General features: G+C 43.0%; 1 protein-coding gene and 1 long non-coding RNA gene across 4 annotated transcripts; both read left to right on the plus strand.

Annotated features, from left to right (window-relative positions):
• Positions 1-15,343: 15,343 nt before the first annotated feature.
• On the plus strand, positions 15,344-44,059 carry LOC131813683 (conserved oligomeric Golgi complex subunit 2-like). 3 transcript variants are annotated; one of them, XM_059144063.1, is made up of 5 exons: positions 15,344-15,598; positions 35,519-35,680; positions 36,811-36,873; positions 39,102-39,182; positions 43,712-43,932. In XM_059144063.1, exons 1-5 carry the CDS (start codon positions 15,527-15,529, stop codon positions 43,841-43,843), a joined length of 510 nt encoding a protein of 169 aa, XP_059000046.1. In that variant the 5' UTR covers positions 15,344-15,526; the 3' UTR covers positions 43,844-43,932. The 3 variants fall into 3 exon arrangements, with proteins under 3 accessions (XP_059000046.1, XP_059000048.1, XP_059000047.1); XM_059144065.1 differs by lacking the exon at positions 43,712-43,932 and adding an exon at positions 40,822-40,868 and having other exon boundaries at positions 15,345-15,598; XM_059144064.1 differs by lacking the exons at positions 15,344-15,598; positions 35,519-35,680; positions 36,811-36,873; positions 39,102-39,182 and adding an exon at positions 41,081-41,833 and having other exon boundaries at positions 43,712-44,059.
• Positions 44,060-53,283: 9,224 nt separating this feature from the next.
• LOC131813684 (uncharacterized) lies at positions 53,284-58,338 on the plus strand. Its single transcript, XR_009346894.1, has 2 exons — positions 53,284-54,787; positions 58,157-58,338. It is a non-coding gene; the product is annotated as an uncharacterized LOC131813684 (long non-coding RNA).
• The last annotated feature ends 13,324 nt before the right edge of the window (positions 58,339-71,662 follow it).

Below are 71,662 nucleotides of genomic sequence, written 5' to 3' on the forward strand. Positions count from 1 at the left end.
CACCCAGAGGCACACACACACACACACACACACACACACACACACAGAGAGACGGGGAGGAGATCAAGGGCTACACCGGTGGATCAGAAGGTGTGGGACTCTCTGACTCTGAGCCCCCTGGTTTCCCCTTTTGATTTTATTAGCCAAAGGGCCTGAGGCTTTGGGGAAACCTGATATGACCTGCCAGGGAGGGGACGTGTCTGGTGGGCGAGTTCTCTTCTCCCTTCATCCTCTCTGCTTCAGTACAGCAGAAGAACATATCGCTTCCTTTAGGATGTGCCTTGAAATGATCTGGGCAGGGGGGTTTTCTCTGTAATGGGTGCCTGGATACGTAGGTTCCAATTCCGTTGGGCTCTGTCGTCAGGGAAGTGAGGTCACCACTACCTGGGGGCTCCTTACCGAACTTCCTGCTGCACCATAGCTCCCTGAGCTGCCGGTCCCCAAGCTGTTCAAGGCTCACACTCCACTCCATGCAGGGCCCATCCAGTGACCCCCATACAGCCTCCACCCAGCCCGTGGGAAGCCTGGGTGCAGCTGTTGTCCCCGCTGGAGGTAACAGAGCTCGGTTTAGATTAGGTTAGTGTTACGGTTAGGGTTAAGAAAGACGTAGTGTCAAGGTTAGTGTTAGACGTCATTGGGGTCAGGGTTATCGCAAGGCTTAGGGTAGGGGTCAGTGTTAGGGTTAGGTTCATGGTTAGGTTTAGGGTCAGGCTCACAGTAGGGTCAGGGTTAGCGTTACGGTCAGAGTCAGGGTCAGGGTCAGTGCTAGGCTGACAGGTTTAGGGTCAGGTTCAGGGTCATGGTTTGATTTAGGGTCAGGTTCAAGTTTTGGTTTGAGGGCAAGGTTCATGTCAGGATCAGGGTTAGATTTGGGACAGGTTTAGTGTCAGGGTTAGGTTCAGGGTCAGGGTTAGGTTCATGGTTATAGTAAGGTCACCTTTATGTTTAGGTTCTGTTTTATGAGTAGGTTCAGGATCAGGGTTAGCTTTAGGGTTACGATTCTGTTCAGGATCAAGGATTGGGTCATAATTATGTTTACAGTCAGGGTTAGGGTCAGTGTTAAGGTCAAGGCCAGGGTCAGTTTTAAGGTTAAGGTCTGACATAGGCAACGTTCAGAGTTAGGGTTATGATCAGGGTCAGGGAGAGGGTCAGGATTATTTTTAAAGTGGGATTAGAGTTAGGGTTAGAGGTAGGTTGAGGGTTAGGGTTAGACCGGGTTCGATTAGTGTCAGGGACAATGTTAGGGCTTAGTTTAGGGTTATGTTCAGGATTAGGTTTCGGGTCAGGGACCGTGTTAGTGTCAGGGTCAGGGTTACATTTAGGGTTAGAGTTAGGGTCAGGCTCACATTCAGTATCAGGTTTAGTGTTCGGGTCAGGGTCAGGGTCACTGTTAGAGTCAGGGTTATGTTTATGGTCTTTGCCTGCGTCAGGGTCAGGGTGAAGTTTAGGGCCAGTGTTGGGTTTACGGTCAGGATCAGATATTGATTTACAGTCCACATTTGGGTCAGCGACAGGGTTATATAGTGGTCATTGTTAGGGTCATGGTTAGGTTTAGGGTCAGGGCCAGGGTCAGGTTTAGAGTCAGGGTCTGGTATAGGCAAAGTTCAGGGTTAGGGTTATGATCATAGTCAGGTATAGGGTCAGGGTTATTGTTAAAATTTAGGGTTAGTGTTAGGGTTAGCGTTTGGTTGACGGTTAGGGTAGAACTTGTTAGGATCAGGGTCCGTGGTAGGGTTATGGGTTAGTGTTAGGGTTAGGATCAGCGATAGGATTCGGGGAAGGCCCGTGTTAGTGTCAGGGTCAGGGCTACATTTAGGGTTAGAGTTAGGGTCAGGCTCACAGTCAGGGTCAGGTTTAGTCTTCAGGTCAGGGTCGGGGTCACTGTTAGGGTCAGGGTAGCTTTATTATCATGGTCTGGGTCTGGGTCAGGGTGAAGTTTAATGCCAGTGTCAGGTTTACTGTCAGGTTCAGGTATTGGATTAAAGTCCACATTCGGGTCAGGGACAGGGTTATGTAGTGGTCAGTGTTAGTGTCATGGTTAGGCTTAGGGTCAGGGTCAGGGTCACGTGAAGTTCAGGGCCAGGGTCAGTTTTAGGGTTAGGCTTTGGTTTAGTGTCAATGTTTGGTTCAGTGTCACAGTTAGGTTTTGGCAGTAGGGTTTGGGATGGGGGTTAGGGTTAGAGTTAGAAGTAGGGTTATGGTTAGGGTTAGGGTTAGACAGCGTAAGGTCAGGGTTAGGGTTTGGTTTAGTTTAGTGGTTAGTGTTAGGTTTAGGGTCAGCGTTCGGTTTAGGTTCACGGTCCGTATTAGGGTCATGGTTAGAATCACCTTTAGGTTTAGGGTTAGGTTCAGGCTCACAGTCACGGTCAGTGTTAGGGTTAGGGTCATTGTTAGGTCAGCGTCAGGGTTAGGATTAGGGTCAGGGTCAGGGTCATGGTTAGGTATGAATCATGGTTATGGTAAATTCAGCGTTAGGTTTAGGTTCACGGTCCACATCAGGGTCAGTGTCAGCCTTAGGTTTAGGTTTAGGGTTCATGTCAGGATCACAGTCAGGGTCAGGGTCAGGGTCAGGTCAATGCTTGGGTTAGCATTTGGGGCAGGCTCACATCAGTGTCAGGGTCAGGGTTAGTGTTTACTGTTAGGGTTAGCCCCGCTCCTGTGTCATGGACCCATCCCCTCAGGGTCTCAGGATAAACCCTGGGCAGAAGGGTGTAGACCCTACACCTTATCCCACTTAACCAGCCTTAAACTGGTGTTTGAACTTGACTTGCCCATCAGACGTCTTACCCCTCATCAGCCTGATCCTGCTTGGGGCATCTCCACCCACGATGGCATGGCCAGGTCCTCTTTACACACAGAAACACAGACACCCAGAGGCACACAGACAAACACACACACACACACACACACACACACACACAGAGGTATACTATGCAGCCATCAAAAATGAAATCTTTCCATTTGCAATGACTTGGATGGAACTAGAGGGTATTATGCTAAGTGAAGTAAGTCAATCAGAGAAAGGCAATTATCATATGATCTCTCTGATATGAGGATTTTGAAAGGCAGGGTAACGGGTTATGGGAGGTAAGGAGGGAAAAAATGAAACAAGATGGGTTGGGGAGAGAGACAAACCATAACAGACTTAATCTCACAAAACAAACTGAGGTTTGCAGGGATGGAGAGGGTGTCCTGGTTATGAACATTGGGGAGGGTATGTGATATGGTGAGTTCTGTGAAATGTGTAACACAGATGAATCACAGACCTGCACCCTTGGGGCAAATAATACATTATATGTTAATTTAAAAAATTTTACCTGTGCTTTATGCAGTCTGGGGGAGGATGGGCACACATATAAACCCAAATAGTGATTGGTCCACCTGAGACCAATAGGACCAATCAGAGTCTCCCTGGGATTGGTATGTAAATGACAGGAAGACAAAGTTCTCTCTTTAGGCGAGTGACTGGTCTTGCTTGATGGGATTCAGGAGCTGGCCATGGCCATCTTCCTGGACACTTGAAGAGTCTGACCAGAGAAGAAAGCAGCCATATGGAGACGAGTAAACATGAGACATGGACAAAGAGAAAAGTGTTTTTCCGGTTTCCAGTCCCTGGTTCTTGATTCTGAAATTTTAGTTCTGCAGCTCTTCTTTTGATTTTTTAAAAAGATTTTTTTTTTAATTTATCTGACAGAGATCACAAGTAGGCAGAGAGGCAAGCAGAGAGAGAGGAGGAAGCAGGCTCCCTGCAGAGCAGAAAGCCTGATGTGCGGCTCGATCCCAGGACCCTGGGATCATGACCTGAGCCAAAGGCAGAGGCTTAACCCACTGAGACACCCAGGTACCCCATCTTCTTTTGGATTTTTATGAACTTATGTGGTATCCACCCCTACAGGAACCTGGACATTCCTTTGTTTTTTGTTTGTTTGCTTGCTTTTCCCTTTTGGTTCCTCCAGTTTTCTTTGGATTGCTGCCACTTGCAAGCAAAGGGTCTTGTAAAAATACCACACCAAGGAAATTCACATGTCGTTAGGAGCTATTGAGTAAGTTCCTGTAGGGGAAGGACACAGTGAGATGCACATTTTAGAGTGATCATCTTAGAATAAGTTTAGAGAATGAATTGGTGTGAGGAGGGGAGGGAAAGGGGCATATTCCTGAAGATGAGATGACAGGTTGGAAGGTCGTTATGGTCATTCTGGCAAAGTATGGTGAGTGCCTGAAACAAAAGAGAAAAGGGGTCCGAGGAAAGATTAAACTTACACAAGGTGAGAAGACTAATGAGATTTTATGAAATCTGTGTTTGTGAAATTGGATATTGCTAGGCTTTTAGCACACTTACTTTGGGATCTAATCTTCAAAAATATTTAAATATCTCTGGTGGTGAAAACACCATCGTCTTTCCAGTGATTAAGAACTCTGAAATCTTAATCTGGCCTGGGCTGTAGAATGTCAGCTGCGGCTTGAGCACAACGAAAAGCCGTTGAAGGGTTTTACACTGGTGGGTGGAGGGTGGTCATGGGATTCCTTTTGCATTTTTAAAATGTCATTTTTGGCTGCTGTGTAAAGAATGGATAGAGAAAAGGCAAAGATAGTAACAAATCATTCTCCAATATTTACGGAACATCTACTATGTGTCAGGTACTGTTCTAAACCCTAAAGACAGAATAGTTAACAAGAGACAAAATAAATTTGATGTCCTCTTGGAGTTTTCATTTTAGTTGTTGAGTGACAAATGAAGCAAATAAATACACATACATATCAGGGGTTGATGTGGGGTAGGAAGGAAACTAAGCTGAGTGAGTGGACATGGGGTGTGGGGTTTAGGGGAGCAGGTTGGTATTTTCTATGGAACTGTGTCAGGGAAGTCTCCCTCATTTGAGGAAAGACCTGGAGGAAATTAAGGAACAAGCAGTTGTGCTGTTTGGAGAAGAGCATCCCACACAAAGCAAACAGTAAGCCCAAGGTGGGAGCACATCTGGTGTGTTTAAAGAATGACACAGCGACCAATAATGCTGGGCAAAAAATGAGCAAGACGGCAAGTGGTAGGAGGTAGGTAAGGAAGGTAGTGGGGTCAGATCACATAAAGTATTCAAGGCCATTGTAAAGATTTGCCTTTAACTTTGTGCCAGATGAGAAGAGCTTGGATGGTTTTGAAGAGGCTTGACTTGATTTAGATTAGAAAAGGATCGGGGCGCCTGGGTGGCTCAGTGGGTTAATCCTCTGCCTTCAGCTCAGGTCATGGTCTCGGGGTCCTGGCATCGAGCTCCGCATTGGGCTCTCTGCTCATCAGGGAGCCTGATTCTCCCTTTCCCACTGCCTGCCTCTCTGCCTACATGGATCTCTCTCTCGCTCTGTCAAATAAATAAATAAAATTTTAAAGAGAAAAGAATCACTCAGGCTGCTGTGTGCAGAACGGACTTGCAGGGTTGTGGGGTGGGGATGCTTCTTGCATTAATGTAGACTGAGATTTCTATACTGCTGACATTTGGGGCCACATTAATTTTTGTTATGGGGAGCTGTCCTGTGCACTGACCACTAGATCGCAGGAGCGCCCTTTCCTACTCTCAAGTTGTGACAAAGAAAAGTGTGTCCAGACCCTGTCAAAATCCCCTGCGGAGGAGCAGATACACAAAACTCTCCTGGTTGAGGACCACTGATCTGGGTGAGAAGGGGTATTGTCCCAGACCAGAGCAGTAGATGCAGGGGTGGGGAGAAGGGGGGAGATTCTGGGTGTATATTGAAGACAAAACACGCAGGATTTGTAAATATATTAAGTGTGGAGTGTGCGGAAAAGACAAGAGTTGGGATGATTTTACAATTTTGGGGGCCCGAGGCCCTGGAACAGTGACGCTACCACTTTCTAAGATGGGAAAGACGACGGGAGAAGCATGTTTGATGGGCAACAGGTGTTTGGTTCTGGAGATGGTGGCTGAATCCACATGGGGATGCCCAACCAGCAGCTGAACACACGAGTCTGGCATTCATGGGTGAGGTCCAGGCTGGAGGCACAAATATGAGCACAGTTAGGACATAGGGTTCAAGCTCTGAGAAGAAGTGGGCTTACCTATGCAGTGAGTATGGACAGAGGTGTGTTTGGCAACATGATAAGGCAGCTTCATGATATCTGTCCCCTGGTATTTGTCCTGTGAGTATGGATGGGAGTGTGTATGGGACTTAGGACTTGCTTTTAACCAGTAGAATTTGGCAAGGTAAGAAGATGTCACTATTATAATCTCATTATATTAAATCAGACTGGTTTACTGATTGGAGTGAGAGGCTGTCCTGGACTTGAAGAAGCAAAGAGCCAAATTCAGAATCACCTGTGGAGAGAGTTATATGGCAGGAAACTGCAAGCAGCCTCTGGGGCCTGAGGATGGTTTCCAGTCAATAGCCTGGAGAATCTCTCTGGACCACCCCAGCATGGGCTGCCCCCCAAATCACACAGCTACAAGGAAATGAGTTCTTCCAACAACCCGAGTGAGTTTGGAAGCAGAGCCTTCCCTAGTGGAACCTGCAGGTGAGAACACAGCTTGGTGGGCGCCTTCTCTCCTCCTTTGAGTGAGACCCAGAGCCGAGGACCCTGGTTAAGCTGTGTCTGGCCTCCTGACAGCTAGAGATAGTAGGATAGTAAACGGAGCTGTTTAAAGTTACTAAACTTGTTATTATTTGTTATTAAGTAACTATTAAAAACAAAACAAGAGGCCCAAAATGGAGTTGCTTATGCTAAGCCCCATGTCCCCCAAACCAGACTTAATTATGATTTCAGCTGTCCCAGAAATGGAATCTGAGCCCAGGCAAGCAGACACCACCTGATCCCCACTCCCTCGGACCCCTGCCATCCCCAGAAGCCAAGTCACCTGGCCATAACCAACCTGCCTTGTTTGCATGACGTGACTTCCTTGCTCCTCCTCTCTTCCGCCTATAAAAGTCTTTCATTTTGTACTGCTCCTCCAAGCTCCTTTCAGTCTGCAAGCAGATAGCTGCCCATTTCGTGAATCATTGAATAAAGCCAATAGGTTCTTTAAAATGTACTCAGCTGAATTTTTTCTTTAACACAACAGAAAACTCAAGCAGAAGGTCCAAGTCCCAGAGCACAGGACTGATGTCTAAAGGTCAGGAAGCTCAAAAAAACCCAGCCAGGAAAGGAGCTATCATCACTGACCAGTGTGGAAGAGGAAGGGAGAGCCAACATTACGATGAAAAAGATAGAATATTTCCAAAGAAGTGGAGGGAGTTCTATGTCTATAGGACTGACAGGTTGATTCATTTGGATCTGAAAGTTAATCATTGGATTTGGCAACTTGGTGGTGATTAGCGATCTTGGAAAATATCTGTGTAGGTGTAGTCGTGGGACCAATGACTGTTAACAGTGTCTGAAGTGCAAAAAAAATTTCAGGGTTTGGATTCAAATGGGAGCAATGGATATAAAGAGCAGTGAGCAAGTCTGACTTCTGTTTTGGAGGTCAAATCAGTTGGTTTTGCTGATGGATTAGATACAAGAAAAGGGAAAGGGGTAATTTATCCCAGGGGCTGAGGCTTTAGCCAGTAGGAGGTGGGGATGCTGTTTACTAAGATGGGGAGACTGGGACAGGAGCAGGTGAGGAGGGAGCAGGATAGAAATCATGGTGAAAATAAGACTCCTGTTACATATTCATGGAGAAATATGCTGCAGGCAGCTGGCCATGTGATTCTTAGCTCCAAGGGTGGATTAGGATTAAAGACGTTAACTTCAGAGCCTTCAGCTTCTACAAAGAACTTAAATCAATGATGCTGAATGGAATCAGCCAAAGCAGTGGTTTTAAAACTGGGGCTGGGAGGCAAGGAGTTTTTCTCCCAGGGCCGATTGAACAATATCTGGCGACATTTTTGGTGGTCACCACTTGGAGGGGGGGGTGCTGCTGGCATCTAGTGGCTAGAGACCAGAGATGCTGCTAACTGTCCTGCAGGGCACAGGACAGCCCCACAGCAGAGAATCACCCATCAGGTATCAATAGTGCTAGGTTGTGAAAGCCTGATCGAGGGAGAGAGAGAGAGCGAGAGAGAGCGAACGCATAGCTAAAGAAGACCCAGAATCAAGCTCTTCAAAGGGGCAGAGATGAAATAGAGGAGCAAATTGAGAATACAGGTCCAGGATGGTAGGAAGAGAAACCATGTGATTAAGAGGGCACTAAGGAAGCGGGAACCTAGAGACACCGAGTGCATCCACGTTGCTAGTGATAGGCGTGTATGGTGCATGGACCGCCTATGAAAATTCACACACCTTGCACATTTTTAAGTGGACATCTGAAACTTTTTAATCATAAATTTCTCATCACAATATATGTATATTTTATTAACTAGGTGTTGAAAATATTAAACATTTAAAAAATGAGATAGAGGGCACCTGGGTGGCTCAGTCACTAAGCAGCTGCCTTTGGCTCAGGGGCCTGGGATGAAGGCCCACATTCCTGATCAGCAGGAAGCCTGCTTCTCCCTCCCCCGCTCTCCCTACTTGTGTTCTGTGTGTGTGTGTGTGTGTGTGTGTGTGTGTGTGTGTGTCTACCAAATAAATAAATAAATCTTTAAAAAGAAAATGAGAAAGAAAAGGATCGACTTCATTGGAATAACATTTGCCTGCTACAAGTTGATTTTTTTTTAAAGCAGAACAGTCTCATTTTCTGTTATTTTATTTCCCAAACCATACTAGAATGGAATGAAACCATTAAAATCCTTACTTGTGCTTTTCCCTATTATGTCCCTAAAAATATGTAGTTTAATTTAAATATGAAGGAATGAGTGTCACTAACCAAAACTGATTGATATTCTGAGCACTTCCAACATCTGCCCTAATCCCCTTTCCGATGTTAACCTTTACCCTTAATAAGGAGAGGAAGCTCTAAAGGTGGAGCCCCAGGACTGCCCACAGAAGGGCATTATTTGAAACAAAACTGGTATTTCAACTTTGGTATCAGCCCAAGTCCTACACTCTAATAAGATCTGAGAGGAGTGTCTTGATCTTCCAGGAAGGAGAGGAGTATCCTGATATCAGACCCAAGAATGGGCATATCACCTATCCTACAGAGTACACATGGAGTTTGGATCTGGAAATGGACTCCCTTAAAATGATCTGCACATAAGGATTCTTTATAGAGATTTTTCAACTACCCTTGGGGACATGGTACCCTACACCCACAGGTGTAGACAAATATTTTACAAGCTATGCTGGGAATGAGGTGGGGAGAGAAATATGGAGGTTGTTATAGGAAGGTAGAAGGTTAAATGAAGTCTTTGTTTGGGTTTTTTCCTTTTGTTTTTAAGAAAAAGGTCATTTGTCTTCTGACTGGAAGGATCCATTGGAACAAGAACTTGATATTGACCCTGGGAGTGGAGTCCTGGAGAGGGCTGGAAGGAACAAATCCCAGGCACAAGGAAGAACAAACCCTAGCTGTGGATGTCTGCTCTTCTCAATAAACCTTCTCTGTCTTCAACTCTTTCTGTGTTTCTTGTACATTTGTCCAATTACCATGTAAATTCCATGATGCCAGGGACTTTTCTGTGTCGTTCGCCACAGATTTACAAACACTCAGGGCAGTGTGTAGCACACAGTAGGTACTGACTAAATATTTGTTGAGTAAATGTCTAAAAACAAATTAAAAATGGATACAAATGTAGGTATAGATTTGATTGGGTGGTGGTAAGATAAGGGAATTCCTGCACAAAGGGCTTTTATTTTATTGAAGTGTCACACTAGTGATGAAGTTTTGGAACACAGGTGAGGCTTGGTGGGGTGAGGTCCAGAGCCGATGACCAAGAAAGGATTCTTGAGACGTCTTAGGTGCAAATGGTGGTTTTATTAAAACACAGGGACAGGACCCAAGGGCAGAAAGAGCTGCTCAGACAGAGGCATGGTTGACTGGGAGCTGAGGAAGGTGAGGACAAAGGGGGTGTCCAGAAGGACTGTCATATGCTAAAGAAGAATTTCAGCATAAGGGAGACCTGGTTATTGTCAAGTCAAGGCTGTTTTTGCCTCTAATGAGGGAAAGCATGAAGACAGTCGGGAGTTTCCTGGAGATATGTTACATTCCTCCTATCACACATCCTTATCAGTGGCCTTTGGGCTTAGAAGAAATTCAGTTTTATTACACTTCCCTCCCCCTTAGCCTCCCTCAATTTTATGGAGGGGAGGGTGATGTTAGGGCTTCCGGAAACTGAGGTATGGGTGTCTGGAAGTCAGGCTATTGATGAGAAAGCTTCTTCCTTCCTTGTAAGTCACTAGGACATTCGTAGATGGAGGGATACTCCTGTCCTGCAGGACTGGGATCTCTATAAGTTAAGCATCGTTTTTCCTTTAGGGCAGCCAGGAGTGCATGAGGAATGTTACACATATGGCTTGGGGAGAGGGTGTAGGGCGCCAGCTTCTGCTTTGTTCTAAGCTTGCCTTCTGCTCCCTCATCCCTAGGACAGGATCTGGGAGTGAGGTGACATAGTTCAGAAGAGGTGGGGGTAGGGATTGTTGAGGCAAGTCTTGAAGGAGGGAAAGCAAACTCACCGGAGAGACAAGGGAGTTTGAAGCCAGGGTTGAGTATCCACTGGAGAATTGTGGTCAAGTGTTTTAAAGTACAGCAGGTTGGCTCAGCTGCATGATTCCTTCCTGGTTTCTGGTGCATGCCGCTGGCATTGGTAGAATCATTTCTAAAGAAACAAAGCAAAAGAGAATAAGCCATTCTTTCATAAACGATGATGAATCAAGTTTTGAACATGCTGGGTTTTGAGGCACAGGTGGGGCATCAGTGAAATAGCACGAGTAGGTAGTCAGTTACACGGGCCTGGTGGGTAGGAAAGAAACAGATGGTCGTGTATCAGTGGGAGAGATGTTGGCTAGGGAATGGGAGCTGAAACCAAGGGCACAGTTGATATCACTACAAGAGAGGGTAGCTTGGAAGAGAAAGGTTAACTGAACCCCCAGGGAAACCCTGATGGGAATGTCACATGCATTTCTCAGGCATGCCAATGTTGACACAGATTACTGTAACTCCTGGGGGCCAGAAGCCATGTCTTTGAGATTCATTCATTCTCTGCCTCTGGCATAGCATGGGCCACATTGAAGGTAATTCTAAAATTCATTCCGATTTGATTTCATTGCACTTTTCATTTACCAAAATCTTGTCATGGTTTGCTAGTGTATCATTTTCTCGAAAAGATTAAATAAGGACCATTTTACAAATATGAGATGAATGCCTGAAGGGATTTTGTTTAATTCATTCATTAGCTCAGGAACCACTAAGATGTTACCACCACTTCAAGCAAGAATCTCAAGGCAGACACATATACAATCAGTAATACTTAAACGAATTTGCTTTGATAGATGCAAATAGATATGCAAATAGAATGCAAATGGATGCAAAACTGCCTTCTACCAAAGGAAAGGAGTTCAACTGTACTTCCAGTGGACAAAATTCATTTACATATAGCTAGACAAGATCATCTGCATCCACATCAATTATGTACAATCTATAGAGTTGCAAAATAGCTCAAAGACAAGAAAGGCACAGAATATCCCATAGAATTGGTCAGCCCAGAAGGGTACATGAGACAACACCTGTTTTCCCTTGGAAGACACTATAATCTTTTAGGTTCATTTCAATGTCTTTCGTGATTTTGCCTATGCTTTAAAAGAAAAAAAAGTTACCCTTATCATTCTTATTAGTTTGAAAAAAAACTAATAAAATACTAGTCTGTTATAAAATACACATGGAAGAATGTTCTGGCACTATCATACCCAATTTGGAGTACTAACTGATTAGGAAGATGAGGCAGAATTTGGGAGCCCGTAGGATGAGTCTGTTTCTGGTTGGAATGGGAAACATTTAAGAATCAAACTAAATGATCTCAAATCCACTCTGGAATGAAACAGGTTATAAGGAAAATACAGAAGATGTTGAAATGGACCGTTCATTGTGAGCTTTCCTGGTCGAATGGAGACCTCTACCATGATGCTTGTCCCCCATGTCCCACCCATCCCATACCTGCTAACCTGTCACCAAAGGGCCACCAGACTTTAGGCTCAGTCTGCAGTTCCAAATGGAAACCCTCTGTTCCCACAGTAGTGGACAGGATGACTCTGGTTGCTGGTGGAAGCGTCAGCTGCTTTAGTCCAACAGTTCAAGAGAGGATCAGAAGAGCATAAGGACGATATTGGAAAAAAATGCTCGGGCGAATTTCCAGAACACAATATTTCTCTTTGCAATTTTTGAGTGTTCTGTAGCCAACCTGCCAAAAAAATGTGAAAACTATAAATAGAGAGGAGTGGGAAGGAGAAATGAGGACCTGTCACAGTGCCAGTGAAAATAGGGAACTGAGAATCTTCCAGAGATTCAGAGTCAAAGGGGGTTAATATTTACTTAGAAAAGAAGTGGTGGGCACAAGTTCTAGGATGAAATGAAGGCAAGAGAGGGAAGTTAGGGAATCGAGAGAGAGAGAGAGACTTGAAGATAAAAAAAAGTCAACTTAAAGTCTCATTCCTCATTAAGGAAAGTACAGATCAGAGAAGAGGGGAGAGACTGGGATATAGCTGATCGCTGATTGTATTTGGCTCTGATTAGAAGCTTTGTATCCACTTTTTAATTTCATCTTCCAGCCTGTTTCCTGTATTCCAGCTTCTATTTCCTATGAAATAGGTACCATCACCAAAGACGAGAGTCAAACATGTAACAGTAGTCAAATCTTTAACAGCGTGGACAACTAACTAACCAAAAGCTGGCCCGGGGACCCCTGCAGAGTCAAGTGTTACACGCCCAGTGCCTGGATCACGAGGCCATGGTAGGGATCTTAGGAAGGGTTCAGGGTAGGGAGACACACCGCAGGTTCTGGCCAGAGGCTAGTCACCAAACTTTGTGTGGCTGAAGGGGTGTGTACCAGCTGAGTGTCAGCTCCCAGATGAAACTGAGGGAAATGTCCTTTGGGAAGGTTTCCGCTGACTCTCTGCCTTTCCTTCGTCCTCCCCAGGGTGTTCCATTAGCATTTGGGGTCTGGGGTCTTGCCTGTTGCTCCTGGCTTTGGTGGGCCACGCCACTGCCACAGCCAGGGCTCCAAGTGGCAGTGCACTGTATGGGCTCTTGACTGTTCCCTCCTGACTCTTGGAAGGAGAACAGGCAGCAGGGATTTTCATTCTTTGTTGGCACCTACTCTCTTCAGCAACCCCAAGATCAGTACCCCAGGCTGCACAAGCTCAGGTTCATGTCTTTACCAAAGGCCGGCAATAATTTCAGAAAGGAATGACAATGAAGGTAAAAAACAGTTCAACTACTCGCTCATCTGGACTTCTAGGGCAGGTGGGGTTCCCAGACAACTTTGTTCCGTCGGTCTGGCACCCTTGCCCCCCCCCCCCCTTGGTGCCTTGGTGATGAGTGTGGGCCTTGCTGTTTGCGCTGCCTGAATTTGCCCTTGTCGCTTATTAGCACTGTGGCCCTGGGCTAAAAGTCATGCCTCTCAGAGCCAATCGGAATAGCTTATTAGACCTATTGATTCTGGCATAGTGGGCCTGTGCGGAAATCTCTCTTCTTCATTCCTCCTCCTTCTCAGTTTTCCCCTCCTTCACCTCTTCCTCCTTCTTTGATGTGTAAACCAAGGTATTTGGGGAGCAGGGAATGATGTGATGTTTGGGATTTACTTTAAAATATATTCCAGACCTCCCCTCTCCCCCAAAAACAAAAATACAGGCACTTTGGGGGCAGTAGAAGGAGGAGGGCCTATGAAACAGTTGGGGAAGCAGAGTGATAAGTACTCGGAAGGGCCGGGATCCTTCTGCTCTACACACTTTGGTGTATGCTTGAGAATTTTTATAATAAGAGTAAACAAACAAAGACCAAATAATGAGGCTTTCATTCCCTATATCCAAATGACCACAAGAGGGCATAGAATGCACTTTCATAGTTGCTCCCCTGGCAATTTATTCTGATTCTCCAAATAAGATTCCAGCTCTCATCCTACCTGTCATAGTCTCTGGATGTTGACTGGGAATGTTTTCCTCAACAAGGCCTTGCCAGGCCCACTGCTATGGAATGTATTGTTTCAGATTCTGTACTCAGGTTTTAAAGATTTTTTTTATTTATTTATCAGAGAGAGAGAGGGGGAGAGAGTGAGCACAGGCAGACAGAATGGCAGGCAGAGGCAGAGGGAGAAACAGGCTCCCTGCTGAGCAAGGAGCCCCATGTGGGACTCGATCTGAGGATGCTGGTATCATGACCTGAGCCGAAGGCAGCTGCTTAACCAAGTGAGCCACCCAGGCGTCCCTGTACTCACGTTTTTTTAAAAAAAGTGACCAGTTTCCCGTTTGGAGTGACTGGAATGTAAGACTCACTGTAAGCCATTGTCTTGCTGTGTCCCATCCCTTTCTAAGGACTGCTCATGCTATCTCTGGGAGATCACAGCATTGGGAGGGGCAGCCCAGTCCTGGGCTATTACAGCAAAGCTGCAGCCTGAAGGGCGTGCGTGAGATCTGTGGTTTGAGCTGTCAGAGTCTCACGGAGAAAAAAAAGAGAAATGAATCATTATTTGACCATGACATTCCCACTAAAGGGGAGGACAGTGGGAGAAAGAGCAAGGGAAGAGGAAAGAAAAATCTCAAAATAAATGTGGGGTGGATGGCAGGAGGAGGAGGGGGTCTCGGAAATTGGGGGCAGGTGTGGCGATCGAACCAACGCTAGCCACAAACACACAATTCCGCCCATTCTAGAGCGGACTGGACATAAACATGCTCGCACATCTACTTGTCGGCTGCGTTTTGTCGGCCAGCCGGTAGCGAGGTGATTCTTTAAGAGCTCTGAGAACCCAACCTTGCGGCCGCCCCGCAGCTGAGCTGAAGTGGAGCTGGGAGCGGCCCAGACGACCCGAGGCTGCCAGCTGACCACCTTCCTCCCTACAGATCGCTGGAGCCAAGCTCAGCCGGGAGAAGCCACGCTCGCAGGTGGGTGCCAGGGCTAAGGGCGGAAGCCGGGTTCCCTCAGAGACCTCCGCGCCCAGGCGGCTGCAGCGGCGGCGCCCGGAGACCGGAGGCCTGACACCCGGACGCGCCCCCCTCTCTGGACAACCGGCCGCAGAAGTAAAGGGCCAGCATCCCGCCACGGCTATGCTTCCCGCGGGACAATCTCGGGAGAAGGTCCTGGAAGAGGTTCGCAGGCCGATTTTCCGAGGGAAAGGGCGAGGTGGGGAGGGAGCGCCCCTGACCCTCCCCGCCCTCCCTTCTCCCGCTCACTGGGCATCAACAGCGTCGGGACTGCCCTGCAGAAACGTAGGCGAGGTTGTAGTGTCGCCCTCCGCCGCACGGGGGCAGCATCACCTGCTGGCCCGACGGTAGCAGGCGGAGGCAGGCGGAGGCGGGCCTGCGGCGTCCTCTTTCATTGGCCGGGCGGGGGCGCTGCCATGTTGGAGGAAGCGGTGCCTTCTGTGCGGTGGAAACTCCGTGGCTTCACCGGTAGCGTCGGGGAGCGCAGCCTCCTACCTTTCCTCCTCGCTCGAGTGTCGGTGCTGAGAGGCGGCGGTCGGCGGGATGGAGAGAAGTAAGATGAACCTGCCCAAGGGGCTGGACTCACTCTGCTTTGACAAGGACGAGTTCATGAAGGTGCACGCCTGGGCTCTGCTCCCTGGAGCCGGGCCTTGGGTGGCCTGCCCTCCTTGGCCCTCCGGGGCCTCTCCTCGTGCTTCTCCTGCGGGCTTCCTGGGCTGTCCCTGACCCTGACGGGTCCTCGGCGGGGACCTCACTGCACTTCGCAGTGAGTCTCTTGGCCTCGGGTGGGCTAGGTGCAGCCTGGAGAAAGCACTCCTGTGAAATCGTGCACATTGAATAAAAAGACTTGAAAGTTCAAGGCAAGTGGTTTTGAGCTAAACGTAAAAGCCCTGGACCCATAGGACCCGCCTCTGGTACCCTGCGGCACAGTCAGACCGCCACTCCCCCGGCCTGACAGAAGCTTCCCAGTGCCTTGTGCCTAGAAGCTGAGCGACTGTGCATTGAACACATCTCTGAACACACGTACTTACCAGGAATCGGGTCAAAAAGGCACTTAACCTAACGTTTATGCCTGACTTTCGTCTTAAGCTCCCGGAATGAGAAATCTGAAAGACTGCACTGTCCTTACTGGTTCTGGTCCAGTACTACAAAGCATACCAAGCTCCTTTTCTAAAGTTGCCCTACTTCTCTTGGTGAGGTCAGCCTGAAGCTGGCAGCAGATAACTGTAGGACATAAACTTACAGAATAGAAATTTAAACTGAAAAGACTTTACTGACAGGAAAGGTTCATCAGACATAGCCTTGAAAATGTTCCAAGGTTTAAATCAGATCCAGGAGGAGCTTTATCTGTTTTCTGTATCCCTCTGGGTCTGTACTTAAACTATCAAAACGTATATGTTTAATTTCTAAGGATTGGGATTTAGTAGCTGGTTTCAGTGTTAAAAAGTTTTGGCTCTGTAGGTACCTAAAATTCTGAAAAGAGGTTCAATTTCTTACTTTTTTATGGCTTCAAGTCATAATATGTTTTTTTCTTTTTTGGGTTAACCAGCTAGTTCCTTTTTGATACTTGCATTCAGATCACATCTCCCAAACTCTGGCTTTAAAAGTGCTTATGTCTGGATCCTCTGCGGGGTGGCCATATCATTTTTAATATGTAGGGATGCCTAGACGAAGGTATATTGTACTCTTGTTCTTGTATGGTGATGTTAAGCCACTGTAATAAAAGGTGTAAATTGAATGGAGTGTCTGAAGGAGAGCACAGAGTGAATTCTCTGATCCAGAAACCTTTTGTTAACGAAGGACACGTGATGAGGAGAGAGGTCATTGGAAGAAGAAAAGGCACACACACAGACTTAAAGAATGTCAAAGCATGGAAGTCTCTTTAGCTTGTCTGTCTTTGGACTTCGTCAGGCTTTCTTTGGGCCTAACACTAGCATTTTCTTGCACTTCCTCACCCCGCCATCTTTCTCACTCTGAGCTGACAGAATGCCTTTGGTCAAAGCAGCTTTGGAAAATAGAAATCTCAAAATAGCAGTTCTAAAGTAGGACTTAGAGGTAGGAAGAGAGCAAACTGGGAAAGTGGCTAGAATGCCAGCAATTCCATATTCTTTCAAGGCTCTGACATTTCTGAATATAACGTACAATTTTTAGTGTTAATGAACATGACCCCTTCATACATAGAAGGAAAATACATGGAACAGCTGTTCTGTGTAAAGTGGTATTGATCTTCTATGTGGGAGCTGGAGATAAAGGTTATATGCAATTTGTGTTTCCGTCAGAGAGATGTTTTGTTAAGTTACAGTTCCGAGGCAGAAATGAGTGGAGAGTTTGCTGTCAGGGTTGTATTTCTACATAGGTGTCTTGTTTGGCACATTTTGGAATGAGACTGAGATGGTAGAAAGGGAGATGGGGTGGGGCTGCGGTTGCACCTTGGACACTGCATACATTGAGGGGTCCACGTTGATGCAGTCTTCACGGTAGAGCTGCAGGTTTACAGCAGGAAGTTGCATGGTCATATCTGTTGAGTTCGAGCTGACTGGTGGCAGGAGACTACTTAAAAAGTCATGTTTATGAGATCTACTGAGAAATAGAAGCGGAAATGTATGCAAAAGAGGTAGGTGATCAAAGTGCAGGAATGGCAGATGGGGAAGGGTCACCTGGGGCAGAGGCACTGGCAACATCATACTTTGTCGGCTTAGAAATATGAAAATCCTTTGGGTTGACAGCCAAATAATAGATGAGCAGGACATAAGGTATTGGTAGTAGGGGGAGAAAGTGGCATAACAGATAAATTAGACCATTTACATGGGTATGCTATTGACATCATATGTAGCCTTCCTCTTCCATCTCAACATATGACTTCATCTCCAGTTGTACAGAAAAATTAGCAGCCATCCCACGGGACCTCCTCCATCCTGCTGATCATGATCCCATTCTTGTATTTGTCCCCTTCTCCTCGTCGCCTGGTACGGGGAGGGGCTCTCCTTCCTCCTCGGGTTCAGTCTCCACTCTGGCTTGGAGTCCATGCCCTCCCACCCTTCCAGGAGGCTGCGAGGATCCTGTCCCCTGCACTCCTTCCCATCATGCGCTCCTGTTTGATTCTCTCCCACTTGACTGCCCCACCTCTAGGTATTGCCCTATCACTGTCGTGCATCACAGCCAGTGCTCAGGGGTTGACTTGACTTTCCCACCTTCCACCCTTCAGGCCCTGTCATTCCACTAAAGAGTTCTTACCAAAACTGTTTCTAAGTCAGCGCACCCGACCTTTCTCTGTCTCCTTACTCGACATCGCAGTAGACCAAATGCTCTGCATTGCTTCCTGTCTTTCTTCTACCTCTCTGATGTGTCTCCTGTGCAAAGTCATGCTCCTGGTAGCCACTGAATGCTAATTATGGGCTCAGCCCCATGTTCCTTTCTTTCCCTAGATGACCTTTTGTGCAGCTTCATGACCACCTCTCAGCAGGTCAGGCAGATTCCTGTCTCTGGCCCACACACCTCCTGAGCACCAGTTCTGTGTATCGGACTTGCTGACCTTTCTTCTCGGATGTGTCTGTGGCCCCTCAGACTCATCAGGTTCAAGACGGAATTCATGAGCACCTCCTCCACTGAAAACCACCTTTCTTTTTCTATTGCCTCTCTCGGTAAACACTTCATCCGTTTAGCCTGGAATTGGGAAACCAGAAGTCAACTCCTACTCTGTCACCTTTCCAAAATCTAGTCTGTCACACCAAGTCCTGTGGATTTCGCTTCCTAAACCTCTTGAGTCCATATACTTCTTTCCATCTCTTCTCATACCTTTGCAGTGCGCCCTTGCCATCACACCGTAGAAGCTTCTCACCCAGTCTCCATGCGCCTTCCTTGTCTTTCTGGCCCCTGGTCTACACTGCAGGCAAGCCACTCTTGTCAGAATGCGGATGTGATCTTGTATGTACCAGGTGACTGGTCAGTCCACCAGCTCTTGAAAAACCATTTTCCCACGCACTCGAACGTATTTCAAAGAGAATCAGTCCCCCATGGGGTAGTTTTCCTTGGTAGACAGTTTGTTTCTGTGCTGAGCCAGTCTGCCTCCTTCGAACTTCTCTGTGTCAGTTCCTCTCTGGAACTTGTGGCTTCGTTGGCACCACGGGTAGGCACATGAAGACCTTTTCCATGAGAATTGAAGGCAGGAGCCCTCTGGACGGTGAATATATGTACCCTCATGTTCCATAGGTAAAAGAACCGTGTGTGGGGGTGGGGGGGTAAGTCCTTGAGGCTCCTCCCTGTTCTAATTGGGTGAACTGGGAATTTTGAGACAGGCAGCAGGTCCTGTGTGTCCTTGTTTGCAGGGAGCATGCATTCTGATGGACAAAACGGAAAAGGGGAAGAATGAGCAGCTGCTCAGATCTGTTTGTACTGTGCTGGCTGATTAGCTGTGACCTGCAGATGTGGGTCCCATCCTCGGCTCTGCTCTCTGCCTGCTTATGTCTGACTTGGGGCAAATCACTCGCCTCCGGCCTTCTGTTTGCTTGTTAGTATAATGAGGTGGTGCTTATCTATGTGATCTTTGCCGGCTCCTCTGAAAAGACTCCAGTCCATCCTGGCTTGCAGATAAGGAAACTGAGGCCTGAGGTGTGATGACTTCCTTTAAAGCCACACAGCTAGTTGGGGTCAATCACAGGCCAGATCTCCTGACCCCCACGCATCAGTCCTTGGAAATCCTACTGTAATATGTTTCTTTCCAGAGGCCACAGGTGGGAACTGAGGGAAGTGGGACAATCAGAACATTAAGAATAGCCCAGAAGATGGCACAATGTCTGCATGCCTTGGCACCTGCATTTCACCAATAGGGCCACCTCTTACTTTAGAAGAAGTTCCCACAGGGCTGGTGATCTGGATGCCTGGCCTGGAGCTTAGCTACAGTAAATGGGACCAGAGGGAAGTGATGGCTGTTTGAGGTGGACTTTGTTGACGGCGGCTGGAGATAGCAGCTGACAGAGGAGGAAGAGGGAAGAATGACAGACAGCAGATAGCCGCAGGCCCGCATGTCAGCCACTGTTGCCCAGGGTCACCCATCCCCAGGAGCTGTCTTCGTATCACAGGAGCTGAGTGCTTACCCTGTGGGTTCTTAGTTCGATGTCACGTCTTGATGACAAGATTCCATTCTCTTCCGCATCAGTTTGAGACAGACATCGTAATGAAATTCTAATTAGCCAAATATGGAATGTAAGCCTGGAACTCATTTTATAGAGATATTTTCTTATGTGAACTACTTTCCCTGATGATAGAGGAGTTGTGACGATGTAACATCAGATATAGTTTATCTGATTGGCACTTGTAAGAAGGGTTCCTGGCAAAAAAGAACTGTTTTTTTGTTGTTGTTGTCCTCCCTTTTGATCTTTTCCATTCCTTTTTTTTTGTCTTGTGAGCAGTCATCTGATTTATAAAAAGATGCAACAAAAAGTAAAATGGTAGAAGATAATCAGTTTCAAAACATAAAAAAATGAGTGTCTTTAGCCATAGCTCAGAACAGAGGAACTGGGTAAGGAGAATTGCTTGTATGAACTTGCAATAGGAAAAGTTGGTAAAGGAGAGCTGAGGAACTCTATTAAGACATAGGAGTGAGGGGCTCCATCATCATCTGGCATTAGCTCAGTGTCGTCTATATGGTTAGAGATGTCCATGATGGGAACTCCAGCAATCTTCTGGGTCTGGGTCAGCTGATGCCACAGTGTAACACTCTGAATTACTTCCGTACTGAGCAGTCATCTGCATAGTTTGTCTTGTGTGTACGTGGTAATCGTTTGAATCTTGGCTCTTTCGCAATCCTTAGAGCCTCTTGATACTTTCACCCCGGTTTCTCAGTTTCAGCCATTACACAGTCAGTTGTACAACTGGTACACTTGGCACACAGCCCGTTCATCATTGACCGGTCAAGTTTGGCCTAAATAGAAAAGTTGATAAAGTCGGTACCAACCAGGATGTGGTAAGTCGGCCCAGCTGTGTGTTTATATTGGAAAAAGCAGGAGGGATGTTGGGGGACTTCTCTTTCCTTGAGTGCATGAGATCCTTCTTTTCTTTCTTTTTAGGTTTTAATCTGTTCTTCTCTCGGAGAAGGATCTCAGAGCTAAGCATTTGCTTCCCGGTCACATACTTTCTTGCTTTCTCTTGCTTCCCCATGTTTACATCATGCCCATTTCTCCTTGCTTTTGATTTTCTAATTCACTCTTTGTAGTACCATAAAACTAATTTAAATAAAATGTTGGCCTACTAAGTTATTGATTATTAGTAAGTTCTTTGTTCAAAATTTGAGAGCAAGAAGTATTATGTAAATATATCTTTTTGTTATTTAACTAGTCTTACAACATTTAGCATCAAATTTCTTGAAACATTTAAACAAATTAATCACAAACTGGGACTTGGGCTCTTTCTTTCTTTTTTTTTTTTTTAAGTAATCTCTATACCCAACATGGGACTTGAACTCACAACCCTGAGATCAAGACCTGCACGCTCCAGTGACTGAACGAGCCAGGTGCCCTTTGGGCTTTTTGTTTTTAAGTTCCTCAGGTGAGGGGCTGCCTTAGTGGCTCAGAGGGTTAAGCTTCTGCCTTCAGCTCAGGTCATGGTCTCAGGGTCCTGGGATCGAGCTCTGCATGGGACACTCTGCTCAGCATGGAGCATGATTCCCTCCCTCTCTGCCTACTTGTGATCTCTCTCTCTGTGTCAAATAAATAAATAAAATCTTAAAAAAAAAGTTCCTTAAGTGATTCTAATGTGTGACCAGTGTTGAGAACTCTAGCACTGGATAATTCCTTTAAATAGCTCAAAAAATTAATTTTGAAAAGCAAACTAAAAGCCTACATAGATTATGATTGGTGTTAAATTGAGGGGAAAAAGTGATAAAGAGAAGAAATCAGCTGGAACAGAGTGTAATTAGGTACTCAAATATTTGTTAGATGGATAAATACATTTACGGAATGTAGGGGGTTTTTTTTTGTCTCTTCATAAATATGTCAAATGGGTATATAAATTCAAGAAAAGAGTTTGATATAAAATTGATGAAAATGTTAGAACAGAAGTTTTTTAGAATTTCAGTGTTACTATTTCATGATGCTTTTAAGATGATCTCTCTGTAGATGGTGGGAAGATCTTGTTAGCATATGTTTTTAATTTCTCAAGCTTCAATAATTTAGTCACCGAACAAAGATTTAGAATGAGTTTTGGGAGACACAAGTCCTAGATTATGTCCCCACCTAGCTGGGTCAGAGATTTGAGAGCAGGGGCTGGAGGGAAGAGCTCCAAGGACATTTTTGTATACATGCTGATACCTTGGGCAGGAACACTCTTGCCACACTTCCTGTGGCTAGCCCCTTTGTGTCATTTGGATCTCAACTCATTGTTCTATATTTCCTGGTTCATCCAAGTTAAAATACATCCCATTTGTCACTCAGACCTTTACTGTGTCCTGTTTTCTTTTTAGCTGTGATCACTATTCATTAATCACTATTTGATCACTGTTCATTAATATAATGTTTGTTTACATATTTATTTTCTCCTTTCTGCATTAGAATATCTGCTCCTTAAAAGCAGAGACCTTGTCTTTTCTTTTCATGACTATGTCCCCAGGTTTTAGAGCAGAGCTGGAGTTGCATGATAAATATTTGAGGAATATTTATGGGATATACAGGGACATTTATTCATCTCTGTTGTCCATTGTTTTCAAGAATGGTTGGAAACACACACATACGTGAGCTCACACAATCTTTCTATGTCTTTCAACCCCTCTGTAGTGTGCAGATTAGTGCTTAATTATTTTGGTTTTTTGTCTCGATGAAATGGGACATGTTTCAGGGCAGAGCTCATAACTTTCATATGCCCTCTTAGTACTTCTCATCTTTACAGAGTGATGGTTCTGGGGATTCTGCTTCTCGTGGAGATAGTATATAGTGATTTTATAAGTCCATGTATCTGGGAAGGAGTGTTTTACTTCTTGGCAGCTTAGAGAACTTCAATCTTTCCAAATTCCATGTAATTTTCATAGCATTAAAGCTACTAATTTCAGATTATTGGTAAGTTTTAAATGATTAATTCCCAGGTTACTTTGAATTAGTCTTTGTTTGCCATCCCTGATTGCAGCTAGTTAGTAAAGTAGCTAAACTTTTAAACTCTACTTGGTTTTAATTTTGAGTGATGTCACTGCTTCTCTCATGGTTAATGGTTCTTAATTACCTGCAGCTTGTCTGGTTTGCTCCTTTATTTTCCTGTGTTCCAACACCTCTTGTGATCTCCCAACTTCTGGCCTTTTGGGGGATTTGTACTTGAACTGGGTTCAGATAGGAAATACCCCTGAGTACAAAGAGAAGATATTTTTCTTCTAACTTCACTATCTCCTATTATTAATGTATTACGTTGTTGTGGTACATGTGTTACAACTGATGAACCAGCATTGATACAGTATTAATTAAAATCCATGGTTTACATTAGGGTTCACTCCTCTTTCTATAGTTCTGTGGGTTTTGACAAATGTATAATGTTATTTACCTACTGTTGGTATCTTACAGCCTAGTTTCATTGCCTTGAAAACCCCTGTACCTCATCTATTTGTTTCTTCTCCTCTCTCTGCACCCTCCTCGCTCACCCCTCAGCCCGGGATCTTTTGACTGTCTAGAGTTTTACCTTTTCAGAGGCACCTGGCTGGCTTAGTTGCTAGGGCATCTGACTCTTGATCTCGGGGTTGTGAGTTCTAGCCACCACATTGGGCATAGAGATGACCTAAAAAATAAATAAAAATAAAAATGTTGGTTAATTTTTACCTTTTCCAGAATGCCATAGAGTTGGAATCATATAGTATTTAGCCTTTGAGACTGGTCTTTCACTTAGCAATATGCATTTAAGGTTCTTCGAAGTCTTGTGGCTTAATAATTCATCTTTTAATTGTCGAATAATCCGTTGTGTGGGTGTGGCACAGTGTACCTGTTCACCTACTGAAGGAGATTGGATTGCTTCCAAGTTTTGGCACTTCAGAGAATAAAGCTGCTGTAAACATCCGTGTGCAGGTTTTTGTGTGGACACTAGTTTTAAGCTCTTTTGGGTAAATACAAAGGAGCACAATTACTGATCGTATAGTGAGAATGTGTTTAGTTCTGTGAGAAACTGCTAAGCTGTCTCACATAGTGCCTCCCATTTTGCATTCTGACCAAACAGTGAATGAGAGCTCAGTTGTCCCACATCCTTGCTAGCATTTGGTATTACTAGTGCTTTGGATTTTTTATATTCTACGTGATATGTAATAGTACCTTGTTCAAATTTGCAATTTCTTAATGACATACAAAGTAGAGCATCTTTTCAGATCCTTTTTTTTTCTTTTTTAAAGATTCTATTTATTTATTAACAGCACAAGCACACAGAGAGGTAGCAGCAGGCAGTGGGAGAGGGAAAAAAGCAGGCTCCTCGCTGAGCCGGGGGCCCAGTGTGGGGTTCAGTCCCAGGACCTGAGCTAAAGGCAGATGCTTAACTGACTGGGTTTCCCAGCCACCGCTCTTTTCACATTTTTAAATTAGGTTTGATTTCTTGTTGATACTAAGACATCTTTATATTATATTTCTTATTTTAAGTCCTTTACCATGGATGTGTTTTGCAGATATTTTCTCTACTCTGTGACTGGTCTTTTCATTCTCTCTCTCTTTTTTTTTTATTTTTAAGATTTTATTTATTTATTTGTCAGAGAGAGAGCGAGGGAGAGTGAGCACAGGCAGACAGAGTGGAAGGCAGAGTCAGAGGGTGAAGCTGGCTCCCTGCGGATCAAGGATCCCGATGTGGGACTCGACCCTAGGACGCTGGTATCATGACCTGAGCCAAAGGCAGCTGCTTAACCAACTGAGCCACCCAGGTGTCCTGTCTTTTCATTCTCTTAACAGTGTCTTTTACAGAGAAGTTTAATTTTAACAAAGTCCCTCTCATCAATTTTTTTCTTTCGTAGATCATGCTTTTGGTTTTATATATGAAAAGTCATTGCCAAATCCAAGGATCCCTACATTTTTTCTTATGTCATCTTTAAGAAGTTTTGCATTTTACGTTTAGGTTTTGTGAAAGGTGTGAAAAGTTTGTTTTTATTCTTTTCATTTGTTTTTTTTTTTTTCTTATCAATGTCCCATTGTTCGGTTCCATTTGTTGAAGACTGTCCTTGCCATTGAGTTGCCTTTGCCTGTGTGTGTGGATGTTTTTCTGGGCTCTCCACTCTGTTCCAAGCACCTGTCTCTTTTGCCAGGCACCTTCTGTCTTAATCACTATAGCTTTAATAGTAAGTCTTGAAATTGGGTGGTGGCAATCCTCAATTTCCTTTTTTTCCCCGCTCTTTAATATTTTGTTGACTACTCTGGGACTCTTGGTTTTCCAGTTTTCCATCCAAATTTTAGAGTCAACATGTTGCTATCCACAGAATAACTTCCTGGCATTTTGATTGGGATTGCATTGAGTCTGTCAATCAGTTTGGGAAGAACTGACCTCTTAACAGTATTGAGTGTTCTTACCCAAGATTATGGACTTTCTTTCCACTTCATATCTTACCTTGCTTGTTATCTTTCATCAGAATTTTATACTTTTTCTCATATAGATCTTGTGCATATTTCGTTAGATTTGCACCTAAGTATTAATTTTTTTTTGGTATGCTAATGTAAATGGTCTTGTGTTTTTAACTTCAAATTCCACTTGCACATTGCTGGTATATACGAAAGCAATTGACTTTTTAAATTTTTTAATTAAAATTCAATCTCGTTAACATATAGTGTACTTTTAGTTTCATGGTTAGAATTCCGTGATTCATTGGTTGCATACAACACCCAGAGCTCATCCCAACAAGTGCCCTCCTTAATACCCCTCACCCAGTTACCCCAACTTTCCCCTCTCCAGTAACCCTCAGTTTGTTTCCTGTAGTTAAGTCTCTTGTGATTTGCCTCCCTGTCTGTTTCTATTTTTCCTTCCCTTCTCCTATATTCATCTGTTTCTTAAGTTCCACATGTGACTGAAACTATATGGTATTTGTCTTCCTCTAGTTCCATCCATGTCCTTGCAAATGGCAAGATTTTGTTCTTTTTGATGGCTGAGTATTGTGTGTGTGTGTGTGTTTGTGTGTGTGTGTGTGTGTGTGTATACCACATCTTCTTTATCCATTTATCTGTTGATGGACATCTGGGCTCTTTCAATAGTTTGACTGTAAACATCGGGGTGCTTTTGCCCCTTCAAATCACTTTGTGTACTTTGGATAAACATCTAATAGGGCAATTGCTAAGTTGTTGGGTTGTTACATTTTTAACTTTTTGAGGAGCCTCCATACTGTTTTCCAGAGTTGCATTCCCACCAACAGTGTAGGAGGATTCCCCTTTCTCCACATCCTCGCCAACATCTGTTGTTTCCTGACTTGTTAATTTTAGCCATTTTGACTGATGTTAGGTGGTGTCTCATTGTGGGTTTGATTTGTATTTCCCTGATGCTGAGTGATGTGGAGCCCTTTTTCATGTGTCTGTTGGCCATTTGGATGTCTTCTTTGGTCTGTTCATGTCTTCTGTCCATTTCTTGACTGGATTTTTTTTTTTGTTTTTTGGATGTTGAGTTTGATAAATTCTTTATAAATTTTGAATACTGGCCCTTTGTCTGATACATCATTGGAAAGCAATTGACTTCTGTATTTTAACTGTGTATTGTGCAGACTTGCTATAATCACTTGACTAGTTTCAGGAGGGTGTGGGGTGTGAAGTCTTTGTATTTTCTGTAGACAGTCATGTCATCTGTGAACAAAGTTTTATTCTTTCCCAGGTTGTATACCTTTTGTTTCCTTTTCTTACCTTATTTCATTAGTTTGGCCTTCCAGTATAGTATTGAATAGTAGTAGTAGGAGGGACATCCTTGCCTTGATTCCCTGTCTTCTATTTTCTCAGTATTAATATCATGTTAGCTGTGGATTTTTGGAGACATTCTTTATCAAGTTGAGGAAGTCCTCCTATTCCTAGTTTCCTGAGGGTTAATAATGAAGAGGTGTGGATTTTGTTAAATGTTTTTTTTCCTCCCTTCATTGATATGATCATGTGATTTTTTTTCTGTTGATATGATGGATCACATTGATTTTCTAATGTTGAACATCTTCTAATGTTGCATACCTGGAATAAATCCTACATGAACCTGGTGTATAATTTTTTAATATAGTGTTTGCTTTTATTTGCTAATTTTTGTTGAAGATTTTTGTGTCTGTGTTCATGAGAGATACCAGTTTGTAGTTTCTTTTCTTGTAGTATTGGTTTTGGTGTCAGGGTAATAATGATCTCCTAGAATGATTTAGGAAGTATTCCTTCTAGTTTTACTTTCTGGAAGAGATTTTAGAGAATTGTGTAGTATTCCATAAATGTTTGGTTGAATTTACAGTGATTGGGATTGTTAGCAGTAGCCCTTCCTTCTTTCATCTGATATTAGTAATTTATGCCTTCTACCTTTTTTCTTTGTTTGCCTGGCTAAGGGTGTATATGTTTTATTGATGTTTTCAAAGAAACAGACTTGGTGTTTATTGATTTAAAAAAAAATTCCTGGTTTTAATTACATTGATTTCTGCTCTAATTTTTATTTTTTTCTACTTCCTTTAGGGTTTTTTTTTTAAATGATTTTATTTGACACAGAGAGAGTCAGTGAGAGAGGGAATACAGGCAAGAGAAATGGGAGATGGAGAAGCAGCCTCCCTGAGCAGGAAGCTCTGATGCAGGGCTATGTCCCAGGACCCTAGGACCATGTCCTGAGCCAAAGGCAGATGATTAACCAACTGAACCACCCAGGAGCCCCTCCTTACTTTAGATCTGATTTTGTTGTTGTTGCCTAAAATGGAAGCTTAGATTATTGACTTTAATCTTTTTTTTTCTAATATTTGCATTCAGTACTGTATTTTCCCTTTAAGCAGCCTTCCACACATTTTGCTACATTGTATTTTGTTGAGACTGGTCTCCTGTCATTTAGAAGTGTGTCATTTAATCTCCATGTATTTTGGATTTCTTCAGCTATCTTCTGTTACTGATTTTTAATTCCATTGCGGTCTGAGAACATGCTTGGTATAATTTTTATTTTTAAAAATTTGTTGTGTTTTGTGGCCCAGAATTATTCTGTCTTGATGAGTGTTCCCTATGAGCTTAAGAATGTGTGTTGCACTATTACTGGGCGAAATAGTCTGTGTACATCTGTTGTACAGTAATTGATGGTGGTGTTAAGTGTGCCATGTCTGGACTGAATGTCCACATCTGTCAGATCCTTGTTGCCCTGCTGCTGGATCAGCCCATTAATGATGGAGAAGTGTTGAAGTCACCAGCTGTGATAATGGAATTGTTTATTTCTCCCTGCAGTTCTGTTAGATTGTGTCTCACCTGTGTTGATCAGGCACACATACGTTAAGGATAATTGTGTCTTCTTGGTCAGTCGATTTCTTTATCATTATGTAATGCTGCTCTTTATGCCTGATAATTTTCCTTCTCTGAAATCTGCTTTGTCTGAAATTCATGTAGCTATGCCATTGTTCCTGTGATTAGTGTTACTTTGGATTTTTTTTAATGTATCCTAGCATTTAACTTGTTGATATTTAAGTTGTTTCCTTTTTCATCAAAATATAATTCACAAAGCATAATAGTTGCCATTTTAAAGTGTACTCTTCTCTGGCTTTTAGTATATTTACTGTGTATATGGTACATACATCACTTCTGTCTAATTCCAGAATGCTTCCATCACCCGAAAAATAAACCTCTTCGTTCCAATTCTCCCCTCCCCTTATTCCCTGGCAATCATGAATCTACTTTCTGTTTTTATGGATTTGCCTTTTCTGGAACATCTCATATCAGTGGAATTGTATAACACGTGACCTTTTGTGTCTGGCCTCCTTTAACCTGAGAGTAGAATGTTTTCAGACTTCACTCGTGTTGTAGCATGTAATAGTTTATTCCTTTTTATGGTTGTGTAAGAAGCTCTTCCACATTTTATGTATCCATTCATCAGTTGATGGACATTGGGTATATACTCTTTTGGCTGTTACGAGCAGCGCTGCTGTGCACATTCATGTACAGGTTGTGGCAGAAACATCTGTTGTCAGTTCTGTTGGTGTCATACCCCTAGACGTAGAACTGCTGGGTAATTGTATGTGTGTAACTTCTTGAGGAGCTACCGAGCTGTTTGCTGCCTTAGCCACACTATTTTACATTCTCACCGACAATACAGGAGGGTTCCAGCTTCTCCGCCTTCTTGCCAGCACTTTTCTTCTTTTTTTCTTTTTCTTTTTTTTATTTTACCATAGTTGTCCTAGTGGGTGTGACGTGGCATCTGCATGTGCTTTTGATTCGCATTTCCCCAATGACTAAGGATGTCGAACATCCCGACATGTGCTCTTGACCGTCTGTGTATCATCTTTGGAGAAATGTCTATTCAAAAGTCTTTGGCTTGTTTTTAAATTAGGTTATTTGTCTTTTTGTTGTTGAGTTCTAAGAGTATATTTGCATATTCTGGTTATTAGGTCCTTGTCAGACAAATGATTTGCAGATACTCTCTCCCATTCTGTGGGTTGTCTTTTCACGTTCTCCGTAGTGTCCTTTGACACACGAAAGTTTTTATTTTGATCAAGTTCAGCTTATCTAATATTTCTTATTGCTTTGTGTATCATGTCTAAGAAAGCTTTTCCCGATCCAAAGTCATACAGATTTTCACCTGTTTTCTCTGAGTGTTACAGTTTTGACTCTTACATTTAAATCTTTGATCCATTTTGAGTTATATTTTTGTGTATGTGTGACGTTGCTGTTCCAAGTTCATTCTTTTGCATGTAGATATTCACTTGTCCCAGTAGTAGGCACTCGAAAAGACTGTTTTTCCCCCCATTAAATGGTCTTGGCATCCTTGTGAAAAATCAGTTGACCATAAATGTATGGGTTGTAAATACTTTCTTTTAAATACTTGGGAAATCTACACTATAAAGTAAAACCATTCCTAAAGTAGTAAAACCATTCTTGGTTAAGTGAAATGGGTCTCTATTATGGCACTGTGAGTTTGGGTTTGCTTTTCAAAGCAAATGCTGCCTAACCCAGTATTCACAGATGTTCTGAGTTATTTAGTCATGTGTTATGCAACTTTTGTTTATCTGAGAACAAATGCATAAATGGTAAGTTGAGTACTAATATTACCTAATAGCATTTGTTCACTGAGGCTAAGTTATATGATTCATTTATTTATTTATTTATTTAAGATATTATTTGAGAGTGAGAGAGTGCGGGAGCAGGAGGAAGGGACAGAGGGAGAAGCAGGCTCCTTGCTCAGCAGAGCGCCTGATGTGGAACTCAAACCCAAGAGACTGGGATCATGACCTGAGCCAAAGGCAGATGCTTAACCACATAGGCACCCCAGTTATACAATTTAGAATGCCATCATGAAGTTCAAGAACTTCAACAATGTGTAGCTGGGGCAGGGAAAGTGATCGACCTAAAGGTATACAGTTGGTGAGTAGGATGGCCAGGATTATGAACCAAGACCCCCTCCCGTGATGTACTACATAACTATGATGTAAGGTCTGAGATGGTCTCAGGAGAGAAAGGTCCAGGCTAATTTGGCCACCAGTGTAAGAAGCAGGTGGCTTTCTGTAGATGTCTGTGAAATTACGGTTTGGTATGAAGTCCTTCTCTCTGACACTAGCAGGGTCAGTCTTTGGTTGATTAACTAAAAAAGTCAGTTTAAACAAGTACTCTTAGGGAATGGTTCATACAGTTTTTAGCATTTTATTTGGAAAAAATATATGTACATTTATTCTCCATTGAAACAGTGCCAGGTCTTTTCTCTGGAAACTGGCCTGCAGATTAGATTTCTGAGTTATCACAGCACTTGGGTCGCTCAATAGGTTAGGCATCTACTTTCGGTTCAGGTCATGACCTCGGAGTCCTGGGATGGAGTCCCGCATTGGACTCCCTGTTCAGCAGGGAATCTCCTTCTCCCATTGCCCCTTTCCCTGCTCATACTGTCTGTCTGTGTCTCAAATAAATAAAAAGAATCTTTTTTAAAAAAGCTTTCTATGTTGTCTTTTTTTGCATTCAGTTTCAGTTTCTTTAACTGAATTGAGTGAGAATCCTGTGATCACTCCCTCCCTGCCTGGTACTTGGTCATCTCACCCATACCTAACTTAGCAAAAATTTTCTTATTGATTTCTTTGTATCAAACCTTTCCAAAGTAGCTGTGTTAGTTTTCAAAAGAACAGTGATTTATTTTTTTGCAGTCATATTTTGTTGGTTTACATAATGTTTAATGAAGCTGTATAATTACGAAGTAAGTGTAGGTGTCCTTAACTAGTTTGGGAATCATCACATTTGATTCTTGCTGACTAAACAGGTCATGGAGTAGCAGAGTCACAGGGGAAGTAGATAGTAATTTATTGCCTCTAAGCATATAAGCCTACACGGGTATCACAGAAATGTAAAGGGGAAACACAGGATAGCTAATCCTGTGAGACCAATACTTGGAAATAGGTTATGAAAGATTTGGAACATCTGTTCAATGGGACACTCAGCATGCACATAAAATATTAATAGAAATGTATGTGTTTTACGTAAAGACATTTAAGTTATATTTTTAGATGGGAAATTTTTTTTAATAGAATGGGTTTTTATTTTTTATTTTTTTATTCTTTTTTAAGATTTTATTTATTTATTTGACAGAGAGGTCACAAGGAGGCAGAGAGACAGGCAGAGAGAGGGGGGAAAGTAGGCTCCCAGCTGAGCAGAGAGCCTGATGTGAGGCTTGATCTCAGGACCCTGAGATATGACCTGAGCCGAAGGCAGAGGCTTAACCCACTGAGCCACCCACCCAGGTGCCCCTAGATGGGAAATAGTTTAGAAGAGCATGAATATTTGTGTGTGTGTGTGTGTGTGTGTGTGTACACATATGTGTGTGTACACACATACATAGAGAAGGTCTGGGGTTTCCATTCAAGATGGAAAAAACCCTACAACTAGCTGAGTGACTCCTACACATTAGGTGAGTAAGGAAAAAAACCTATGTTGAAGTAAGAATCAGTCTTGCCATAAACCCCACCCCTGGTACAGCGACCTGGGATTGGGAGGATACTCAAAACCCCAGGCTTCTCCCTGAGGAGCAAAGTGTTTGAGCCCCACTTCTGGCACCCCAACTTCCAAGACGTACATCTAAGAGACAAGACCCCAAAACATCCAACTTTGAAAGCCATCAGAGCTTGCACCCATGAGGCCCACAAGGCTATAGCAAACTGAAAAACAGTTCTTAAAGCAGTTGCGCGAGTAGACTGACCCACCCTGGAACTCAGCACAGAAGCAGCAGACTGAAATGGGTTCAGATTTCTGTGAAAGAGGCTCATTTGCTTATCTTAAAGCCCTGAGGGGCAGGCATCTAATTTAACCTAGATCTGGGAGCCTAGTAAGGTATTCTCCAAAGATGGAGCTGATGGGTACCATCTTTGCGCTGTCCCTCTACCTCGCTTCTGCTTTCTGGTATCTCCTGGAAAGGAGCTTGAATGCTCGTATGATGCCCCGAGGTTTGCAGTTGCTACCCAGGGTATACCTCTAGATCACCTGGCTCTAGCAGCCAGCAAGACTCACACTCACGGTAGTGAGTATCACAGTATTTACAACAACCAAGACTTGGAAATAACTAAAGTGTCCACCAACGGGGTGAATGGATAAAGAAAATGTGTGTGTATACGATGGAATATTACTCAACCATAAAAAGAAGGAAGTCTTGCCATTTGCAACAACATGGATGGACCTTGAGGATATTGTGCTGAGTGAAATAAGTCAGACAGAGAAAGAGAAATACTGTATGATCTCCCTCACATGTGGAATCTAAAAAACAAAACAAAATGAAGTCATAGAGAACAGATTGGTGGTTGCCAGAGGCGAGGTTGTGGAGGAAATAGATGAAGGGGTCCAGTGGTATAAACTTCCAGTTAATAAGATAAGCCTTGGGGATGTAATGTACATCATAGTGACTGTAGTAAATAATACTGTGTATTATTGTATATTAATTTTATTATTTTTTATTAGAAATATGTATTATTAGTCCCAGGGTTACAGGTCTGTGAATTGTCAGGCTTACACACTTCCCAGCACTCACTGTAGTACATACCTTCCCCAATGTCCACAACCCCACCACCCTCTCCCTACACCCCTCCCCCCAGCAACCCTCAGTTTGTTTTGTGAGATTAAGAGTCTCTTATGGTTTGTCTCCCTCCCAATCCAATCTTTTTTTTTTAAAGATTTTATTTATTTATTGGACAGACAGAAAACACAAGTAGGCAGAGTGGCAGGCAGAGAGAGAGGAGGAAGCAGGATCCCCGTTGAGCAGAGAGCCCGATGTGGGGCTCAATTCCAGGACCCTGTGATCATGATCTGAGCCGAAGGCAGAGGCTTTAACCCACTGAGCCACCCAGGTGCCCCCCTCCGAATCGAATCTTGTTTCATTTTTCCTTCCCTACCCCCACACCCCCCACTTTGCCTCTCAAATTCCTCATATAAGGGTGATTGTATGATAATTGTCTTTCTCTGATTATTTCACTCAGCATACCCTCTAGTTCCATCCACGTCATTGCACATGGCAAGATTTCATTTCTTTTGATGGCTGCATAGTGTATATATATATATATATATATATATATATATATATATATTAAGATTTTATTTATTTATTTGACAGAGATCACAAGTAGGAAGAGAGGCAGGCAAAGAGAGAGGAGGAAACAGGCTCCCTGCTGAGGAGAGAGTGAAAGACCCTTTCCCCAAAGTGTAAATGAATTAACCGGTCTTTTGCTTTTCTGTAACTGCTTGGCTTTTAGGATATAATGAATTAACTGCTCTTTTGCCTTTCTGTAACCGCTTGGCTCCCCCAACACAATGATAGCTGGTAGTTTCATAATAACTGTTTCTTAGCAAGATATGGCATTCCCTGAAAATAGCCTTCTCATAAAATATGGCCTAATACCTGACCACATAGGCAGGCGGCCGCATAGTCACGTTAGTCACGTAGGCAGGGGGCTGCATAGTCACGTAGACAGGATGTCTTTCTGCTGAGTAATAAGGTCTAACTTCCCCTCTTTGTTTCCCCTTCCCGCCTTTTTCTTCACGCGCAGGGGGTCTTCCAAAGCCAATCCACTAACACCAAGTATGCCCTTTTTCAAATGTTCAAATTGTCAGCCAATCGGCCCCGTCCCATCTGGGACTTGTATGTACCTGTCTATAAAAATCCTGCACCACTCCAGCCTGGGGTGCTCAGCTAGCAGGAGCTGCTGACCACCCGCAGGCACCCGTGCTACAATAAAGAACCTCTTGCTGTTTGCATCCTGTGGCAGTATTGAATTCTTGGGTAAAGGGATCCGCGGGTCTTTCAAGAGCCTGATGTGGGGCTCGATCCAAGGACCCTGGAATCATGACCTGAGCCGAAGGCAGAGGCCTTAACTCACTGAGCTACCCAGGTGCCATATATTATTATATATTTAAAGTTGCTAAAGCTTAAGAGTTCTTAGCACAAGAAAAAAATGTGTATGTTTGGTGATGGATGTTAACTAGTCTTAGGGTGATCCTTTCACAACCGATAAAAATATGGAATTTTTATGTTGCACGCCTGAAACTAACATGTGTCCATTATATGTCAGTTTCTTTAAAAAGTAATTGATATTTTATTTTTTTTAATTATTTATTTATTAGACAGAGATCACAAGTAGGCAGAGAGGCAGGCAGAGAGAGAGACAGGGAAGCAGGCTCCCTGCTGAGCAGAAAGCCCAAAGCGGGCTTGAACCCATAACCCTGGGATCATGACCTGAGCTAATGACAGAGGCCTTAACCCACTGAACCAGCCAGGCACCCCAAAAGTAATTTATATTTTAAAGAGAAAGACTATGGCACCTGGGTGGCTCAGTCAGTTAAGCGTCTGCCTTCGGTTGAGATCTTGATTTCACCGTCTTGGAATGAACCCTGGCATCAGGCTCACAGCTCAGCAGAGAGCTGGCTTCTCCCTCTGCCCCTCCTCCCACTTGTTCTCTCCGTCTCTCTCTCTCAAATAAATAAAATCTTAAAAAAAAAAAAAAGTAAAGAGAAAGACCAAAACAAAGTCTGGAAGGATGTGAATCGCTCTGTTAAATAGCGAAGAAAAATAAACATTAACAATGCTTAACTGCAGAGCATTAGAGAGTGGGTGATTTTTTTTTTTTCTCTCTTACATAAGTATTTCTTGGTTGGTTGAAAGTTTGACAGTGAACATTTGTTACTTTTAAAATTAAGAAGAAAAAGCTGTTTCTATTTTGAGAAGAGCCTCTTTGAAATGTATAATTAAAAGAAATAAAATGCCTGTAGAGTTAGGCAACAGGAGAGAATGGTCTTGGTGAGGGGCCCCCTTTCCCATAATCTTAGGAAGTGAGCAGACCCCCTGATGTCCTGTGTGTGTTCCCCTGCAGTAATACGGCCTCTTATTCTTTCTCTGATCTTATTTTTCTATGTAAAATGTGGTATCAGTGCAATCATTTTTTCTTTCTGGTTTGATTTTCAGGAAGATTTCGACGTCGATCACTTTGTGTCTGACTGTAGGAAGCGTGTCCAGCTGGAGGAACTAAGAGGAGATCTGGAACTCTACTATAAACTTCTTAAAATAGCCATGGTCGAGCTCATCAACAAGGATTATGCAGATTTTGTCAACCTTTCCACAAACTTGGTAAACCTGAAATTCACAAGTCCTACACACACACACACACACTTTCTCTCTCCTTCATATTTATTAAAAGGGCAGAGTTTTTAGAAACCTTTCAGTTGATTACCCCACCAACCCCACCAGAAACTCGAAGAAATGACCAATTTCATTAATAAAAGAACTAAACTTTTTGGAATACATTTTTTTGTTTTAGTTTTTATTCATTTAAGGTTGCTCTAGTTTGATTATGTTTCAAATTCATTAGTCAACAGTGAAAAGTAAAGGATAATAATACCCAAGGGGTTGTTTTATTAGTTGCTCAGTGATTACCCTGAAGTCTTCCTTGATTTAGACTAATTTGTAGGAGCAAATGTCCACCACTCTTACAATGTTTAATTTACTCCCAGGTATATCTGTTAGCCAGAGCTAGGTTGAGGGAACATTGGCCAATATTGATATTTTAAAAGTTTGGTTTTATAAAAATATAAGAATGATTTGCAGTGAGCTTATCAATTGTTTGTAAAAGCCGTTTAGAAATGTTGAATTTTGTTACTTGGCAGAAAAGTCTCCTTGTTGATGCTTCATTTTGTTTTAAATCTGTTTGTCCAGAGAAGCACAGAAAGTTGCAGCTCCGTGGGAATTTCAAGAAGCATTAAAATTAATGATGCACATTTGCTTTGGGGAAATATACCACTAAGATAAATATCCCAATAGGATTAAAAACCTAGAAAATTTTACTTCTGTTTAATTTCTATTTTTCTCAAGGCTTATAATAATGTTTAAGAGAGATGTAGCCCTGATGGGCTACATCAGCTGGCTGAGTATCATCAATTACAGACAGAGAACTGTTCACCTTCTTTGAAAATTTTTCACATTCATTTAAAATGTCATCTAAAGGCAAATTGTTCTTAAGGAAATTTCCGTTTCTCATGACTTCCCTTATTTTTATAGTTTCATGTATTTCAACAGATTTTTTTCATATTCTATGAACATTAATGGCCAAATAACACTTCTGTTGTTTAGCTAGTTAGGTAGCAAAATACGGTTGTGCCAAAAAAATAACTTAAATCTGGTACTGCTTTGATCATTAAATAGATAACGTCACTATTACTCCTTATCGTGATGTGTTTGTGCCAACCTGGTTTTGCCTTTAGGTTGGCATGGACAAAGCCCTCAATCAACTTTCTGTGCCTTTGGGACAGTTACGAGAAGTTCTGGTAAGTCCCCAATTAATGAAAACAGTCTGCTGTGACGCCTGTTGTCCTTGTCGGCTTTTCTCTAAGACTTCTTTTCATCTGTTAGTTTGGTGGTACTGGTGGTTGTATTTTAACGGTTCATGATTATAATATTCACCTTCAGAAGAGTTGTAAATGATTTTGTTTTTGCATATGCTAAAAACCTAAAAAAACATGTTCGATTTGAAGAAGACATATTCTCAGAGTAGACAACCTTAAAATGTCAGGGGAGAGGAAGCATATTTCCAAATTCAACTTATTAATGCCACTTTGGTCATATGTAAGTGGTTTCTAACTTACGAATGACTTGTATTTTAACAGTTTGTAATCTTGTAAATATCCCCCCCCACCCCACGTAATCTACATGTGGTTAGGTTCCTGGGCTGATCTACAAAAACTGTGTAATCCCTAATGGAACTGAAGGATAATATAAATAAAATGTAATACTTAATAAATGTTACATTTGCATGTTCTCTCAGAAAAATCTCTGTTGTGGGAATGGGACTCCCCACCTCTAAGCCATTGGCAATAGGAACTCCACCTGGGTGAACAGTGGAGGGGCAGTTGTGGCATCACTTCTAACAGAAAACTGTGCTGCCCTGTCTCCCCCCCCCCCCCCGTCTGTGTCTGGTGCCCTGAATTACGGCCTCTGTCCGTTCTGATGCCCTGTTGTAAACTTGTCATAAACGACAACATCCTTCCTTGTGTGTCTCCTCTAGCTTGAGTGGCCTCGTGCGTCCCTCCCCTAAGACAGTGCCTGCATCCTAGAGAGAATATAAGGAGAACATAATTTAAGGGAAGACACAGTACATGGTTAGAACCAAGAAAAATGCGGAGTAATGGAAATATCAGTGCTGAGAAGCCTAGGGGAGGGGCAGGCAGGAAAGAGTTCGTGAAACAGGTAAAAATCTTGAGTTGTGCCTTGAGGTAGCCAATACTTTCCATGGTTTATGTCTCATTTGAATTTTACAAAATCTTGTTAAAGGTACTTTTCCTTGGAATGGAAGGGATTTTCATGGTCCGCTGTTGGATTCCACACCAGCCATTGTGGGGGCTCTCCCACTGCCTCCTTGGTGTGCCTCTTCCTCCCGGGGTCTCATAGTGGTGTTGTTTCCCAAGCCTAGCCTTCCTTTGGCCTCCCACTTTTCTCTCGAACCCCCTCCCTGGAGGCAGATTTGCTCTACTCACACAGGCTCCCGTCCCACCTCACCCCCTGCCATCACTGTATCCCCTCCCTTTTCCATGGCCTGTTTTTATGGCCACTTTGGTCCTGCTCAGCCACAGGCCTGACCTGCCTTTCTGGTCCCAACTCTGAAGCTGTTCTGTGAGATTCTCAGACCACTGAGGGATACGACTATATCTGTCTTCATTGCATCCCTGTGGGCTGCCACAATACTGACGTCCAGGAGGTGTTTCATAATGTTGATGGAGTGAATTAATTCACCTTCCTGTGGAATTTTTGTGATATGCCTTCTTCATTCTAGTTGTTTCTGTTAACCTTTGTTTTGGCCCTAATTCCAAATGATCTCTTTATTCATTAGCTTCTGGACATGTTTCTCTACCTCTGTGCTCTGCCTTTTTCTGGTCTTCTGTTCTTCATTCTTGATTCCTGGTATTTCCATACCCACATTTCATCATCATGCATCAGTGCTTTGACATTCTTTCGTTCTCCAAAATATGCAGAATCTAAAGACCTCATCTCAGTGAAGTTGGCCCTCCATTCCTATTTCTGCTTCTCTCCAGAAGGAAGCCTGCAGTGCACATGGCTGTGTGCCTGTCTGACCCTGCCTCTGAGTGTGTGTGCACTTACATCTGCTCCCCATCCCCTCCCCACCTCGGCAGCTGTGTACACATGGCTTTCAGAGTCCGATTCGAGCCCTGTCGCATTTCCAGACTCTCCTGTACTTTGCTTCATATCATCTGTTCTCCATTCTAAGCCCCCTCATCCCCATAACTTTCACTGTATATGTCATTCTTATTCTGGCCATGCGACCCTGCCTTCATGTCATTATGCCCCCAGATCATGAGTCCCCTCAACAGTAACTGTGTCTGGTATATCATGTTTTTTTTTGTTTGTTTGTTTGTTTAGTCAATATCTGCATAGTACTGGTGCACAGGTATTAAGTTCTGTGGAATTGAATGAGATGTAGGAACTTGATAATGTGTCAAAACAATATCTGTAATATGTTTTCTGTATTATTCTTTTAAAGAGTTTCAGGTCATCAGTCAGTGAAGGAATTCGGGCAGTAGATGAACGAATGTGTAAACAAGAGGACATAAGGAAGAAAAAGGTACCCTCCAGTAGATTTCTTCTGCTGCATGCCAGTTGAAGCCCTCTCCTCTTGTCTCCACGAACTTGTCAGCACTATTCAGCTTTTTTTCTTTTTTTTTAATTTAGCTTTTTTTTTCAAAGCTCTCACCCATGTGCATTTTATGCATTATGTCACGTTATCTACCTGAAATAAGAAGACAGAATTTCAGAGGTACCCACACGATCTCAAGATCACCCACTTTTTCCAGAACAAGAAACAGTGATAACTGTTGTCGGTGCAGCGCTTGACAGTTAACGACTGTATAAATTGTCAGCGGCCCTGTAAAGAAAATAGGCCTATATTAGAGACTAGGGGAGAAGTGGGCTTTCCAAAGCAAACTCAGGATTCTGCCGTAGGTTTGTTGTTATTTTCTGATCCTGTGTTCTTTATGTTCTGGTGTTCACTTTAATTTTTTCAATTCCCAGTAGTTAGCATGCGGTGTTGGCTTAGTTTCAGGTGTGTGAGACAGGCAACGGCTCTGTACATCTGAGGGCTCACCCCGGGAGTGTGCCCCTTAGTGCTATCTCCAGTTCCAAGTGTCCCCAATATCATTCATGATCATAACGATGTAGGGGCACAGCGGGCATTGGGAGTCTGGGCTTCTGACTCTCGCCTGCTGCTCTGTACAATGTTTTCTATGTGTATTATTAGCACATTTGTTAAAATCTCAGTGGGGAGAAGCCTGTTTGAGGGACCTTCTGTTTAATTCGCCTCTGGATCTCCTCACAGCTTTTGTCCAAAGAATGCTTGTCGTGCACTTCCAGACAAAACAGTAAGCTTTGTGAGAGCAGGGTGTATTTCTTGCTTTATTTTCTCATGCCCCCCGCACCCCCCGTCGGAATGAATGTCGAGCTCCCAGGGGTCTTCATTATTATTATTATTTATTGAATGGATGACTTTGTATTTTTTTGTTCTTTAAGGATGAGAGTTTTCATAATGTCCCTCAACCTCTTTGATAATATTTGTAGTGTAAAAGGTCTTTAATGATTTGGTGCTTGGGCATATAGGTATATGCACATGTAAACTGAGAGGGCCAGTACAATCGGAAGCCAAAGTTAAAACATAAATAAAGGGCCATAAGAAACCAAATGGAGGGGCGCCTGGTGGCTCAGTTGGTTAAACGTCCGACTCTTGATTTTGGCTCAGGTCATGATCTCAGGATCATGAGATTGAGCCCCGCATTGAGCTCTGTGCTCAGCAGGATGTCTGCTCGAGATTCTCTCTCTCCCTCTGCCCCTCCCCTGCACGTGCACATGCAGTCTCTCTCTCTCTCAAATAAACAAATCTTTTTTAAAAAATAGGAAAGAAATGCCCATAGAGAGATTCAGGATGGGGAAAAGAAGAAATAAGAGTATAGAATATGAGAAAGCAAAGTCTAGGGTTTTTTTTTTTTTCCTCTATAAACTTGCAATAGAATATGGAAGTATGCTTATTCTAGAACTAAGATTTGCATTCTTGAGAATTCTGTGTTTCATAGAAATATTCAAAATATAGCATGCCCCTATATATTTGAAGTTAACTTTTGGTCTTATATTTTCCTGCATTTAGCATGGGAAATAAAGATGATTAAGAGTAAAGATGGTGACGTTTTTTGTTTGCTTAATTTTTATTTTTATAGATGTGTGTGTTGAGGCTTATACAAGTTATTTGATCAGTTGAAAAGATTTGCTGTTTGCGAATTTCCTGGATGATTTTGGTTTGACCTAGCATTGCCCCTGATAATTGCTACTCTACAGGATTTTGAAGCTAGCTTTGATTTTTTTTTTTTTCAGTGTCTCCTGCTTGGGACCCTGCTTCCATTATGTCACACTAGATAGATTTTGTGTAAAGACACAAGCGTAGTCTCCAAACAAGCAAGTAAAATTAATTCTGAATTTCATGTAACTTGACACATCATATGATGTAGTCAGACTTCATTTATCCAAAGCCCTTGACTGGGTTTAAATGCACATTTGTCAGATTTACTCCATAGCTTAAGAGGCAAGTAACTTTTTGTCGTCCAGTAATTGTCTAAACTTTACTTTGATGAAGCCGACTTACTTTCAAAGAAATCATAAAGAGGGGACACCTCAGTGGCTCAGTCAGTTAAGCCACTGCCTCTGGCTTAGGTCATGATCCCAGGGTCCTGGGATCGAGTCCCACCTTGGGCTCCTTGCTTGGCAGGAAGCCTGCTTCTCTTTCTGCCTGTGCCTCCTTGTGTGCTTGTGCTCTCTCTTGACAAATAAATAAATAAAAACCTTTAAAAAAAAAGAAAGAAAGCAATCATGGGGAGAAGAGATTCATTGTTATTCTCTAGGAAATGTTGGGATTTTAATCTTACATATATTCTGGTAGAATTAGAGGCTTGCTTTATATATATAACACATATGTATATAAATTATACACATATATTTGAGCTTTTAGAAACTGTGGTGCCTGGACCTTCTTTCCTGGTCTCTCTGTTCTTGCAGCGTATAGCCCACATTACGGCCATGCTGCAGCAGTCCCTGGGGGGCCTGCTGCTAGAAGGGCTTCAGACTTCCAAAGTGGACATCATATGGCACTGTCTCCAGACTTACGCTACAATTGACAAGACACGGGATGCAGAGGCGTTAGTTGGTCAAGTACTGGTGAAACCGTACATGGATGAGGTTTGTGCCCCCATGCACCTCATTCTACAAACACAGAGCATCTAATCTGGCTTCGTTTCTTGACTGGGTGCGAGAGAGCTCAGGGCTCTTCCTTGAAGATGCTCTTAGTTCCTGCTCTTCTGGTTGTAAGAAAAGGTTGGTCCCGCTTGGTGCCCATCAGCATGGCAGGAATCAGGCATGCGCTCTGGTCTCTTCCAGTGATGCCATAACTCAGGGATCATCTTAATTTAGTAGGGGTGAGGAACTTGCCTAGGAAGAAGGTACGGATCAGAACATTTTCAGGTCAATTTCTATTTCCATAAGTTATACGTTAATGAAGTTGCCGAAAAGCGTGACCCCACCAAGGTGCCCGTGCCCACTGGAGGAGCTGGAAGACAGCTTTGTGCGCAGGGAAAGTCTGTGAGGGGAGGCGTCTTCGCAGAATTGATGTGGCCTAAGTCTTGAAGACCATGAGGGAGTTTGCCAGGCTAGGAAGGTGGGAGGGAGGGAATATTCAAAGATAAAGGGCTTTGAAGGGCGAATTAGCGGGGTAGTACCTTAAGTCCGGAACTTGGTTACTCAGTGTTCTTGACCTATAAGGATACAGTTAAATACAGGGAATCAGTGTATCCTGCCTCTGAGCGGCTGGAGTATGGGCTGCACCATGTGAGGCCGCCAGCAATCAGCAGCTTCCCACTTAGAGAATGTCGGTTTCATCTAGTTCAGGCTGACAGAAGTCATGAAGCCAGTCTCAGCATTTGAGGGCTTTCTAACAGTCACCTGCCAGTGCGAGTGTTCTTTCTGTCTGGTAAGTATAAAGCTACCCACCATGACTTCAGGATGAAAGGCTTCCAGTTTTAAAACGAGACAGAATCCCAGTGATAGAAGTGAAATTGAAGGATTAATTTCAGTAATCTTCTCAGCTTCATTAAGACTACTAAAAGTAGGGACGCCTGGGTGGCTCAGTTGGTTGGACGACTGCCTTCGGCTCAGGTCATGATCCTGGATTCCTGGGATCGAGTCCCGCATCGGGCTCCCAGCTCCATGGGGAGTCTGCTTCTCTCTCTGACCTTCTCCTCGCTCATGCTCTCTCTCACTGTCTCTCTCTCAAATAAATAAATAAAAAATATAAAAAAAAAAAAAGACTACTAAAAGTAAATGATCTGTCAGTTCTTTGTATGTATCCTATTATAGTTCATAGCTCTCTCTGTGGAGGTGAAAAAGATCACATTATTCTTTGTCACTAAATGAAAATATTTTAGTTATTTAATTTATGCCCTTTTCATTGAACTGAATCTAATATGCTAAATGAGGGAAGTACTTTACGTTTCCGTGTCATTAAATGAACTATGGCCACGTTTGTATTTTAAGTTTGTATGCTTGTCATTCACCTCCTGCAACTCAGCCTCACCAAAAAAATAAATAAATAAATAAAATACTAAAGCAAAATAAGATGTGTTTTCTTCCATCACTTTCCATCTCAGCCCTTTCCCTGTTCTGGAGACGGTAGAGGATAAGGCCAGGGTGAAGATGGTACAGAGCTGTTGTCTGCAGATACAGTATTTCGCTTTTAAGCTCAGAAGGGAAGCAGATGAGTGTGTGTGATGTTTTAGCTTCATGCCAGTCTCTGTCCCTCAGTATCTGTGTCCCCCAGGGTTGGAGCAGTATTCCCAAATCCCGGGACCTAGATTTTCATGCCATTGTTACTTACCTCCTGTTTAGAAAGCATACTGAGTGGGGAGGAGGAAGGACGAAGTGCATTTGTAAGGTTTACTCGATTCTTTTCTCTGTAGTGTATAGTTCATACTTCTCTTTTAGGTGCTTTAAAAACAAACAAAAACACAAACAAACAAACAAACAAATAAATAAATAAAAATAAAACGCTCTTCCTTCTGCTAGGTGATTGTAGAGCAGATCGTTGAGTCTCATCCGGACGGCCTGAAGATCATGTATGCTAATAAGCTCCTGGAGTTCGTTCCTCACCACTGCTGCCTTCTTCGAGAGGTCACAGGAGGAGCCATCTCAAAGTGACATAAAATGCTGTGTATGCACCTGAGCTCAGTTTAGTGACCACCTGTCACCTCCTCATGTGCCGCTGATCCCTGGCTGTCCTGTCTGACCCGGGAACATGGGAACGTGTGCTCTTCCCTATTTGTTACCAGTGCTGTGAGGCAGGTGTCGCTTGCCTGGGTTTACAGGAAAGGGAATGAAGAGTGGGGACGAATCTCAACGGTGACATTTGTGTGACTCCAGAGCCTCTGCTTTTCTTTTGTCTATACTTTCTCCTTAACCAGGTTCAAAATCAAAATTGGCTTCCTTCCATTATTGTGATGTCATCATTGGTCTAGAAATACCAATTCATTTTAATTCAACACGTTTTATACTGATGGCAATTAAAGTCATGTTCGGTTTTCCCTCCCTCTCTTATTTCATTTCCATGGCTTTCCAGTTCTGTTTCATGAATATCCCATTACCTTCCACCATCTCTGTCATCCCAGTCCAGACCTTTGTCGCCTTTTGTTTGAGGGTAGCGGGCTCTCCCCACCTGGTCTCCCAGCTCCACCTGTCCCTCTTCATTGCAGCCCTCAGCTGTCCCACCTGCCCAGGGCTCTTCAGCCTTCCTGAGTCGCTCGTGGCTTCTCATCGCCCACAGAAGAGCATCTAGTCTTCCTGGCAGAACCTGTGACCATTGGTGCTTGAGTCCTAGTGGTTCTCCGCTGTAGAACTTTCTACTGTGGAACTTTCCCCCATACCACTATGGTTCCTGGCCAGACAGGAACGCTTGACCTTCCCTAACACACCTGGTACAGAAGATCCCTGACTTCACCTTGGTTCAGTTTATGGTTTTTTGACTTTTTATAATAGTGCAGAAGTGATATGCATTTAGTTTGGATCTTTTCCCAGGCTGGCGATCTACAGTAGGGTCCTCTTTTGTAATGCTGGGCAGGGGCAGTGAGCACAGCCCCCAGGCAAACCACGTGATCACGAGGATCAGCAACTAACACACTTGAACCGTCCTGTTCTGGCTTTCTTTTTTTTTTTTTTAATTTTATTTATTTATTTGACAGAGAGAGATCACAAGCAGGCAGAGAGGCAGGCAGAGAGAGAGAAGGAAACAGGCTCCCCGCTGAGCAGAGAGCCCGATGAGGGGCTCGATCCCAGGACCCTGAGATCATGAACTGAGCCGAAGGCAGAGGCTTTAACCCACTGAGCCACCCAGGCGCCCCCTGTTCTGGCTTTCAGTGCAGTAAGTTACATGAGATACCAGACACTTTATTGTGAAATAGGCTTTGTGTTAGAGGATTTTGCCCAACTGTGCAATACTGTAAGTGTTCTCAAGACATTTAAGTTTGGCGGGGCTAAGCTCTGATGTTCAGTCGCTTAGGTGTTTTCCATGCATTTTCAACTAAAGAGATTTCCAGCTGAACAATGGGTTTATTAGAATCCGAGGCCATCATAAGCCGAGGAACATCTGTCTATACTGTGTGCCTCAGTGTTTTCCTTCATTGCTTCCTGTCTCTTATCCCTTTGTCTTTCTGTTGATCTGTCACTCCACATGAAGCTCCAGTGAAATACAACTTCTTTTTTTTTTTAGGTTATTTATTTATTTACTTATTAGAGAAAGCATAAGCAGAGGGGGAGGCAAAGAGTGAAGCAGGCTCCCCACTGAGCAGGGAGCCCGATGTGGGACTCAATCCCAGGACCCTGAGATCATGACCTGAGCCACCCAAGCGCCCCCAGGCTATGGTTATTTCAAGAAAAAGTCCTATTTGTGAATTCTTCATCTAGTGAAGATGAATTAAGATCAGAAAGTCAACTCTGCCACATTTAAAAACCAAGGAACAGAAAAAAATTCCACGAGCAGGTATAACCCTATCCACAATAAGTCACTTTCAATCCAGTCCTGAAAACTAATACAGAGTAGGAAGAAAGCATTACAGAAAAATTTTGTTTTCATTAATCAAGCTGGAAAATAACGGGCCTTACACGAATGCCCTTTAGGAAGACAGTTCTTATAGTTTTATGTTGATGGAAACTAAGATTACATTCGAAATGCATGTTAAAACCATGACTGTAGATTAACTGCCACTTTCAGTCGTCAGAAGATGAAAAATGGTCAAGAGTCACCCAAACTGAATCCTGGTTCCTCCTGGAAAATGTGTTCCTAAATATTTTCCCCCTGAACTACTGTGCTCTTTCTGTATCTTACACAGCAGACACTGCGATGCACAAACACATCCAGAAGGCCTTTGAGGGCTGACAGCCTGCTGGAACAATGAGGAATTCACCCGGGTTTCTGCCTTTCTGCCGGGCCCAGAAAGTTCTGGGTAACCCAGGTGACGTGTCATGAGAATACAAGTGTAGCTCACACCATATGTATTATCTCCTCAGGGTAGACACCAAAATCCATGTTCGTATATGAAAATCCGAGATGCGTACAGAAATCAAGAGTGATTCTGTCATCTTGAAAGAAAAACACACTGTTGCGCTGCCACATGCCTCGTTTCTCCTCGAGTGACTGCAGGAAGTAGCGATTGCAGTCAGAAATCTCAGAAAGAAAAATTAGAGTAAGGGCAACACCTGAAGTTTATTCCTGAAAATACTTGGAGAACGACTGTGACCAATAAAACAGGGCTTAGTTCATGAGACTATGTCAATGAGCTTATACCATCCCATGTCCTAGTCAAACCCTCATGTCTGGGAGATGGAGGGACGTCTTCATCTTCCAGAGCTACTATTAGGGAAAAAGGTGGAGACAATACTGACTGAGTCCCTACTTCAGCAGGAGAGCCAAAAACACCTTGCCCCTCCATAATCCCAAATGAAAATAAACATCTCGGGGCGCCTGGGTGGGTTAAGCTTCTGCCTTTGGCTGGGATCGAGCCCCACGTCAGGCTCTCTGCTCAGCGGGGAGCCCACTTCCCTCCTTCTCTCTCTGCCTACCTCTCTGCCTACTTGTGATCTCTGTCTGTCAAATAAATAAAATAAATAAAATCTTTAAAAAGGGAAAGAAAAGAAACATCTCATTTTACTAGTGTGCAGCAGTGACTATGCAGGAGAAATTATTATTATTTTATTATTAGATGATATATTATTTTTTTTATTATTATTATTATTGTACTATATTGTTAACCTTTTGAATTCGGACACCTAAAATTTTTAATAAAATATGAAGGCCTTTTTTTTTTTTTTAAAGATTTTATTTATTTGAAAGACAGAGATCACAAGTAGGCAGAGAGGCAGGCAGAGAGAGGGGGAAGCAGGCTCCCCACTGAACAGAGAATCCGATGTGGGGCTTGATCCCAGGACCCTGGGATCATGACCTGGGCTGAAGGCAAAAGGCTTTAGCCCACTGAGCCACCCAGGTGCCCCATGAAGGCTTTTTTTTTTTTTTAAAGGTTTTACCTATTTATTTGACAGAGAGATCACAAGTAGGCAGAGAGGCAGGCAGACAGAGATAGAGGAGGAAGCAGGCTCCCCGCTGAGCAGAGAGCCCGATGTGGGACTCGATCCCAGGACCCTGAGATCATGACCTGAGCCGAAGGCAGTGGCTTAACCCACTGAGCCACCCAGGCGCCCCATGAAGGCTTTTTTTAAAGAACAAGAACTTCAGACTATATCTTTATCCTATAAGTTCCCACTACAACTGGCTTCTGTCTTGGCCAACATTTAGCCATTCAGATAAAGTCCGTATTTAGTGCTTCGTGTGTATGCATGTGTAAAATAAGAGGACAGTCATAAATCTTTAAGATTGTGTATAATAACTGTGAAATAAGTATTCTTGATACACAAGGTCTCGCCTGGGGAAAACAGCTGGAGAACAGTATGCAGTTTTCAAATGACGGAGGGGAAATACGCATTCGGTTATGAGAAAGGGAAGGAGAACAAGACCAAATATTAATAAAAGGGAAAAAAGCTTTTTCTGCCATCTTTCCGTGCCGCAGTAACAGTGTGAACAAATGTCCCACAGATGCCCTCAAGAACATTAACACTGCTGAAAGGGGGGGCGAAGGCCAGGTTCTTAGGAGGCCCTGCACCAAAGTCATCATCCCGTTTCCTCACTGTGATGATGAAGCATGAGTACATTGGAAAATTTGAAATTCTTGATGACCACAGAGCTGGGAAAACTGCTGTGAACCTCACGGGCAAGTTAAACAAGTGTGGCATGACCAGCCCTAGACTTGTATAACTGAAAGATCTAGAAAAGTGGCAGAATATTTCCATCCCCTCAGTTTGGTTTCACTGCATGGAAAAATTCTTCTGGCATCATGCACCATGAAGAAGGAAGAATCCAGGCAGGAGGGAAAATCCTGGGATTCCTTTTTCCTATAAATATAATATACATGGCACGTGAAATGCCTCAATGGGAAAAAAAAAAAAAAAGGAAAATAAATTACAGTCAACTAATGTTTGACAAGGGTGCCAAACAATTCAATGGGGGTAAGAACAGTATTTTACTCCCAAGCAGCCACATGCAAATAATGAAACAGGAGTCCTGCCTCACACCATACAGAGAAAATAACCCAAAATGCATCAAAGACATAAATGTAAGCATTAAAATGATAAAGTTCGGGATGCCTGGGTAGCTCAGTTGGTTGGACGGCTGCCTTCTGCTCAGGTCATGATCCTGGAGTTCCCAGATCGAGTCCTGCATCAGGCTCCCAGCTCCACAGGGAGTCTGCTTCTCCCTCTGACCTTCTCCTCGCTCATGCTCTCTCTCACTGTCTCTTTCTCAAATAAATAAAATCTTTTAGAAAATAAAAATAAAGTAAAATGATAAAGTTTTCAGAAGAAAACACAAAGGTAAATGTTAGTGGTCTTGAATCTAACAACGGCTCCTCAGCCAAACACCAAAGTACAAGCAACTTAAAAAAAATAATAAACAAATAAATGGGACTCAACCAAAATATCCCAGTTTTGTGCTTCCAAGGACCCCATTGACAAAGTCAAAAGACAAGCCACTAAATGGGAGAAAATATTTGCAGGTCATATATAAGGAACATGCATTCAGACTGTGTGAAGAATTCTTACAACTCAAATAAAAAGACAACCAAGTTAAGAAATGAGCAAAGAGGGGCGCCTGGGTGGCTCAGCGGGTTAAGCTGCTGCCTTCGGCTCAGGTCTTGAACTCGGAGTCCTGGGATCGAGCCCCGTATCAGGCTCTCTGCTCAGCAGGGAGCCTGCTTCTTCCTCTCTCTCTGCCTGCCTCTCTGCCTGCTTGTGATCTCTCTCAATAAATCTCTCTCAAATAAATAAATAAAATCTCTTTAAAAAATGAGCAAAGAACTTGAATATACATTTCTCTAATATTCAAATGTATACATTAATATATAAATGTATATATAAATATATTTTACATTATCATATATTTATAAAAACATATTATATAAATATATTTACATTATTAAATATGTATTTAAATATAAATAAAATATGAAATATATAATATATATTTAAAGATACATATAAGGTATATATAAAATATATGGGACAATAAGCACGTGAAAATATGCTCAACATCACTAATCCTTCGGGAAATGCAAATCAAAACCATGGTGAGATACCACCTCCCACCCACGTGGATGGCTACTATCAAAAAACCCAAAAGCAGGTGTTGGAAGGATGTGAAGAGCTGGAACCTGTAAATTGCTGGTGGGCTTGGAAAATGGCACAGCCACATTAGAAATGGTTTAGTAGCTCCTCAAAATGCAGAACACAGAGTTGCCATATGACACACCAATGTCACTCCTGTGTATAGAGCCAAGAAAAAAACTATGCCCACACAAAAACTTGTGCATGAAGGTTTAGGGTTTATTCGTAATAGCGAAAAGGTGAGAACAACCCAGATGTTCATCAACTGATGAAGAGATAAATAAAATGTGATCCATCCAGCCTGTGGAATATTATTCAGCCTTGAAAAGGAATAGAATTTTGATATGTGCCACGACACAGAGGAGCCTTGAAAACATTCTGCTGATTGAGAGAAGTCAGTCACAGAAGACCACATATTGCATAATTTGATTTATATGGAATTTCCAGAATAGCTAAATCTACAGAGACCGAAAGTAGATTAGCGGTTGCCTAAGACTGGTGGTGATGGCTAAAGTTTTCTTTTGAGGATGATGAAAATGTGTAGGTAGTTCAGTATAGTATAGTTAAATATAGTGAAAGCCATTAAATTGTCCACATTAGATGGTGAGTGGTATGGCCTGTGAATTATATCTCAATTAAGCTGTCATCTAAAAATACAAAGAACTTCTATATTTATCAAGTTAGAAAAAGAATGAACTTGATTAAAAACATCAAAAATGGGGAAAATAAAAACAAACAAAATAAGATGGGAGGAATAAAATCATGACTGTTTATCATTAATTTAAATGTGTACACACTGACTTTTTCTATTCAAGTGCCTATCAGGGGGTTACAGATCCACGCTGTTCAAGAAACATACTTAAAATGCAAAAGGGATTGAGAATGTATCAGGTGAGGAGATACCATGCAAAAGAGAAAGACGGAATGGCAAAATTCATCGCAGACAAGTTGGGTCTAAAGTTATAGGTACTAAGATGAAGAGGGACATTTTTAAAGGCAGAGTTTGGAAAGAAGATGTAAAAGGTATAAGCAGGTATACATCTAACAACATAATACCTAAAGACTCTAAAAATGCAATAACAAGGTAAAATTTTAGCTTTTCAAATGGGAGTATCTACTAGAAGGAGGGAAAAACAAGGACACACAGAAAATAGACATCCTGGGGCGCCTGGGTGGCTCAGTGGGTTAAAGCCTCTGCCTTCGGCTCAGGTCATGATCCCAGGGTCCTAGGATCGAGCCCCACATCGGGCTCTCTGCTCCGCGGGGAGCCTGCCTCCTCCTCTCTCTCACTCTCTGCCTGCCTCTCTGCCTACTTGTGATCTCTGTCTGTCAAATAAATAAATAAAATATTTTAAAAAAAAGAAAATAGACATCTTTATTTCCCTTGGAAAACATTTCTTTCTTACACCTAAGGAAAGCCATATTTGTAAAGATTAATTGCATACTAGGCAACAAAGGAAACCTTTACAAGCCTTCCAAATTAAAGATTTAAAGAACAGTTCTTTGATCACAATCCAGTAGAATCAGAATTAGATAACCTGGTAACAAAAAATTGAAACTACATACAAGTTAAGAAATACAGTCTTCAGTCAAAGAAGAAATCATAAGACAACTGAAGAAAATCTTGAAAGCAATGGAAAGGAGACTATATCATACCACAACTTACAGAAGACACCAGAAGTTATACTCTAAGGAGACTTTAGTGTCAAATGTCTTCAATTTCAAACATTTTTTTGAATAAAAGAAACTACTCATTTAAACCCATCAGAAAAGGGCAGCTCAATCAAAAGAAAGGAAGTAGTTATAATAAAGATAATTTTTTTTTAAGATTTTATTTATTTATTTGACAGAGAGAGATCACAAGTAGGCAGAGAGGCAGACAGAGAGAGAGAGGAGGAAGCAGGCTCCCTTCCGAGCAGAGAGCCCGATGCGGGACTCAATCCCAGGACCCCAAGATCATGACCTGAGCCGAAGGCAGCGGCTTAACCCACTGAGCCACCCAGGCGCCCCATAAAGATAAATTTTTAAACTAATAAAAAATATGAGGGGCAAATAAACTCAAAGTTGTTTCTATGAAAGACTAATGAAATAATAATAAAAACTTCACATGCCCTATTAAGGATAAGAGAGGGGGAAGATGGGGTGTGGGAGGAAGTGGGGAGAGGGAAGGGGAATGGGGAAAGGGGGTTTCAGGGAGGAGGGGACAGAGAGAGGGAGAGAGTTGCAAAACAGATAAGTATTGGGAACAGATATAAAAGCAAATGCATAATATAAAGGAATCACTAAACTGCAAGGCACTTTATACTAATCAATTTGATAACCTAGAAGAAACGATGATTTCCTAGGAAAACAAAATCATCCAAATGATTCAAGAATGGAAAATTAAGAAGATGTGTTCCAAGATCAGACAGGTTTGCAGCTGGATAACTGTCATTCTACTGTTAAATGGCAACAGGCAATTAAACAATAATAAGTCAATTCACTTGATGAAGCTGAGCACAATTTTAATACCCAAACCTGAGAGGGAGGAACGGGGAAGCTATTAACAAGTCTGGCTTAGGACAGATTAGTTAACAGAAACTGAACTAATGTTAGCAAATAACAGAAGTCAGGCATCTATCAAAGGACTATATCCTGAGACAAACTTGGATTCATTCCAGGAAAATAAAGGGAGCTCAAGACCAGAAAATCAATAAGATTTACCTCATCACTAAATTAACTGTGATAAAACTCTTAAGACCATAGCAATAAATGCATTTGATAAAAAAATAAAGGCACCTGATAAAAGGTGAGCAGCCATTCTTTATAAAAATGAAGATAAAAACAGAAGGACGTTATGCAGGAGGGATTATTAACCGGGAAGCACTAGATCAAGAGGTAGATAAAATGAGCCCATATTTGTCAAACAGTGACAGAGCCCCATGCGTGTGTGGATAGAGGCGAATGAGCTCATGGATGAGCACCAGGCTGTCAACAGGTATTATAGGGACGAAGGCAGCGGTGAGGAGAGTCTTAACAACAGGGAAGAAGGTAAAAGGAGGATTGCAGTTAAAAATTGTTCATGATACAAACACATGCAAATAAGACCGGATATTTTCCCGTATATAGTTTTTTAAAACCCTGCACACATTACTGGAACTACCAACTCTTGCTTTCAGCTCCGCAGCCCTCGCGTGCATTCCCAATACCAGGATGCAGAGGTAGATCCTCCGTTGGTGACATCCTATGTCATTGTACTCCTAAAGGGACAGGTGAAACAGCGCAGGGGCTGGAGGTCGGAACTTAGGCATCGCTGCGCCCACCCCAGCTCCCTGCTCACCCAGCCCCCACTCTGAAGCGGTGGGCACTTGGAGCTGTTAAGAAGCAGGGATCTGAGCAGTTCTCTGGTTTCCCCTGGAGCCATCTGCATCCATCATATTTCCCACAGCTCTCCCCGAGTGTTGGTGCTGGCTCCCCCCGAGTGTTCTCTTAACTCCTAGCACACCCTTCTTATGACAGCACCTAGTACTCCCCGTCACAGTGCTCTGTCTGTCACATGCATCCATTGATTGACTTTGTGCTGGTTGAGGGCTGGAGCCCCCTCCTGTTAACTTCTCAAGTCCATTTCTAATGCAGCAGCACCTGGCACTTAAGCACCCTGTCAGTACCTGCCAAATGAATGAAATGTACTCAAAACATAGTATGAAGTCTGCGTTTTGAAACTCCTTTTTGGAGCCGTTTGCTATCATTTTCCCAGGCAATTTAAAAAATTTCCAGCCTTGCTGCCAATAACCTGAAGGGGTAAAGGAATGCCGGCGTGCCCCATGGGACATGTCACTCTGGATGGTCCTTCAGCAGCAGGGACTTTGATAGCGCTCTTACAAACCCAGCAAGATGGTGGAATGGGTACGTGGCTGAGTGCCTCCCGGGTCTGACACTGTGTGACGCCACCCGGTGCCTGCAGCTGCCCTCTGGAAGGTGCTGCTTTTGCGGCAGAGCCGGAGGGCACCAAGCGTGTGTCTGTCTCCAAAGTCCTGGGCACCACATCACAATGCCTTCCTGAGAAGCAGAATCAAGGACAGTTGCTGATCTTCATTCCTTCCCACCAAAGGTATCTCATACACCATCTTTGGAAGTTGGAGCCAGGGGGCGCCTGGGTGGCTCAGTCGGTTAAGTGTCTGCCTTCAGCTCAGGTCATGATCCCAGGGTCCTGGGATCGAGTCCCACACATTTGCCTCCCTGCTCAGCGGGGAGCCTGCTTCTCCTTCTCCCTCTGCCATTCCCCCCACTTGTGCTTTCTGGCTCTCTGTGTGTCAAATAAGTGAATAAAATTTTTTTTAAAAGTTTGGGCCATACTCTTTAGCCATTCTACTTTCCCTGGGGTAATTTGCCACCTCCCTGAATTTACCTGAATCTTTCCCAAAATCTACTTATCTTCCAGCCTTCTTGACCATAATAAGTCTATAAATTTTCAATAGACAGTGTGAACTTACACTTGCTAATATTTGCATAACATGCACCTCTTTCGATCTCAAAGAAAAGCTTCGCACCGCAATGGTCTCTAATCTCCAATTAGGTTCTGTTCCGGGATCCCACTGGAATTCTATGCACCTGTCCCCAAAGATCCCATAAATTGTGGTCCAGTTTCCCAGCCAGCCAAGGAAAGCACATGGGAAATCTTGCTGAAGTATGAGTAAGAGCCAACGAAAGGGAACATATTTATCTGCCTCGAATGCTGGGACCTGAGGAAAGCAAGTTTCATTACAGACAAATCAGGAAGGAGGTGCAGATTGCTTTTTATGTCACTCTGGGGTGGAGGTCTGCCATTGATCATTAAGGCCATTTCCTGCAATGCACTCACCAAAGTGATACTCACTTCGGAGTGGACAAAACTTAGGAAATGGCCAAGGGGAGCTCTGCTTACACTTTACACTCTCAGCATTTATTTGTATTATTTTCTTTATGGGGCAGTATAGAGACTTGAGACCACATTTAAAAAGCAAAGCTTGTCATCCTGTGGCCTTGGGTCAAGAATAGAGATAGTGCTGCTCATGTCAGTTTCAACCTCCAGTGGCCAAGGGTTTGATCTGATGCTCTTTCAAGTTTTCACCACAGCCTTTATCAAGCTCAATGGCCAATAATCCCACAGGAGGAGATTTTAGGGCCCTCTCAAACTTCTGTTGTGCTATCTCTCCCCAGCCTGCTTCCTCTGCAAAAGTCACCACTTTGCCTGTGCATCTACCACCTCTTAGAGCCTTTGGAATCAGCCACAAATTGCAGTGCTGATTCCTTCCATGACCACATATTGTTTACAGGAAAACTCTTCTTCGTTATGCCTTGCCAGTCAGAGTGACGGTTTCATCCGCAACCTGGACCAGGTTCGGGAATGTTCTACACATAAATGTGAGCAAATGTCTTCTGTATTGAGAGACATGTACATGCTGTAAATGGACTCTATTGAAAAACCAATACATAGGGTACACTTATGTCCTGACCCAGCTGGAAGGAGGCACTTCATTTCCATCTTTCAGAAAATTGGTGTAACACATTGATTTTCATAACAAAGAAAGCAGTTTTGTGTCCTCTACCAAAAGACTGTCATAGTAAGCAATAAATTGCCTCTTTGGGGTGAACAAATTAATAAGATATTTTCTAAATTTCAAAATAACAAAGACAGAACGATGTCTGTAATGCTAAGTGCATCCCCTTAGTTGCAGGGCATTGTGTCATGGACCACCTGAGCAATGACACATGGCGGCCGGTAGTCTGATTTGTACATCAATTCACCTGGCAACCTGTTAAAAGAAAGTCTTGCACATGACAAGCTTTCAATAAGACACTGACAAGATGGCCAGGAAGCCCCCTTAGCTGGCTTTTTCAGGTGTCCAGACATCTAGTCAACCTACCTCACCAACTCATCACCATGCTTACTGGAGTAAACCCAATCTCTTCCTTCCCCCCTGGAGATGGGAGAAGAGCCACTCACACGTTTGTATGGAATTCTCATTCCCCCTCGCTCTGTCCCCACATGGCGCTGTCCGTGTAATAAATAAACAAATCTTTATGTCACCCGGAAGTTCCTGGGTCAAATTACACAACTCGGACAATTTTGGGTCACTACAGCCTTTTGTTTTTCTCTCCACCTTAAGCCTTCTGGGTGACCAACAACTATCTAAAACTCATGTGGCTGCAATATGCTGTTGTTCTGCTTCATCTTCCCAGTAAAGTTCAGTATTTTTCCCTAAAGTTTGGTTTATCAGCATCTCCAGCGTCTATCTCCAGCTAGGGTCATGATCCCAGGTCCTGGGATCAAGTCCCTTTCTGGACTTCCTGCTCTGCGGGAAGCCTGCTTCTGCCTCTGCCTCCCATTTCTTATGAATAAATAAAGAAAATCTTTAAAAAAATTTTAAAAACCATGTCTATCTTCCCACTTTTAAAGATTAATTCTAGGAATTATTGCTATAAATCCAGTGTCCTATCTCTTTCTTAAAAAGTCTTCTCCAGGGCACCTGAGTGTCTCAGTTGATTAAATGTCTGACTCAAAATTTTGGCTCAAGTCATAATCTCAGAATCATGGGATTGAGCCCTTAGTGAGGCCTCTGTGCTCAATGGGGAGTCTGCTTCTCTCCTTTTCCCTTTGCCCCACCCCCCTACTCACATGTGCACACACGTGTTGTCTCTCTCTCTCTCTCTCTCAATAAATAAATAAACAAATCTTTAAAAAGTCTTCTCCAAAGGGAGTTTGACAAATAGTCCAGTAAGAGGCAGGAAGAAAATATTATAAGTTTTATTCATATTTCATGTCATCCATTTAACTGTTTAGCTTTTGCATGTCATTTATAATGTGCACAATAATTTAGTAGAGTAGTAGAGTTTATACTTTATCAAAAATTTGCTTAAATTGGTGGTATGTCTGCAAATATTTTTTATGTATGTATGTATGTATGTATGTATTTATGTATTTATTTATTTTTGTGAAAGAGAGGTGCACAGTAAAAAAAGGAGATCACTGCTCCAGGGACCCAGATATTTCCCCAAGTCCTGTTTCCTTCCATTCCTTCTGGGCTTCATTAGACCCCCTTAACACCAATCTTGTCCCTAAAACACGCCCTCTGAAGCACCAAGTTCACTGCAGGCTGTACCGGGATGACCTTAGGGAAAAGGGTGGTGGGTCTCACGGGTTAGCTGTGTCACCTCCATGAACAGTCCTTTGTTCTGAACAGCTAGTGCAGCCCACGTTTGCAATCACAGGCTCTGGCACCAGAGTGGGCGTAGAGCCCAGCTGGCCCCTCAGTAGCAATATGGCTTTGGGAAAGTTGTGCCATTTCTGGCCCAGACTTAAGGCTCATCCATAACGTGGAGGAGAAGACAGTGTGACCCTCAGTGGGCTGTTGAAAGGATCACGAGATGGTTCGACTCAGGTGCTCCGAGGTACCCAGCACACAGTAGGCCCACAGTAGAACAAAAAGTTGTTCTATTGATCTTATAGTTACTATTACTCATACTAACAAAACTGATCATTTGAGATGATTTTCAAGTGAAGTGTCTTCGCCTGGATTTCTAAGATTAACCTACTTCAAAATGAATTCTGCTCTACTGTGAAAAACGAGCTAACCAGCACGTTTCTTCTGCGTCTTTTCTGAACTTTTTAGGATCCTCTCTAGAGAAAGGTTCTAAAGGAAGGCAAAGTGCAGAAATACTCTTGCTTCAAAGGATGTGTATGAAATGATTAATTTTGCCAAAAAACAGTGCCTTGAACATAAAAGATGCTTGACGAAGCTCACTGTAGACAGTGTATCCCTCCAGGATTCATAAGTTGAAAACTCAATGTCCAAAGGGACATAACTAGGAGATGGGGTCCTTGGGAGATGTTTGGGTCATGAGGGTGGAGTCCTCATGGACGAGATTAGTGTCTCCATAAGAGAGACCCCACAGAGATCCCTCGCCTCCTCCACCTTGGAGGTTATAGGGAGAAGATGGTCATCTGTGACCCAGGAAGTGGGCACTTGAACAGACACGGAATCTTCCAGGGTCTTGATCGTAGACTTCCCAGCTTCCAGAACTGAGAGAAATAAGTATGTCTTTAAAGCACCCAGTTTATGGTGTTCTTGTTACATCAGCCCAAACTAAGATAAAGCTTGTCTCTTATACTGAAAAATAACACAAATGTTAACAACAATTAAAAAAAGGAACAATGTGGCCAATGACATGTAATGAACATAATCTCTCCTCTACAGTGCCAAGAGCTTAATTAGTTTCGGGCAACTCAGTAGAGTATGATTAAACCAAAGAGCAGCAATATGTCTAAATGCTCAAGTCCTCTGCCTCCTACTTTTCTGCCAAAACAAAAGAAAAGCCCTAGGCTGGTTTTGTTTACCACCAAGCATAAAACAGCCAAATTCCAAATTAAAAAGCTCTGGGGTTTAATTGTGGATGTATGGAATTACATAGAAGCTCTCTTTGATCATTCCAAAGGATGTTTCCCTCAAAGGTTACAAATACATCTCAGCCTACCAACCATCTCAGGCCTACCACAAAAATTATATATATACACTTTTAGCATTTTAAAATGTGTCTAAATTTCAGTTTCGGATCCAGTTTTGACTATTGTTATGGGCTTAGTTGGATGCCCCCAGATTCCTACGTTGACGTCCTAACACCCAGCATCTCAGACTGTGGCAGTATTCAGAGACAGGATTTTTAAAGAGGTGATAAAGGGAAAACGAGCTCACTGGGGGTGGGCACCATCCAACAGGACTGGTGTGCTTACAGGAAGAAGAGATTAGGACACAGACAGTACAGACTGAAGGACAATCGTTTGAAGACAGAGTGGAGAACACAGCTATCTGCAAGCCAAGGAGAGACGTTTGAAGAATGGAACCCTACTGCCACCTTGATCTTGGACTTCCAGCGCCCAGAACCATGAGAAAATAAATTGTATGTTGCCTAGGCCACCCAGCTGTTATTTTGTTTACGACAGCCCATGACTCAGAAATTTGAGGACCTCCCCCCCAGACTTTATCCTGAAGTTCTGTTTCAGCATCAGGGGCTTGTGTAATACTACTGTATCAAGGAGGGAGGCTCCAGCCATTCCCTGCACTGGGTCATTAAGACACTGCACAGCTGTCCCCAGGGCTGGCTACATAATTTACAAGCCCCATGTAAAATGAAGATATAGGGCCCTTTGGGCAAAAACAGGGAGGAAGTGTTTGTTAAAGGTACTAAAATAGAAAGCTCATTTCCTCCATCATCTGTCTTCTGAAGGGGCATGGCTGCTGTTTTCTATTTGCATTTAATGCAAATAAAAATTTTAAAATGTGATTATGGGGATGATTTATGCCATTCATCTTTGCAGGGTGCAATGTCAGTGTTAAATAATTCACGCAGGGATTCCACAGCTGGGGCACACCCACGTGCCCTCTTCTTATCAGAACCGTAGAAATCCTGCACAAGACCAGCTCTGCCATCTTTACCTCACCTGGGGACTCACACCTGTTCCACCGACCCTGCCACCCTCGGCTTCCTGATGAGTAAGGAACTTGACAGGATCAGGAGCCGGGGGCTGCCTTTCTTTTCCTTCCCTCCTAAGTCACCACTTCCAAGGCTTGGCTAACACAGTGAGGTGACATGAGTGAGAAAGGACAAGACAGGGTTCTGGGCTGCTCACAAGAGGCCACAGCCTTCTGCCGGTGCTCAGACCAAGCTCTAATCTATAGGGAAGGCGAGCTTGGTCATAGACATCACGTGGTCAGCGAGTCTCGTTGACCACCACTCACGAGGTGTCCATTTCCATGCTGTGCTCACCGGGCAGGGCAAGCAGTACATGCAAATGAGGAGACAAGGAATGGTGGATACCCACAGTGGGCTGTCCCCTCCTAAGTACGTGCTCCACTGTCCCACCTGTTATGCCCCAATAATGGGTCCATGATTAAAAGAGCGAGACTGATACAAAGCGAAGGTCAAACAAAGCTTTATTTCACACCAAGCATCAAGAATCAAACTGACCAGCCAGGGCCGCTTTTCTTACAGAGAAGTCAACCTCTCTCTCCTTTACGACTAGCTTTTAAGGACATAGGCCATGCGGCTGGGCCTGGTCATGCACAGGTGGCCAATGAAATTGTAACACACAGAGAAAGCTGCACAGTGATGCTAGGTGACCAATTGAATTACAACTTACCTTCTAGTAGATATTTGACCTAGCCTATCACCTTGGTTAGGATTTTCACCCAAAAGACTCACAAAGGGCGGGACCCATACTCCTTGGTAGCTAGGGAGACACTATGCAATCCTTCGCTGACCAGATGTCTTACCTGGCCTGACCCACCCTTGTATTTGGGCTTTGTTACCTGAGGTTGATTTCCGGGACTTGTTTTTAAGTAAGTCCCCTGGGAGAAGGGGAGCGGTGACAGCTTAAGGGTTAAACAACAAGGTTATTGTGTAACCTCAATGGAAGCCTCTGGATAAAATATAAAAATATAAAATAGGTCCTTACACCACCCACTTCACTCAAAAAACACAAAGTCAAAAATAAAACTGAGTAATTCCTAGACATTGAGAGAGAAGCACACTGACTTCACCTTAGAACCCTTCTGAGGGCGGTGCTTGGCAGGGTAGGGGGGTGTGTGGGGGTTGGGGGTGGATAATGGGACCTCTGAGGGTGTGGCCAAAGGGCAAGGCCCTTTGGGAAGGGGCTTTCTGGGGGAGGGCCCTTCTGGGAGCAAAGCCCTGGGTGGGGGCATTCCCTCTGGGGGCAGGGCTGGGAGAAACCCCAGAAACCTGGCCCACAGAGAAGCTGGTCCTTTCTCTCCCTCTGCCCCCTTTCCCCAGGGACCCCTAGGCTTTGGAGACTAAAGTCAAAATTAAAGCCATATGTCTAAATGGTTCATACTGTGGTTGGGTAGTGTTTTTAACATATTAATTGACTGGTTTTTCTCAGTATTTGTCAAACCTTTCCCAACTCAAGGCTTTCTCTTAAGCAGCAGCGCAAGGCTGGCCCTTCAGTTGGGTCAAGCTGTTTGGTGATTCTCTGTAAAAACCCACCCTCTTGCGCTGCTCAGAAGGGCAGTGTTGCGTCCTAGGAAAAACACAAATATATATCAAATGTGTTTACAAATTATATTTATATGTATACATTCAATTCTATGTTTACTTATATATGTATAAAATAAAAATAAAAATATTGTTTAAAAGGCTGTTTTCCGGGGTGCCTGGGTGACTCGGTGGGTTAAAAAGCCTCTGCCTTCGGCTCAGGTCATGATCCCAGGGTCCTGGGATGGAGCCCCGCATCGGGCTCTCTGCTCAGCGGGGAGCCTGCTTCTCCCTCTCTCTCTGCCTGCTTCTCTGCCTACTTGTGATCTCTGTCTGTCAAATTAATAAATAAAATCTTTTAAAAAAATGCTGTTTTGCAGGGAACCTGGGTGGCTCAGTCCTAAAGTGTCTTTTTTCCACTCAGATCATGATCTTAGGGTCTTGGGATGGAGGCCCACATTGGGCTCCCTGCTCAGCAGGAAGCCTTCTTCTCCCTCCCCCACTCCCCCTGCTTGTATTCCAGCTCTGTCTCTCTGTCAAATAAATAATTTTTTAAAAAGAAATACTTTATTAAAAAAATATATGTAAAATGCTATTTTGCCCTCTATCCTGGTAAGATTGAACACATTCCTAACAAGAGATCTTCCTTGACTCCGTGATAAAAATTTAACATTGTCTTAATGAATCCTCACAACATCCGCCTCCCCAACCCTTCTCAGATGTTACAATTAAGGTTCAGTGAAGTCCAAACAGTGGGCCTGAGGTAATATACACAGTATGTGGCCTCTTGGCATAGTCTAGCAGCCCAAATTGGGGGCGAGGGTGTTTGAGTGTCGTTGGCCAGGATGAAAAAGCTGAAAGATGAAAAGAAGGGCAGTCTTGCTTTTTGGCCCAAAAAAAGAGGATTTAGAAAGAAAGAGACCTGTCGCCCAAAGGAGGAGGCTCCCCACTGATCCCGGCTGGGCAGGAGTCAGAGCAGAAGGAAAACTCCCATCACCAAGGAGAATGGGCTTCTCCTTCATACAAAAGCATAGGATCCCTCTCACCTGATATGTTTCTGTCCCCTAGTCATCCCCCTGTGCCTGCCCCATAATAGCATTCACAGGAAATGGCTGAGAGATACATTCAACTTGCAGAATTATAGCAAATAAAGTAATCTTTGACCCATCCTGGGAGCTTCTGATTACTGGGAGGGGCCAAGCCATCCTAGGGCAAGTGCACTCATTTCAAGAACCAGTAAAATGACTCCAAGAGTATCCTAAGGGCTAGTGATCATGACTGGTCCAGAAATATTTCTGAGAGTCCCTTTTAACATCCCTCCCATCATTTCTTCTCATCTCCAAGGGAATGGTACTTAGGTATTCTGAAAGAAATATGCATGACTAGTAAACTGTGTGTGACCCCTGCCGCCTAATTCATCCCTCACCAGCAATTAACACTGATGGTTTGAAGGATGGCTACTCCCCTGGCAGGGCAAGAGCTGAAGCAGAATGTATGGGGCGAGGCGACTCTTCCCCCTGGATATAAATAATTAAACCCAGTAGCCACCCTTCCTGCCTGGCCACTGTCATTTAGGTATGGCTGATTATCCCTAAATGGGAATGAGATGGGGGCGGGGGTGGGAGAGGGAAGCAGGTGACGGTCAAAAAAACTACAGTAGCTGCCACTGAGGGTCCAACCTGGCATTAGACTGAGCTCAAGTCCTGATTCCATCATATACGAGCTGTATGAACTTGGAAAACTGAGTTCAACTCTCGAAGCATCTGCTTTGCCCCCCCTTGGAGTGAGAATAGTCAGTAGTATTGACTTCACAGGGCTTATTAGGAGGATTAAATTAGATACTGTTCATTTAGCACAGTTCCTGGCCTATAGAAGGCACACATAAAAGTTGATTATCGTTTTTATGGACCTCCAACTTTAAGCCTTCTATAAAGAACCAAATGATATCTCTGAAAAATACCAACTGCCTACAAGGTTGTAGGGAAAGTGGTATCTATGTTGACCTGATTAGAAAAAAGTGGAAAATCTCTCTTGTTTAAGCCTTGTTGAAAATTTTCTAAACTCTGTCCGCTCTTCTGCTTTAGTAATTAGAACAAACGTTGGAGACTCGTGGTTTTCTGATAATTGAGTTGCTCGTTGTAACGCAGGGCAATTCGACATTAGTGTTTATTTAAAAAAATTACCGCAAATGAAGATAAATGGTGAGACGTGCACTAAATTTGATGAAAATCCTGACGTGAGTGTTTCTTCTTGGGATTCTCTCTCTCTCTCTTTTTTCTCCTATGATCTGAGAGCGGATTACATTCTACTTGGGTGATGGCTCAGGTCAAATGTGTGGTTTTGCAGTTGCCCAGCCTTTCACAGACAATCTTGGAAGAACCATCATTGTCTCTGTAAGAAAATGGAGGGAAAGATGTGATTTTAACACTCAGCCTACAACAGTTCAACAATCTACCAATGTGAATTTAGAAACGCTGAGCAGGTCCCCCTTCTAGTAAGGAATATCTCTCCCGTTTTCTTATAATACCTGAGTTTCTACAACTGAGCAATCTACTCTTTTGTGTCAAACAGCTTTCTCCTTTAAACGCAAGTGAACTTTGGGGATGGCACTCAGATCCCTTTCTTTTACTGGACAACTGTGGAGCAGGGGTTGGGTGTGATTCAAGAGGGAAAATATCCACAAGGGGACAGAAAAAGGACATAAATGTACAAAATCCCATTTTCCAAGAATGTAAAAAGCTAACTTCCAGGGGAGCCTGGGTAACTCAATTGCTAAGCATCTGCCCTTCAGCTCAGGTCATGATCCCAGGGGCCTGAGAATCCAGCCCCACGTCGGGCTCCCTTCTCAGAGGAAAAACCTGCTTCTCCCTCTCCCACTCCCCCTGCTTGTATTTCCTATCTCATTGTGTCTCTGTCAAATAAATAAATAAAATCTTAAAAAAAATGCGAACTTCCAATATTTATTTTTTTTTCCTTTGCTCTAAATATCTCAATGTTCACTTGTTGAAAGCAATTGATTGAAGCCCTTGGAAGAAGTGGTAGATTGAAGCACTCATCAGAGTTGTCTGTGCTGCTTTGCAGGGGTCTGGCTGCACTAAATTATTTCAAGGAGTATTAATTATCTAAGTCACTCAGAAGAAGCCATTTACCTATTTCATTTTCTTTTTTTGAAGAGAATCTTTTTTTTTAAGATTTTATTTATTTGTCAGAGAGAGAGGGAGCGAGAGCAAGCACAGTCAGACAGAGTGGCAGGCAGAGACAGAGGGAGAAGCAGGCTCCCTGCCGAGCAAGGAGCCCGATGTGGGACTTGATCCCAGGACGCTGGGATCATGGCCTGAGCCGAAGGCAGATGCTTAACCAACTGAGCCACCCAGGCGTCCCCCTATTTCATTTTCTGTGGTTCTTGATCCTTCCCCCAAATTCTCACAGGCCTCCACAGCTGGCACAGAGTCCGCTCCCATAACTATAATCCCTGTCCCATACTCTCACCTCCATCATACATCATACATACCTGATAAAACCCCACCTTGGTAAAAACCCAACCCTCTGTCCACCCTACATCTGCCCCTGGCAGCTGAAGGTGGTTGGTGAGAAAAGCAACGATGCTGGAAGCTTTCACATTAAGTTTTTTTTTTTTAATTTTATTTATTTATTTGAAAGAGAGAGATCACAGTAGGAAAGAGGAAGGGAAGAGATCACAGAGAGAGGAAGGGAAGCAGGCCCCATGCTGAGCAGAGAGCCCGATGTGGGACTCGATTCCAGGACCCTGAGATCATGACCTGAGCCGAAGGCAGTGGCTTAACCCACTGAGCCACCCAGGCGCCCCTTTCACATTAAATTCTCAGCCACAAATCCAAGTATGTTTCTCTGACTGACAGAATCTCCACTCTTCTCATGAAATATTTTGACTATTTCACATCTTCTTTCCTCCAACCTTAAGCCAGGGCTTCTCAACACTGGCCACACTTTTGAATCACCTGGAAGACTTTAAAACACAGGAGTGCCCACCTCCAGAGGATCTGATCTAATTGGTTCTACACCAATTAGGGTCTGGATATAAGTGTGCTTTTAAAATTCTCCCAGTGATTCTAATGTACAGCCATTTTGTCCATAGTGAGAACTGAACACCTTCCATCAGATACAGCTGATGACCGACCATTCTGATGACTTCACTGAGAAAAGTAAATTGAGGGCACCTGGGTGGCTTCAGCTCAGATCATGGTCTCAGGGTCTCGGGCTCTCGCATCAGGCTCTCTGCTCAGCAGGAAACCTGCTTCTCCCTCTCCCTCTGCCTGCCTCTCTGCCTACTTGTGATCTCTCTCTCTCTCTCTTTCTCTCTGTGTCAAATAAATAAATGAATAAAATATTTAAAAAAAAGAAAGAAAAACAAACTGGGTGGGTGTGTAGTTGGCTAAGTGGTTAAGCGTGTGAATCTTGGCTCAGGTCATGAGCTCAGCGTTATGAAATAGAGGCCCACATGAGGCTCCATGCTCAGTGGGGAATCTGATTGAGATTCTCTCCCTCTCCTTCTGTCTCTTCCCCCTGCATGTGTATGCTCCTGCTCTCTCTAGCTCTCTCTCTCTCTCTGTCAAATAAATCTTGAATAGAAAAATCGGTAAGGAAAGAAGACCCACAGAATCCCACTAAGTTTACCTGGGTGGAACCCTTACTCCAATCCCTTCTGAGTGAGGACAAGCCCCTCCACTTGGGGTTTCTTCTCATTTCCCTGATCTCTGAGTATGAATGTGCTCCAGGACCCAACCTCAGACTTCTCCTCTGTCTACACTGAGTCCTTGGTGACTGTCCCTCTTCTACCATCTATCTCCTGATGACTCCACATCTCCACCTCCAGTCCAGACCTGGATTTTGAGCTTTCTTCCACTGCCGGCTTTCCAGATCTACCTAGATGAGTTAAACCCAACATGTTCAAAACCAAGCTCTTATTCTTCTCGAGCTCTGCTGGTCTTGCAATAGCTCAAACAGGAAACTGTAGAGTCATTCTTGATTCATCTCTTTCTTTCACTGCCCACGTTTAATTCTTTGGTAGAAGCTGTGGATTCTATCTTCAAAATATATTCTAAATCTGACCAGTTCTCCACACTTCAGTTACTCCCACTGTGGTCCAAAACACCGTCTTCTATAGCCTGAGTTATTGTAATAGTCTCCTATCTGGTCTTCTGGATTCCATTTTTGCTCTGTTCTAGTTTATTTTCCACTCAGCAGTTAAAGCAATCCGTTTAAGACAAAAGTCAGACCTTGTTATTTCTCTGCTCTAAGATCTCCAATGGCTCCCCACTTCACTCAATACAAAATTCAGTCTTACAAAATTTAACACTCAACTTCCTTCTCAATTCATCTCCTACCTCTTCACTCAGCTGTCTCTGCCTCCGCTCACCAGCCTCCTTAGTGTCTAACAGAGTACAGCAAGTGCGTGCCTCCCTTGGGGGGTTGCACTTGTTTCCTCTTCTTAAATGTACCCATCTTGTTCTCTGAATCCACTCAAGGATCTGCCAATGTCTTCTTATCAGAGTAATCTCCCCTAACTGCACACACAGCCAGCACCAGCACCATCACAATCAACATAGTTTCTGTCCCTCTCTACTTTTGACTTCTTATCAACAGCTGACATATTATATATTTATTTATTTATTTACTGTCTGTTCTCTCTTTCTATTTGAATGCATGTGCTATAAAAATGGTATTTGTGGGGTATTTTTTTCCTAATTTATTCTGTGTTCAGAAGAGGATTTGATACATAATACTCAGTACATAATTGTTGAACGAATGAATGAATGAATCAATGGAAATATCAGGTTATCTCAATCATAAGAGAGATTTCTCTCAAGCATTTTCTATAGTATTGCCCTATTTCATTCTCTGCATCTCTGGGTTTATTAGTAGATAAAATCATCATGTAAAATCAGTTTGAGCAAGGTTGGATCCTTAAGCTTCTATGTCACCTAGGACTCCAAATGTCACGGTGTACCATGCACATTTGCCTCCAGCCTTCTCCCCCATATTTTGGTCATGGTTCAGCAGCTGTGGCATCATTCAGCTTTCTTTTCCCCTCCCCTGTCTCAGTTCCAGGAGGTCCACCTTGGCTTTGGGCCCCCTCCTTGTGGGTGATGAAGGCAATGTAGGGAGAGGCAGCAGCTTCCCTGACTCACCCCTGCTTTCTCCAATCATACTGATCCAGTAACACATAGCTTGTGCAGTACAGGGCTGGCCAGGTCAGTCTCTGCCACCTTAGGACCTCATTTTTGTTCCCTGCGGCAGCTTGGCCATTTGCAAAATCAGAAATTGTAAAAGTACAAACAGGAGACAATATGCCATATTTTATGGATTTTAAGATGCCCCTCCCCTCCCATTTTCTTTCACATCTCCAATGTCAGGAATTGTCTTATAGTTGGGGCTGAGCAGGTGGAAGTCCCTATAAAGTTACCACAGCTTGACCCTGTGCCATGTGGTTACTGCTCCTAGGGCACAACTGATCATCTACATCCCTTGGCATGCCAAGCCACAGGCCTTTTGAGGACCATTTAAAGAAAGAAAATAAACTGGTTATTATATGAAAATCTCAGATAAGAAAGAAAAAAGAAAAAAGAAAAAGAGAAACCCCACCAGCATCAAACCAAGCAGAATGGAGGGGTGGCAATTTGGATGACCTCAGAATACTTTTATAAGAAGTGTAGCATGCAAAACAATCTTGAGAAAGGATAACAAAGCTGGAGGTATCAGTTTCTTGGATTTCAAGATATACTACAAAGTTATAGTAATCAAAACAGTAGGGTACTGGGAGAAAAAATACGCATAAATCAACGGAAACAGGATAGAGAGCCCAGAAATAAATCCACAATTATATGGTCAATTAATCTTTGACAAAGGAGGCAAGTATATGTAACAGAAGAAAGTCTCCTCAAAAACAGTGTTGGGAAAACTGGAGAGCCATTTGCAAAAGAATGAAACTAGACCACATTCTTTTACCATACACGTAAAGAAACTCAAAATGGATCAAAGATCTAAATGTGAAGTGTGAGGTGTGCCTGTCTTGCTCAGCCTACACAGCATGTGATTCTTATTCTTGAGGCTGTGAGTTTAGGTCCCACATTCAGTGTAAAGCTTACTTAAAAAAAAATTAAATGAATAAATGAGAGACCTGAAACCATAAAACTCCTAAAAGACAATAAGCAGTAATCACTTGGAGATTGGTTTTAGCAACATTATTTGTGGGTATGTCTGCTTAGGCAAGGGAAACAAGAACAAAAATAAATTATTAAGACTACAACAAAATAAAAAGCTTTTGCACAGTAAGGGAAACCCGCAACAAAACCAAAAGGGAACCTACAGAATGGGAGAAGATAGTGGTGAATGATAAATATAATAAAGGACTAATAACCAAAATATGTAAAGAACACACACACACACACATAAAACCCCAAAAAAACCAAACCCCAACATATAATCCAATTGAAAAATGGGCAGAGGACTTAATAGACATTTTTCCAAAAAATACATACAGACATCCAATAGACATGTGAAAAGATGCTCAATATCTCTCATCATCAGGAAAATAAAATCAAAACCACAGGGAGATCACCTTATACTTGTCAGAATGGCTAGTATTAAAAAGACAAGAAAGAACAAGTGTTGGCCAGGATGTGGAGAAAAAGGAACCTCTGTACATTTTTAGTGGGAATGTAAATTGGTGCAACAACTGTGGAAAACAGTATGGAGGTTCCTCAAAAAATTAAAAATAGATTTACCATATGCTTTAGTATTTCTAGTACTTGATATTTACCCAAAGGAAATAAAAACACTTGATTCAAAAAGATATATGCCCTCCTAGGTTTTCTGCAGCACTATTTATAATAGCCAGTATATGGAAGCAGTTCAGGTGTTTATCAGTAGATGAATGGGTAAAGATATGGTGTATATAGATATATAATGGAATATTATCCAGCTATAAAAAAGAATGAGATCTTGCCATTTGTGACAATATGGCTGGATCTAGAAGGTATTAGGTTAAGAGAAATAAGTCAGACCGAGAAAGGCAAATACCATATGATTTCACTTCCTTTTTTTTTTTTTTAAGATTTTATTTATTTATTTTAAATAGAGAGAGATCACAAGTAGGCAGAGAGACAGGCAGAGAGGCAGGTGAAGCAGGGTCCCCACCGAGCAGAGAGCCCGACTCGGGGCTCGATTCCAGGAACCTGGTATCATGACCTGAGCCAAAGGCAGAGGCTTTAACCCACTAAGCCACCCAGGGGCCCCTGTAATTTCACGTCTATATGGAATATAAAAAAAGAAACAAGTGAACAGACAAAAAAAAAAAAAGAAATAGACTCTTAAATACAAAGAACAAACTGGTGGTTATGGGAGGGAAGGTGGATGGGGGATGGGTGAAATAGGTGAAGGGGATTAAGAGGTACAAATTTCCTGTTATAAAATAAATAAAATAATTTCCTGTTCTCATTTGGAGATGAAAAGTACAGCATTGGGAATACAGCCAATGATATTATAATAAGTTTATATGGTGACATGATGATATACTTACTGTGGTGATCACTGAGTAATGTATAGAATTGTCAAATTACTATGTTGTACACCTGAAACTAATCTAACATTGAATGTCAGCTATATGTCTAATAATAATTTTTTAAGTGCAGCATGACAAAAGCTCTGGGTGGCTCAGAGGAACATATTGTGAGAAAAATCTGGGCACTGAAATCTCTCAGTTAGAAAGTAAATAAAAGTAGTGAGATTCTTAATGTGAGGTTTGGAAAAACGTTAACCAAAAATTTTAACTTTTATTTTATGTATGCATTAAGGCCATATGTAATAAAAATCTGTCTAAATACTTACCAAAGAGATTTTTGAATACACTTAAATTAAAATATTAATGAAAAGAAAACATTGTATCATAGTTTGAATGGTAGCATTTTTTGTTTCTTATTAAACTATACCAGGAAAGGAGGCCAAGACTCAATGAAATATGGCTATTATCCCCAGTCTCACAAGAGCATGAACCTCTCTGGCTTAACAAAGCCTAAGGAATCTACTACAGAAATGGGTTGTTCTTACTACCCTGGAGCCTTTTGTGCAGATTATGAACCAAAATCTCAATATTAATCTTAAAATTAATTATATTACAAAGTTGTATTATTTGGAAGATGTGTTTAAATGACTCAAAGTTAAAAGATCTCAGTATAATGCTGGTTCTATAATTATCCTCCCAGAAAACATTACTTGTAAAACTTAATGATGTAGAACCATAATCATAGCATCAAGTAGGAGGTTGCCAAGCAGATGGGAAAGTTTTTTGGTTTTTGTTTTCCAGTTGTTTTCTTCCCTTTCCTCCCCTCCTTTCACAAGGAGAATCAGCCACCTGTTTTTAAAGGCTGAAGTATTTTTACTGCTCTTGGTCAGAAACATTTGTTTAAACAAAGTAGCACTTGGTTGCTAAACCCTTGATTCTAAATGGACATAGCCATCTCATTTTTGTTGGGCCAGGGTTTGGATAACAATTTGATTTCCCAGTCTGTTTCTTTTGTGACCATATAATCCTCTCCCAGTGTTGCATGCTCTGTGAGCTACAAGCACTTGAGAGCTCATAAGCACAAAGACTCTAAGGTTTCTTTGGGATTAGCACCATACAAATGCAGATTTGGCACAATGGAAGACTGTGTCCATCCTTGTAACTGTTACTGCTCTACTTCCTGCTTCCTCTGGGTAGCAGAGCAAGCCACTGTTTTTAAAATACACACTCACTTTAGCTGCTGACTTTTTCATTGGCTGCCTGGAGAAGAGAAGGAGTTCTTGCCTATGTATTTCAGTGTTTTGGTCACTTTCAATTATTTTTTAAAATATATATCATTAAATTTTACAGGAGTATTACAGAATTCCTAATTGCAGAATTTGAACTTGAGCTACGCAGTCTTACTTTTCGTCTTCAGTCTATGTGTCATTGACCTTTTGAAGTCTGATTACCTGTATGAACTCTCTTCAGAATCTTTCCCTGGTTAACACAGTATAGAGAAGTGCTGGAAACCAGTTCTTTTCTGTGACACAATTCTTCCAACGGAGTTGAAATGCTTTGCAAACAATTTCACGTATATCAGCCAATTCATATACAAAGCAATGTCATGTGAATCCTTTCCTTTTTATATATCATCTTTCAGTGATGATCAGGAATTCATGCTGGTACAGAGACTCTGGTTTGGGAGGAGGAAACAGGGGCTTGCGAGGGGAGGGCGAGAGCAGAAGCTGCTCACCTGCTGTTAGAACTGACCTTAGCTGGTGGTCCCAACATCTTCACCCTTTATGCATCTGCATCCTTTATGCATGAAATAGCAATATGCCTTTCCCTTTTGTGTAATCCTTATTTAGTTAATACCCAGTAGGATTTGCAAGCCCTTCACATCTCTGTGGATTTATTTTATTTCAGAGTGCAAGTGACTTTATGGCCCAATTACCATCATTGTGACTTATTGCATTATTGTGGGAGGGAGAGAGGAGCAAGAAACGCCTGATCATGTGTATCGTCATCAATGGAATGAGTGCCACGCACTCCTGGCCAAGGCAGAGGGATGGATGAAACCTTTCTGATCTATTGTTTATCAGAACACTAAAGCCTGGGTGATTGTGCCGTACTTTAACAGACAAGTGTGTCAAATGTATGGGTGAAGATGTTGCAGTGGTGGTGTTAGAGTAATTAATATTTGGAAGGTAATGAATATTTTGAGTTTAAAGATGTCAAAGGTCAAAGACGGGAGGAATGACTAAGATCGGATGTTGACCCCCTCAAATTACAGGGGTATTGAAGCGAGACTGAGTCACCACCTGACCCAGGAATGAACCAGCGAGGCGGGCTCCTTATTAGAGCAAGGCTCCCGGAAGCCAGATAGCCCTTGTGCTTGCAAGAGCTCAAGGCACAGCCGGCTGTGGAGCACCGAAGCAGCAGCAGCCACAGCAGCCACCGGAATCGTGACCCTCGGGCCCGGCACCTACCTGGAATTTCCGCAGCGCCTGGTTCAGAACCACCGGGGTGGACAGCTCCCCGCCACCGCCGGCGCCAACTGCGGAAGGGGACCGAGAGCGCGGGCTTCACGCTCCGTGAGCCGGCTCAGGCGGCGGGAAGACCGGCTGCGTCCCCCCCAACCCCCGACACCCACTCGGTTCCTCCCTTCCCCCTGCAGGGCCGCGCGGGGCCTGCGGGTGGCCGTCCCGGGCCACACGTCCCGCAGGCGA

The sequence above is a fragment of the Mustela lutreola genome, chromosome 13 (assembly GCF_030435805.1).
Source record: "Mustela lutreola isolate mMusLut2 chromosome 13, mMusLut2.pri, whole genome shotgun sequence".
Taxonomy (NCBI): domain Eukaryota; kingdom Metazoa; phylum Chordata; class Mammalia; order Carnivora; family Mustelidae; genus Mustela; species Mustela lutreola.

Coding starts and splice junctions, on each gene's coding strand:
- LOC131813683 (XM_059144063.1), top strand. CDS start 15,527: ATGGAGAGAAGTAAGATGAACCTGCCCAAGGGGCTGGACTCACTCTGC. Junction 15,599..35,518: donor ACAAGGACGAGTTCATGAAG/GTGCACGCCTGG, acceptor TTTGATTTTCAG/GAAGATTTCGACGTCGATCA. Junction 39,183..43,711: donor AGGACATAAGGAAGAAAAAG/GTACCCTCCAGT, acceptor TCCTTCTGCTAG/GTGATTGTAGAGCAGATCGT.